The sequence below is a fragment of the Astatotilapia calliptera genome, chromosome 12, assembly GCF_900246225.1.
Source record: "Astatotilapia calliptera chromosome 12, fAstCal1.2, whole genome shotgun sequence".
Classification (NCBI taxonomy): Eukaryota; Metazoa; Chordata; class Actinopteri; order Cichliformes; family Cichlidae; genus Astatotilapia; species Astatotilapia calliptera.
This window is the reverse complement of record NC_039313.1, coordinates 35,980,405-36,036,855: the sequence shown is the minus strand read 5'-3', so window position 1 is coordinate 36,036,855 and position 56,451 is coordinate 35,980,405. Positions and strand designations below refer to the sequence as shown.

At 42.5% G+C, this 56,451-nt stretch overlaps 1 protein-coding gene, 1 long non-coding RNA gene and 1 pseudogene across 2 annotated transcripts; 2 read left to right on the top strand and 1 right to left on the bottom strand.

Moving 5' to 3' along the window:
* Positions 1-1,130: 1,130 nt before the first annotated feature.
* On the top strand, positions 1,131-4,108 carry LOC113033267 (GTPase IMAP family member 8-like; annotated as a pseudogene).
* A 7,721-nt stretch (positions 4,109-11,829) lies between these two features.
* LOC113034396 (uncharacterized) lies at positions 11,830-13,009 on the bottom strand. Its single transcript, XR_003274174.1, has 4 exons — positions 12,726-13,009; positions 12,554-12,614; positions 12,366-12,460; positions 11,830-11,950 (listed from the first exon to the last, which is right to left on the bottom strand). It is a non-coding gene; the product is annotated as an uncharacterized LOC113034396 (long non-coding RNA).
* Positions 13,010-24,502: 11,493 nt separating this feature from the next.
* LOC113034387 (poly [ADP-ribose] polymerase 14-like) lies at positions 24,503-49,498 on the top strand. The gene is made up of 25 exons (XM_026188904.1): positions 24,503-24,825; positions 25,047-25,129; positions 26,779-26,806; positions 27,149-27,211; positions 28,393-28,566; positions 29,189-29,314; positions 30,550-30,723; positions 32,040-32,165; positions 35,622-35,723; positions 36,384-38,565; positions 38,985-39,149; positions 39,255-39,321; positions 40,087-40,323; positions 42,106-42,327; positions 44,034-44,139; positions 44,642-44,776; positions 45,381-45,443; positions 45,530-45,712; positions 46,333-46,536; positions 46,860-46,942; positions 47,498-47,733; positions 47,840-48,111; positions 48,245-48,390; positions 48,738-48,912; positions 49,011-49,498. Exons 1-25 carry the CDS (start codon positions 24,642-24,644, stop codon positions 49,289-49,291), a joined length of 5,817 nt encoding a protein of 1,938 aa, XP_026044689.1. The 5' UTR covers positions 24,503-24,641; the 3' UTR covers positions 49,292-49,498.
* The last annotated feature ends 6,953 nt before the right edge of the window (positions 49,499-56,451 follow it).

The window sequence follows — 56,451 nt, the reverse complement described above, 5'->3', positions numbered from 1 at the left end:
CACCCTGGCTTACCAATCTAAAGGCTCTCAATGAGATCCTGTAGAAGTGTGTGAACCAAGACAGCCCTACAACATCCAGAGCCTTCAGGAACTCAGGGCAAACCTCATCCACCCCAGGAGCTCTACCACCAACGAGTTGTATAACTGCCTCTGTGTCCTCACCTATGGTGAGGGATGACTTTGTCCCTGTTGTCCCCAGACTCTGGTTTCTGGAGGCAGCAGCCTAAGCAGAGAACCTCACACCTTGCTCTTTCTCGACAACTCCTCTAGCTTATCCGGTGGAATACCAAAGCATTCCCAGGCCTCATGCACTAGCTCAGGCTCCTTCCCCACCAGAGAGGTGAGAGTCCATGTCCAAGACACCAGTCTCTGTAGCAGGGATCAGTCTGCCAGTGTCTCCGTTCTTAGTACACACATTGCACCCGACCTCTATGGCGTCTTAAGATGGGTTACCTAAAGGAGGATGGGCCTATGTTCCTTCTTCAGGTTGCACCCGGCCAGGCCCCATGGGCTAAGGCAAGTCACCAGATGCTCTCCCTCGGGTCACCTCCCATGTCCTAGCTCCAAAATGGTGCCCAGGTAACCGGATGCCTGACAGGGTAAACTGTTCCCTTGGTCTGGTAAGGGTCTTATAAGGGTCTTCTAAATGGCTTAGTGTCTGGTCCCTCACTCAGGGCCAACTTGTAATGGGACACACAACCAGGTGGCAAAAGCCCCCCAACAGCATAGCACCTGGGATCCCTGGAACACACAAGCCCCTCCACCACGATAAGGCAGCGATTCACAGAGGGGCAGATGATATTAAAAGGTGATACTGGTTGTGCGCTGTGAATAGAGAGTGCATCTGCAGTTTTCTTGTTATCGTGAGCAATCATCAGCTAACTGCTTTAGGAAAAATAAGTAAATGGTGGTGGTATTTAACCAATCAGGTGATCTTATTAATGTTTCAAACCCTGTAACAGAATGTAGTAAAACTGTGGTGACAAAAGTCTGTGTGTCACAATTTTAAAGGTAATTTACAAGTTTTATCTTTGTTTTTCAGCACATGAACTCAGGATAATGCTTTTTGGAAAAAGTGAGAACAAAAAATCATCCCTGGAAAAGATCATCATTAGAAAGAAAGAGTTTAATATGCCTAAAGTCCTTGGAGGAAAGCAATGTCGCGCTGCCTCTGGAGAGTGGAAAGGGAAACCGTTAACAGTAGTCAAAACCCCCGACATCTTCAGTCTGTCTGTGAAAACTCTGTTCGAAGTGATGAAGAGCTGTGTGAGTCTCTGTCCTCCTGGACCAAATGTTCTGCTGCTGTTAGTGAAACCTTCTGATTTCACTGAAGAGGACAGAAAAACTCTGAATTTGGTCCTGAGCTTGTTTGGTCAAGATGCCCTTAAACACTCAATGGTCATTATAACACAGAAAGAGGAGAAAGGCAATAACTCAGTGGAAAAACTCATTGAAGACTGCAACCAAAGGCAGAACTGGTTTGAAAAAAATTGTTCTGCTACAGATTATTCAGAGTTGATGGAAGAAATGAATGAGATGGTGAGTGAAAACTGGGGAAAATATCTAACGTTAAAAGAAGAGGCTAAACCCAATCTGAAGTCCAGTCTGAACCTGGTTCTGTGTGGGAGGAGAGCAGCAGGGAAGACGTCAGCAGCCAAGGCCATTTTAGGTCAGACTGAGCTTCATTCAGCCTCCAACTCATCAGAGTGTGTTAAACATCAGGGAGAGGTGTGTGGACGTTGGGTTTCCCTGGTGGAGCTGCCTGCCTTGTATGGAAAACCTCAGGAGGCAGTGATGGAGGAATCATCAAGTGTATCTCCCTCTGTGATCCTGAGGGTGTCCATGCCTTCATCCTGGTCCTACCTGTGGCTCCCCTCACTGATGAAGACAAGGCAGAGTTAGAGACCATCCAGGACACATTCAGCTCTCGAGTCAATGACTTCACCATGATTCTGTTCACGTGGACTCAGATCCTACAGATCCAGCTGTTGGTAACTTTTAAAGGAAATAAGAACATCCAGAAGCTCTGAGAGCTGTGGAGGAAGATCAGTTGTTCTCAACACCAAGAACAAACAGCAGATCCCAGAGATGTTTGAGATTGTGGACAAAATTAGTCAGCCTGCAGGACAACTGTGCTGTTATACAACTACAACATTTTTACACGCACAAATGGAGAAAGTCTTAAAACTTGTCACTGGTAAGTAATTTAGATTTTCTATTTCCAATGACCCAGAGTTTTAATCCAGTATACAAGTGTTAACTGTTCTTGTTTTCATGTTTTAGGTGGTGAAGTGGAGAACAGGACTCAGACTGTCTCAGGATTGTGCTGATGGGAAGACCGGCTGTGGAAAGAGCTCTACAGGAAACACCATTTTAGGAAGAGACGAGTTTGAAGCTGCATCAAGTCAAATGTCAGTCACACAATGTTGTCAGAAAGTACACGGTGAGGTGGACGGTCGTCCTGTTGTTGTGGTCGACACTCCTGGTCTGTTTGACACAAGTTTGTCCAATGAAGAAATTCAAGAGGAGCTGGTGAAATGTGTCAGTCTCCTGGCTCCAGGACCACATGTCTTCCTGCTGGTGGTAGAGATCGGCAGATTCACAGCAGAAGAGAAGGAGACACTGAAACTCATCAAGAAATTTTTGGGAAGAATTCTGAAAAGTTCACCATCGTTCTTTTAACCAGAGGTGATGAACTGGAGCGTCAGGGAGAGTCTGTTGATGATTACATCAAGAACAAATGTCACAGTTCCTTTAAGAAGCTGATCTCTGACTGTGGAGGAAGATACCATGTGTTCAATAACTCTGACAAACAAAACCGCACACAAGTCAGTGAGCTGATAGCAAAGATTGACACCATGGTGAAGGACAATGGAGGAAGCTTCTACACAACAAGAGATGCTGCAAGAGGCTGAAACTGCGATAAGGAAGGAGATGCTGAGGATTTTAAAGAAGAAGGAAGAAGAGATTCAGGAGCAAAAGGCAGAATTTGAAAGAAAACATAAGGAAGAAATGGAGGCTATGAAGAAAAGAATGATGAAGAAAGAGAAAAGGAGAGAATACAGAGAGGAAAAGAACTCGAAAAAATGAGAAATAAAATTAGAGAAGAAGAAGAGAAGAGAAAGCAGGAACAGGAAATCAGGGAAAAGGAGAAAAGGGAAAAGGAAGCTGAAGAAGAAAGACGCCGACAAGAATTTGAAACAGAACTTGAAAAGCTGGACAAACAAATTCAGTCAGAAAAAGAGGCAAAAGAAAATGTGGACAGAAAACTGGAAGAAGCCAGAGAAGAGATGAGAAGAAAACAAGAGGAGTGGGAGAAAGAACAGAAGGAATGGTGGGACAAACAACGACAAGACGAAGACAAAAGACGAGAGGAAGAGAAAGAAAAAATGGAAAAACTACAGGAAGATTATAACGAAAAGCTGGAATGTGAAAAAACCAATAAAGAAGAGGATCAAAGAAGAAGAGAAGAGGAAATAAAAGAACTGGAGGAAATTCATAAGAAAACTCTGGATGATCTAAAGAAGAAACATGAAGAGGAAGCCAGAAAGAAAGCTGAAGAGTTCAACCAAGCCCAGAAGAAACACGTGGATGATTTAGCAGCTCAGAAGGAAGAACATAAGAAGGAAATTTACGACTTGGTGAGACGTGTGACCAAAAAGACTGACTATTCGAATAGGATCAAGAATTTAATGCAAAAACATGAAAAAGAAATGAGATCTGTGACAAATGAAGAGGGGATCGAAAACCTCCAGGAAGAACATGAAGAACAACTAAATAAGTTAATGCAAGAAATTTTGTATGAAGAGATCAAGGACGCGTCGACCTGCAGCATTTTATAAAGAGAAATCCACTTTTACAGCTGTTCTTTAACTGTTAGAGGACAGAAACAAACAACATGTGCAGAGTTGTTGTTCTGCATGTTTTACACATGATTGTTCATCACGACCACAGAAAAAGCTGCTGATTGGATATCATCTCAAATAGTTCAGTTCAGTTTTATTTATATATATATAGCACCAAATCACAACAACAGTCGCCTCAAGGGGCTTTATATGGTAACGATAAGACGCTACAACAATACAGAGAAACCCTACAATCAGATGATCAAACACTTTGGTGACAGTGGGAAGGAAAAACTCCCTTTCACAGGAAGAAACTTCCAGCAGAACCAGGTTCAGGGAGGGGCGTGGCCATCCGCCCACTAACTCCACTCATAACCAATAATAATCATTTTGATTTACACGTTAACCTGCACTATGTAAGTAAAATTACTCATGTGGATGATTTTCTTTGGTTTGGTCAAAATCACCATTCGACCAAAATGTTTTTTTTTTTCTTTTTTAATATTAGATTGTTGTTAAAAGGAATCTTGATGTTCTTTCATATATTGTTCTGTTGTCAATATTTGTGGTTTGATTATGATTGTTTTTTGTTTTTGTTTATTTTGCATAAATGTGTCATTAATAATAAACACAAGATGAATAAATAAACAAGTGAAAGAAAACTTAATGATTATTTTTCTTTCACTTATGATGAATAAATAATTTTTTTAATTTTGTTATAATTTAACCTGTTCTCTCCAAATATCACAGCAGTTATTCATTATAAAAACATATCTGCATATCATTTACACCAGTTTTATGGCAGAACTAAGATGTTATCCGTGTTTTCTTTAATTATTAATGTAAACAGTTTTTCTCTGTAATCAGCTCTGATCGTTGTTAAATGATGAAGTCAAACATCTTCATTCAGCTCTGAATTTATGTGTTTTTAAATTACTGAACTTGCAAAATTACATGAACTGCTCCACCTATGCTGACATATTTGATTTGCATAAGTTTTTGTCTATAAGGTAAAATGTGTATAACCTGTATTATGGTAATTAGTGATTGTAATGTGCACAACAAAGTCCTGATAAAGAAACTGTTGCTAATAAAAACAAAGGTTGGAATTTTAAGCAAAGTTTGAACTTGTTTCTTGAGTCATACTGTGGCAGCATGAGTGGGTTTGTGTTTTTGGTGCCTTTTCATTCTCAGCATCGTTGCAGGTAAATGCAGGATCCCTGAGTGGTCAAAAAACATTTGGTTTTTTTCTTAATCTGATTTAAGTCTGGACTCAGACACTCAAAAACTTTTTTAAGGAGAATTTGCTGGTTTTGGATCATCGTCCTGCTGCATTACCCAAGTGCTCTTTAGCTGCAGAGCAGGAAGTGATGGTCGAAGCTCCTTCAGGTTTTTCTGGTGGAGACATTCAGGAGCAGAATTCAGCAGCAGCCCAGCCCATCACACTACCATCACCATGTCTGACTGTTGTTGTGATCTTTTTATGAACTGCTGTTAGTTTGATCCAGATGTAACGAGAATCACAGTTCAGCTTTTGTCTCGTCAGCCCACAGAAAGTTTTCCCAGACGTCTCGGGGATCATCCAGATGTTTTTTGGCCAATGAGCAATGAAAGGAGACACAAGTCCTTTTAAAGACCGACAGCTGAGTGTGAGAGCTGGACTCAAAAATATCCCATTGGTTACTTTCTTACCTATTTTTAATCAGCTTTAATTAATAAAAACATAAAAATGTTTTTGGATTTCGGCATCATTGCTCATGTACCAGTTAAATAGTAGTTAATTAACCTGCATCATATGCATCATCTAACACTGTGCATTTTCTTCACAAGCATCTATAGGATTATTCAAATGAGCACAAAAAACAATCTGAACTAAATGTTGATGCAGATTCAGTTCCTGCTGATGCTGCAGATTTTTAGTATGTCAGAGAATGCAATATAATCACAGCAGTTATGTTCTCTCCTCGTCCACCGTCAGCCAGACACGCCTCTGCTTCACTCTGCCTCTGATGGACGTCTCTCACTGTGGGGACAAACATGTGATGCTGATCTGTCTGAATGGATCTGCTGCAAACTCAGAGCTGAGGCTTTACTGACTTCTTTCTCCAGTGAGCTTTAATAACCTGAGTGGTGTGTGTCACATTCTCATCAGCAGCCACAGTTTGTGTCTCATGTAGTGTTTTTGTTTCTGGGATTGTGACATTTAAGGAAAACCAGAATATTTCTGGATTCCAGCTCTTGGGTGGAGGTGTTGGTGCTTACAAGAAGCTCTGTGTGTGAATAAAGTCAGGCTGACTGGGAGCTGGTTCAGAGCGTGCCTCACCTCGTGCTTCATGCTGATTTGGATGAAAAAAAAAACCACCCCATGCAGCAGGTAGGGAGGGAGAGCAGCACCTTCATGGATTTTATTTCAAACTGTTTGACTCATCCAATCTCCATGGCAACAATAAAATATTCATGTTTCCATGTTTTTTTTAACCAATAACTGAGCAGTCCCTCCTCTTTACTCCTTTTTCAGCTGTTTTAAATCAATATTGAAAATGTTGAAGTTCAAATCCAATGTTAGTCCAATAACTGATCGACAGCCTCCATCAGTCTCTGGGGTGGAGAATGATGGAGGCTGAGCAGCTGATTCTGTTCCCCCTGCTCTTCATCACATCCTGTCGCCATGACTTTTTATCTGAACTTGGAGAAAAACCATGAAACATACTAATAATAACCTCATTTATAAAGCACTCTTTACAGGATAAGAACCACAAAGTGCTTCCACAATGATATAAAACAGATATACATAAACAACACAATCGAGCATACAGCACAGCTGGAGCTGCTGTTTATAAGAATAATACAATAATGCCAACGTAAAGATGGAGGCAGAGGTTATCCCATCTGCTGCCTTTCTGAACTGAAGTGTGGAGAGAAGCTTGGTTTCACTCTGTCATTAGAAAATGCTGATCAGGACTTTTCAAACAGTTTTTATTAACTACAACAAATGAATCTTTTTAAAAACAGAACTAAATGAACACATTTCATATCTGATCCTATTTGGAGGTTTAAAACAGCCTGGAAAATGACTCTTTCGTGTGAGCGATGAGGATGTTTTATGGTGCTTTCTGTCGTTGCTCACACTTTGTAGAAATATCGTTTAGTTTGAGATGAATAAAAAACAAAAATGCAGGGTAAGGGTTATGCAAAGTAAAGATGATCTGACTGATCGCTCTGAATATGAATCCAACAAGGTTGATTCAATCATCTTTGTTTTGCTGAATGGCTCAAATGTATTCTTCTGCATGAAACTTGTTAAAACAGCCAGTTAATGATGTAATCAATAACTGGTATTGATTACATCTGAAGCCTAAAGGAACATGAAGATCAGACGTGTCCAGACAGCAGTGATAGAAATGAGAGTGCTGTTGTTGGAGAGCTCTTAGTTGTGGGTGTTTTGGTCTTTAAAAGGACCGTTTGGTTTGTGGGGTGAACATCCAGCTGGCGTGGAGCTGCTGTGGACGTGGTGGAAGACTTTCACAGGTCTGTTTCCTCGACATCGCTGGCCTCCTGCAGACCGTCCACAGCCAGGCAGTGAGCGCACACGTGCTGGTCAAAGTGCAGAACCAGCTCCCGAGCCAACTCCTGGAAGTCCTGACCACGGCTCAGCGTCTCCAGTTTGTCCCTGCAGTCAGAGATGTCCATCGGAGCGAAGTAGAAGCGTGTCTGGCTGACGGTACATGAGGAGAGGACAGGAGGTGTCCTGGAGGTCGGAGTCTTGTTGTTGGGACTGGATGGAGTCTGGCTGCTGGATCTGTGCTCTGTGGTCCTGCTTCCATCCATCGTGGTCTGGGTGATGTTCTCAGTGTGAACTGTGGGACTCTGCCCTTTAGGCTGCTTTATATCGTGAGAGCTGCGTGCTGATTGGATGAGACAGAACAGGACCTACAGGTCCAGGTCTCCATTGTTCAAGTGACCCCCCCCCCCCACCCCCACCCCCACCTCACCACAGGCTGAAGCCATTCAGGAACAAACCAGAGTGTAATCAAAGCAGTTGATTAGTTTTCGTTGAACACAAAGACTTTGATCATTTTTAGTGATTATTCATTATCATTGAATCATCTCTGACAGTGATGAAGTCATTTTTATTACATGTTTATGTTAATGATATAGAAACAATTTAACAGATTTTGTCTTTTTAGCAGATGAAACAAATTTTATTAAACATATAAAAGGAACTTTTCGAAAGTTCAGAAACATTGCACCTCCTGCTCTAACTGGTCACTCAAATGAAGAGTGTGAAAACTTTCTTTCTTTATTAATAAGTCTAATATTTCCGGAGCAAACATCAGTCCTCCTCCTTTCTCTCTGACTCCACGCTTTAACAGGCCACCACTCTTAAAGAGTTTTGGACCAAGCTCTCTGAACGCTGTCATCAGTTTGGTTGACAAAATGAAACCACCACACTCTTCAAAAGGGTCTTCAACACCATTGGACCGTTTGTTCTTAAGGTAATAATTCTCTGACCTCCGTCTGTGTCCCTACATATTTTAAACAAGCTGCCTTTTATTTCAAAAGTGTTCTATATATGCTCCCACATATCCTGAATAGCTTTGAGTACATCTCGTACCATTGTTATGCAGACGCTATTCAGCTGCATATGTCCTTCAAACCCCAGAATGTAGCCACTTAGACTGAGGAAACACTGCGGTCAAGTGAGCCCTCACTTACGAAGTCACAGTCGAGGAATGTAGCCATTTAGAATTTATACCTTCAACATTAGCTGGAGATGTTTTATCTGGTCACTTTGGAAAACCTTTATTATCTGTTAATTACATACAGCTCTAAAAGCTTTAATTCTCACGTGAAATGTATAATTGTGTTTAATAGTGCTCTTATAGACAAACCATATTAGTTCTGACTCCATTATCTGATTTAATCATCAAGCTTCTGCAAATAATCCGAGACACATATTTTTAATAGAAACAGAAACACTTTTAGCCTCCTGAATGTTTCAGTGTTGATTCCATCTTCTGTGTAAAGTGGAGATCTTTGGCTTTTCTATTTGGGTTGTTCGAGATCCGCCGCAGTAAACTCGCTGTGGAGGTCACAGCAGCGAAGCATTTTCTCAGGATTAATCTTCAGGTAGCAGGAACCAGACCCCATTTATAAAGTTAGTTATGATCAACACCTACGGTTCAGATTACACACTGATTAACAGGTCAGGTTAGAGATCATCAGGTATGACATCACTGCCTACTGTCTTCGTGTCTCCCTGTGAGCATCAATAATAAATAAAGATTATTAGACAGTTTTATTCCTGCATTTTCTTTCTGTTGGCAGCAAACAATTTGTCAATATTTTTATTGTTCAGTAAACGTTACTGACACTAAAACAGAACACCTGTACTGTACCTGCTGACCTCGTATATTATTTAATCTTTACTCTTGTAACAAGTAAAGATTAAATTATATATATCTATATATAGATATATATATATAGATAGATATAGATATAGATACACACACATATGCATATGTAGTCTGGCCCGGAGACTCAAACCCAGGACGCTTCTACTGTAAGCTGTATGGGTGCTGCTCAATCACTGACCTAACTGCTTCTCAGTGTCTCAGTTTTCTCACTGCTCTGTGATCGTCAGTGAGTCCTGTCATTGACATAATTCCATCAAACATGAGCGGTTTAAAGCACTCGGGCTCAGCACGACTCACTCTTCTAATCCCGTCAACACCTTGCACTTTGTTTACGCGTCAGAGATGCAGTGACGCGTCCTGCTTTATGACAGCGTCACTGACTCTGGACTGGTTGTTGGGGCTGTGATCCAAATCTCAGACTTTGTTGTGGGTCAGCTTCCTCTCAGGTGGTTCTCTTTTGTTCACCCTGGGACTTGTGAGCTCGAACATCAACTCATCAAAGTAAGGCTTTATTGTCAAAAACAATATGTACATAAAATCCCAAATCCTTGGAGCGGCTCGTTTATGACGTGAACGCGATCCGAACCGACTACCAGGTGTTGGTGACGTAAATGGCCAGGTGTGCTTTGTGTTCGTAAAGCATGACGGTACTATACACGTGCACAGGTGAACTAGCAGCTCGCCATGAAATGAACCAAACTGTCCAGTCTGCTCCTTCTTCCTGTGTTTACTTTTGTTGCGCCCGCCCCCCACACACCTGGCCGCACATAAACCAAAAACTGTAAGTTTAGAAACGCACCAGCTGATTCGGTCCAGAGGAAACACTGCGGTCAAGTGAGCCCTCACTTAAGAAGTCACAGTCAAGCTAGCCGCCCCGAAAATGTGGTTGCACTACTCTTACGTATATTACGGTATAGGTGAAGACTGGCTTAGAAACGCAGTGTTTTCTGTCCTGACACTATTTTACTTCACAATCCACTCCCAGTTTTAGTGTATCTCCACTTTCCCCCCTGTGATCCACAGGCCAAATTACTGTATGATTCAGAGAAAATTAACAATAAAATTTACCCAATTTACTCTACTGTACTCTTAATGTCCTCGTCTTTGACCTCAGATTACAGGAAAACTATAAGAGGTGACACAGATATCTCACTGGATTATGCCTCTGGGTGACCCCCACTCTGCACCCTGTCATCCACAGCAACAATTACTGTATGGATTTCTGATAAAATTAAATCCTATTCCATTACCAAACAAAATGAGTTCATTGAAGTATTTGCTTAACTACAAGAAATTTCTTTCCACACACAATTTAAATTTTTCAAAATGTCATTCACACACCACCTCAAGTAGCAACTTTAGTTTTAGACATTATTTATTCAGTGCTTAATCACAACAATAGTCACCTTAAGGCACTTACATAATAAGTTAAACCTTACAATAATACATACAGAGAAAAACCCAACAATCATATGAGCCCCTATGAGCAACAGTGGGAAGGAAAAACTCCCTTTTAACAGGAAGAAACCACCGGCAGAACCAGGCTCAGGGAGGGGCGGGGCCATCTGCCTCAACCGGTCAGGGTGAGAAATTACATTTCTCAGATTACTGATTTCTCATATTACTACTACACAGTTTAGATATATTGTTATTCATTATCTGTCATCACACAAATCAACCCAAAAAATCAAAAAGGAAATACTTGAAGTACGAGCACAAAGCAAGAATGTTATACACATTGTGTTTTACACATGTGTTCCTCAAAACACCAATAACAACTATAAGCAGATTATTCAAGTAGCTTTCACTGCATGTGGAATTAGGTTACACAAAGCACACACTTCCACTCTGTCTTCTGAGCACTGCTGAGCTGTTCATTTGTCATGTCCAGGCCTTCAGAATGGAACCAGCGGTTATCACACTGGATCTGTAAACAAAAACAAATGAACTTTCATAAACACATTAAGTAAATAATTCTATGTTTTAATCAATTACAATCTTTAAGACACAGAGTCAAATACTTTGTTGTAGATAACATAAAACAATTTTTAAAAATACTATACCCAGTCAGTGATGGAGGGTCCTGGATTAGGTGGTTTCACCGTTGCACACATGGCACAGTTGTTATATATATATATATATATATATATATATATATATATATATATATATATATATATATATATATATACATATATATATATATATATATGTATATATATATTTTAGTATTTGACAGTTTGACACAAATAAATATGTCCATTTGAAGAAGATATTACACACCGGAGGCCTCAAGTATTGTCTGTGCAAATGTCCTTCGTGCCTGGGCCATCTCTTTTTTTGTCGTCAAAAATGTCATTTCTGGTTTATTTGGGAATGCTTCCATTACTACTTTGACCATCTGAAATAAAAAACCCCAAAAACAATTAAATGAAAACATCTGCAAATGTTACACTTCCTGTTTACACAATTTAACCTTTTAAGATTATTTTAACTTCCCCCACCCCATCTTCTTATCTAATTTTACAGAACAATATTATTGCATCAATGTGGTGCCATACCATGACGACCATTACTCCGCAGCTAGAACCATCCCGTTGAAATGGATGTGTCAGTACTCCTCCTCGAAGTCTCACATTCACCCAGTCTGTTTTGTTGTAGCATGTCCTCCTCATTTTGAAGTATTCACTTTGTGAACGTAACATACATCACATTTATATACAAATGAATGATAAAAGTCACACAGAAAAAGACACATATAGTACATATCACTGTTTTTAATGGTGTGTCAGAAAGCCCTGTGCTCTACATTATGTTAGATGAAGTATCAAACTTATTAACATGTTCTTTTAAATCTACAAATGTTAACTGTCTCAAATGTATCACTGCTTAAACACTGTCAGTGGTTTTTTTATTATTTAAAATTACATATGTGAGTAATTTTGAATTATTTTTTTAAATTCTTTAAAGAACTGATAACCACAGATTTTATTAAACTTTAATCTACAACCATACGTTCACCTTTAGAAAAAGACCTCCTAAGTCCTCCTGTCACTTTTCTAATATTTCATGTTATTATATACATGTAATAACGCATAATTACCGGAATCTTCTGGCTGCACGGTCAGACTCTTCCTGCTCCAAAGAGTTTCTTGAAGGATCGACCAAATACAGACAGCTGTCATCTGCATTTATGTACTGCGATAGATATATAAATTTAAAAAGTACATAAATTTTCAATAATGTGTTATTGAAACAAACTGTTTTCACAGAAATGCTGCTCGTACTAACCAGAAACTTCCAGTGTATATTTCCAACAAAGGATAAAACGGCTCTAGTTGTCAAAGTTCACCTGTGACATATTAGGAATTAATTACAAATTTGCAACAATACCTTTTCCATTTCGAGACATTAATTAACTTTTAAAAAATTAATTCTAGAATATATAAAAAAATTTTTTTACCTTGGACAAGCTTTGTCTCCTGATTAGTTCTCTCTCCATAGAGGATCACACCGCTCGTGTAGTGGTTCATAATGTAGATATTATTCCCCTGATTTAGCCGAATGGCCCAGTGGTGCAGGATACTTTCAATGACCTGAGGAGTATAATAAATAACCTTTTATTACTTTGTAAACATGATAAAGTTTTGGAATACAATCTTTAATAAAGATTTTTTTTACTTACGTATACTCAGTATTCAGTCATGAGGATATGCCTGGAATGTCGATCTAAAGCAGTACTTACTGAATGTGTAGGGAAAAACTAATGTCCTGCCCCAGCTTTAACGTTAACCTTATGCAGTACATTTTTTTTTTAAATAACTAGTTTACATACCTCTCCAACAAGCCAGCTGTGTGGTCTAAGGGTCAGGAACTCACTGTGACGTATGACAAAGTTGTTACCTCTAATCTGAGATGGGACCACAGAAACAACAACTTCCGTTTCCTGTTGTTTCCACAAATATGCGACCTGTGTTTCAACAAGACAATAGTAACTAAATTCAAATAATTCTTCTTATGAGAACATTCATTGTAATCAATTACAACGGTTTTAAATCTAACTAAATCTAACTAAATCTAACTGTCCAAGCCGGGGGTTCGAACCGGCAACCTTCCGATTACAAGGCGAACTCCCAACTCTTGAGCCACGATCGCCCGTCATAAATAAAATAAAAACATGAGACAGTTAAAACAAACAATAGAAGAGGACAACAAACAATAGGTAACAACGCAACAAGCTAAAACAGCCAACTAGACAGAATCAAAAGCCAAAGTAAAAAAATAAGTTTTAAGACGTGATTTAAAAGACTGGATAGACTCGGCAGTGCGAATATGAACGGGGAGGTTATTCCAGAGTCTGGGTGCCACGGATGCAAAGGCCCGGTCGCCTCTTGACTTCATTCGAGTCCTAGGTTGTGCTAGGAGCCTATGGTTGGATGATCTAAGTGCCCTGTTGGGATTGTATGAATGGATTAAATCAGAAAGATAACTGGGCGCTAAATTATTCAAAATATTAAAAATGAACAAAAGAATTTTAAAATCTATACGATATTTAACAGGGAGCCAATGTAATTTGGCTAAAATTGGAGTTATGTGTTCATGAAGTCTTCACCTATACCGTAATATACGTAAGAGTAGTGCAACCACTTTTTCACCGCGGTAAAGTGAGCCGTCATTTGTGAGCCGCGGTCAAGCCAGCCGCCTCCTATCCGCCGCATAAATTTCCTTGCGCTTTTACACCAGTCTTTACGGTAGCGCCTTTTCGCTTTATATCCTGATTGAAAGCCTAGACTCGCGCACACACGCACGCGCGTGAACAGTCACACGCACGCGCGCACACAAATTACAATGGAACAGCCCAATACAGCCATCGTGACAGTCTGGTTGCATATTCAAAAATTCATTAAAAATCATTATTAAAAGTTGATGCCAAGCTTTCAACACAATCCTCTTCTCGGACACCTACTTTACCTCTGGGCCAGTTTTTACCCAGATTTACTGTAATATTACTCAGAAATCACAGTAAACTCATATTCAGTGCAATACAGTCAATGCACTACAATTATGTTTATTTCAAAAATTCATTAAAAGTCATCCTGAATAGTTGAGGTCCAACTTTCAACACATCCCCCCTCTGGGACACCTACTGTACCTGTGTGCCAATTTTCATCCAGATTTACTGTAGAATTCCTCAGAAATTAAAGGAAACTTATATTCAATTCAATACAGTCAATACAATAGAATTATGTCAATTTTCAGAAATTCATTAAAAATCATCCTGAGTAGTTGATGTACAACTTTCAACACATCCCTCCTCTGGGACACCTACTGTACCTGTGTGCCAGGTTTCAGCCAGATTTACTGTAGAATTCCTCAGAAATTAATGGAAACATTTATTCAATCTAATACAGCCAATACACTACAATTGTGTCAATTTTCAAAAATTCATTAAAAATCATCCTGAGTAGTTGATGTCCAACTTTCAACACATCCCCCCTCTGGGACACCTACTGTACCTGTGTGCCAAGTTTCATCCAGATTTACTGTAGAACTCCTCAGAAATGAATGGAAACATTTATTCAATTCAATACAGTCAATACACTACAATTATGGAAATTTCAAAAATTCATTAAAAATCACCCATAATAGTTGAGGTCCAACTTTCAACACTTTCTTACTCTGGGCGTCCTACCGTACCTCTGGGCCAAGTTACATCTCAATTCACTGTAATCTTTATCAAAAATTGAAAGAACAATTATATGTCAATGCTGGATGTGTGTCCTTTCAAAGTGACACTAAATAACAGAACTCAGGCACATCAGGGAATAATCCAAAAGGCGGATTTATTAAACGAAAACAACATACAAAATATCTCTAACCCATACTACATAACCTAAAAAGAAACAAAGGGACACTTAGAAGCACAAGGAAACAATACTGAAAGGGCAAGAGACACAGTCCAAACACAATCCACAACTAAAATGCCAAAAGAACAAGTCATCCCACATAGCAGACGGGTCTTGCCTGGATCTGGTGTCAAGCCGGCACTGCTGGCTGACTTCTGGCATGGTAAGATGGCACTGTTTATGTGATGGCATGCCACATTTGGCCTGATTGGGTGAATGTGACATGTTGTATAGAGCACTTTGAGTAATATGGGTGAGTAAAAAAGTGCTGTATAAGAATCAGTCCATTCACTGTCTGAACAGAGTTTCGTCATGTTACTTTTGCACTATTATGTTCCAGCACATGTTGTTATTACATGGCTTACATGGCTAAGGTACACATTAGGCTGACATCTGGGGCCAGAGCTGAAACTGTTCTGGGCCAGCACAGGGCCAGCAGTGTGTCTGCAACTGGCCTTGTGCTGGCTCATGTGTGGGCCACCTCTGGTAAACCAGATCTGGGCCACCATAGGGCCGTCATTCTTTGCGGTACGCAGGCCATGTGTAAGCACATTGTGTGGGACAGATCCAGGCCATACCAATTTTGCTATGTGGGAGGAATTATGTAAAAATAGAAACATCATAAAAATGAAAATGAACATAAAGTAAAATGTACTGAAAAGAACATCAGTATGGCCATCATTATTTGCTTGGAAAGTCTAAAGTTCCATGGCTTTGAACAGCCAGAGAACGCAATGCCCAGCTTAGAGCGACTAAAAGTAACTTCTTTTAACATTCTGTCATTCTGCCTCCATATCAAACATCCACTAAAAATAGTCATTTGAAAAAAAATATTCGCCACTTTTCATCAGTTTGGGTTCCTCTGTTTATAGCAATTTTTAGAAAAGAACCCAATACCTTAGTCACTATACAGTTGTACAGTGAGATACAGAGCATCTCCTACTCATTGCAAACATGCTGGGAGGGTGGCTCTATCCACCTTAGTGCAGCTGCTGTACCAGCTGCTGTACTGTGATGCAGTAAGTTAGTAGGCTCTCAATGGGCGAGTGGTGGAAGGGTGAGCTGTAGTCCACAAAGAGCATTCTGGCGTAGCTCTGCCGCTGTTCTAGGTGACTCAGCACCGAGTGGAGGGTGATGGCATCTTCTGTGAATCTGTTTGCACGGTATGCAAACTGGTGGGTGTCGAATTCTGGGGGGAGGTAATCCTTGGTGTGCTGAAGGACTAGTTTCATGATTACCGGTGTGAGGGCCACAGGGCAATAATAGTTCAGGCTGGTGATGGGAGACTTCTTTGGTACTGGGATGATTGTGGCTGATTTTAGACAGGATGGGATGGCTGCTTCATCCAGTGAGAGGTTGAAGATTCTGGTGGAGATGAGGGTGAGTTGGTGGGCACATGGTCTTAGCACTTTACCACGTATTCCGTCTGGACGCCTTCCTGGGGTTCACTGCTAGGAACACTCATCTGACATCGTGCTCCGTTACAGTGAATGGAGCGGTGCAGGAACCAGGTGAGGATGAGGATGGGAGCAGGGCTGAGGCAGATGAATGCTGCTGTTGTGGTGTTTCAAAGCGGGCAAAGAAGCTGTTTTCTGTCCTCTGCTAGCTGCACACTCAGGTTTTCTGTTTTCACAGTTCTGCCTCTGTGGTTTATGATGTCTATTATTCCATGCCATGTGTTGTTGCTGGACAGGTGGGACCCCTTTTCAGGTCAGCTCGAGCAGACCTGTACAGAGCTCTGTCAACAGACCTACAGGGAGTGCAGAATTATTAGGCAAGTTGTATTTTTGAGGAATAATTTTATTATTGAACAACAACCATGTTCTCAATGAACCCAAAAGACTCATTAATATCAAAGCTGAATGTTTTTGGAAGTAGTTTTTTTTTTTTTTTTAGTTATTTTAGGGGGATATCTGTGTGTGCAGGTGACTATTACTGTGCATAATTATTAGGCAACTTCACAAAAAACAAATATATACCCATTTCAATTATTTATTTTTACCAGTGAAACCAATATAACATCTCCACATTCACAAATATACATCTCAGAATCAGAATCAGAATCAGAATCGTGTTTATTGGCCAAGTACAGTGGGGCAAAAAAGTATTTAGTCAGCCACCGATTGTGCAAGTTCCCCCACCTAAAATGATGACAGAGGTCAGTAATTTGCACCAGAGGTACACTTCAACTGTGAGAATGTGAAAAAAAAATCCATGAATCCACATGGTAGGATTTGTAAAGAATTTTTTCGTAAATCAGGGTGGAAAATAAGTATTTGGTCAATAACAAAAATACAACTCAATACTTTGTAACATAACCTTTGTTGGCAATAACAGAGGTCAAACGTTTACTATAGGTCTTTACCAGGTTTGCACACACAGTAGCTGGTATTTTGGCCCATTCCTCCATGCAGATCTTCTCGAGAGCAGTGATGTTTTGGGGCTGTTGCCGAGCAACACGGACTTTCAACTCCCGCCACAGATTTTCTATGGGGTTGAGGTCTGGAGACTGGCTAGGCCACTCCAGGACTTTCAAATGCTTCTTACGGAGCCACTCCTTTGTTGCCCGGGCGGTGTGTTTTGGATCATTGTCATGTTGGAAGACCCAGCCTCGTTTCATCTTCAAAGTTCTCACTGATGGAAGGAGGTTTTGGCTCAAAATCTCACGATACATGGCCCCATTCATTCTGTCCTTAACACGGATCAGTCGTCCTGTCCCCTTGGCAGAAAAACAGCCCCATAGCATGATGTTTCCACCCCCATGCTTCACAGTAGGTATGGTGTTCTTGGGATGCAACTCAGTATTCTTCTTCCTCCAAACACGACGAGTTGAGTTTATACCAAAAAGTTCTACTTTGGTTTCATCTGACCACATGACATTCTCCCAATCCTCTGCTGTATCATCCATGTGCTCTCTGGCAAACTTCAGACGGGCCTGGACATGCACTGGCTTCAGCAGCGAACACGTCTGGCACTGCGGGATTTGATTCCCTGCCGTTGTAGTGTGTTACTGATGGTGACCTTTGTTACTTTGGTCCCAGCTCTCTGCAGGTCATTCACCAGGTCCCCCCGTGTGGTTCTGGGATCTTTGCTCACCGTTCTCATGATCATTTTGACCCCACGGGATGAGATCTTGCGTGGAGCCCCAGATCGAGGGAGATTATCAGTGGTCTTGTATGTCTTCCATTTTCTGATGATTGCTCCCACAGTTGATTTTTTCACACCAAGCTGCTTGCCTATTGTAGATTCACTCTTCCCAGTCTGGTGCAGGTCTACAATACTTTTCCTGGTGTCCTTCCAAAGCTCTTTGGTCTTGGCCATGGCGGAGTTTGGAGTCTGACTGTTTGAGGCTGTGGACAGGTGTCTTTTATACAGATGATGAGTTCAAACAGGTGCCATTCATACAGGTAACGAGTGGGGGACAGAAAAGCGTCTTACAGAAGACGTTACAGGTCTGTGAGAGCCAGAGATTTTCCTTGTTTGAGGTGACCAAATACTTATTTTCCACCCTAATTTATGAATAAATTCTTTACAAATCCTACCATGTGGATTCATGGATTTTTTTTTCACATTCTGTCTCTCACAGTTGAAGTGTACCTCTGGTGCAAATTACTGACCTCTGTCATCATTTTAAGTGGGGGAACTTGCACAATCGGTGGCTGACTAAATACTTTTTTGCCCCACTGTATATGTGCAGACACATACAGGGAATTTGGTTCCGGTAGATGGTGGCTCTCAAGCACAGCAATGTAAATCTCACACACACACACACACACACACACACACACACACACACACACACACACACACACACACACACACACACACACACACACACACACACACACACACACACACAAGTGTCTATATATACACATTACACATACATACACAAAGCTGTGTAAACCAACTATAAATAACGAATCTAACCTTATATACATAAAATACAGAAATGAATGAGGTGGAATGAATACTACAAAATGTACATAAGGTGCAGTTGCAGTCTGGCAGTGTGGCAGGTCAACTGTTAAGAAGGGAGATGGCGAGGGGAAAGAAACTGTTCCTGTGTCGGGGGGTCCTGGTCTGCAGGCTTCTGTACCGTCTGCCAGAGGGCAGCAGATCAAAAAGTCTGTGTGCAGGGTGTGAGGGGTCTGTGATGATTTTCCCTGCCCGTTTCCTGGTTCTTGAGAGGTACAGATCCTGGATGGAGGGCAGGGGGGCGCCGATGATCCTTTCTGCTGCCCGTACAGTCCGCTGCAGTCTGCTCCTGTCCTGTTTAGTGGCTGCTCCATACCAGACTGTGATGGAGGAGCACAGGACAGACTCAATGACCGCAGTGTAGAACTGGATCAGCAGCTCCTGTGGAAGACTGTACTTCCCCAGTTGTCTCAGGAAGTACATCCTCTGCTGGGTCTTTTTGAGGATGGAGTTGATGTTGGTCTCCCACTTCAGGTCCTGGGAGATGGTTGTACCCAGGAACTTGAAGATCTTCACAGTCGACACAGGGCTGTCTGATATGGTGAGGGGGAGCAGAGTTGAGGGATGTCTCCTGAAGTCCACTGTCATCTCTACAGTCTTAAGCATGTTCAGCTCCAGATTGTGCTGACTGCACCAGAGTACCAGCCGCTCAACTTCCTGCCGGTATGCAGACTCATCACCATCTTGAATGAGGCCAATGACAGTGGTGTCATCTGCAAACTTTAGGAGTTTGACAGCAGAGTTATTGGAGGTGCAGTCGTTAGTGTAGAGGGAGAACAGTAGTGGTGAGAGGACACATCCTTGAGGGGCACCAATACTGAGGGACCGGGTTTCAGAGGTGATCTCCCCCAGCCTCACTTGTTGCTTTCTGTCTGTCAGGAAGCTGGTGATCCACTGACAGGTAGCTGGTGACACGCTGAGCTGGGAGAGTTTGGAGGAAAGAAGTTCAGGCACAATGGTGTTAAAAGCCGAACTAAAGTCCACAAACAGGACCCTGGCATAAGTTCCCGGGCAGTCAAGGTGTTGCAGGATGTAATGCAGCCCCATGTTCACTGCATCATCCACCGACCTGTTTGCCCGGTAGGCAAACTGCAGAGGGTCCAGCTGGTGGCCTGTAATGTCTTTCAGATGGGCTAGCACCAGTCGTTCGAAGGATTTCATGACCACAGACGTCAAGGCGACAGGTCTGTAGTCATTCAGTCCTGTGATGGTGGGTTTCTTGGGAACAGGGATGATGGTGGAGCGTTTGAAGCAGGAGGGAACTTCACACAGCTCCAGGGATCTGTTGAAGATGCGAGTAAAGATGGGAGCCAGCTGTTCAGCACAGGTTTTGAGGCAGGAGGGTGAGACGCCATCTGGTCCGGGGGCTTTCCTGGGCTTCTGTTTCTGGAATAGTCGGCTCACATCCTGAGTGTGTATTCTTAGTTTCAGGGAGGAGGAAAGGGGGGTGAGAGGTGTGGTGGAGTTCGTTGAGTCTGGGTTGGAGAGGGTGGTGGTGGTCGTTGAGTCTGGATTGGGGAGGGTGGGGGTGGTCGTTGAGTCTTGATTGGGGAGGGGCAGAGTGAAGGGGGGAGAGGTGGAAGGTGTGTTGGGGGTCAATGTCTGAAGCAATGTCCCTGGGGAGGGGAGGGTGGGGCATGGGAGTCTGTCCGTCTCAAACCTGCAATAGAAAGTGTTTAACTCGTTGGCCAGGTCTTTGTTTGCTTCAATAGTGGGTGGGGGGCGTCTGTAGCTGGTAATTTCCTGCAGGCCCCTCCACACTGACGCAGGGTCGTTGGCTGAGAGCCGTTCTTCCAGCTTCTGGGAGTAGATCCTTTTAGCTGCTTTGATCTCCTTGGTCAGTGTGTTCCTGGCTTGCTTGTACAGGGCCCTGTCACCACTTCTGTAAGCGTCCTCCTTGGCCTTGCGAAGATGTTGGAGTTTAGGAGTGAACCATGGTTTATTGTTGTTGCATGTGCAAAAGGTCTTTGTTGGCACACACACGTCTTCACAGAAACTGATGTATGATGTCACAGTGTCCGTGAGCTCATCTAGGTTCTCAGATGCAGCTTCAAAAACAGTCCAATCAGTGGAGTCAAAACAGTCCTGCAGTTCCTGCTTTGCTGCGTTGGTCCACTTCTTCACAGTTTTGACTACAGGCTTGGCACGTTTGAGTTTTTGCCTATAAACTGGAATAAGATGGACCATGCAGTGATCAGAATGTCCCAAAGCTGCCCGGGGCACAGAGCGATAGGCATCTTTTAGAGTGGTGTAGCAGTGATCCAGTATGATGTTGTCCCTGGTGGGGCAGTCTATATGCTGTCTGTATTTAGGGAGTTCGTAGTTTAGGTTTGCTCTGTTAAAATCCCCAAGAATAATTGTAAAGGAATCCGGGGAATTTCCTCTCCAGGGTAGTAATCTGGTCAGCCAGCTCGCACAGTGCGTTGTTCGCGTTGGCCTGTGGAGGGATGTAAACTCCGACCAGCATGAAGGAAGAAAACTCCCGCGGTGAATAAAAAGGTTTACAGTTGATGAGAAAACTTTCCAAGTGTCGGCTGCAGTGTTTCTGTAACACTGTGACATCAGTACACCAACCTTCATTAATGTAGAAGCAGACTCCACCACCCTTTGTTTTCCCTGAGAGCTCTGTTTCGCGGTCCGCCCGGTGAAGTTGGAAGCCCGGCAGATTTAAGACAGCGTCTGGGACTCGCTCACTGAGCCAAGTTTCAGTGAAGCACAGGGCAGCAGAGCGTGCAAAGTCCTTGTTAGTCCGGTTTAAGAGCAGTAATTCGTCGACTTTGTTTGGAAGAGAGCGGAGATTCGCGAGGTGAATGGAGGGGAGTGCCGTGCGGAATCCTCGCCGACATTCAAAAACAAAACAAAAACAAATCAGCGACCAATATAGCCACCTTTCTTTGCAAGGACACTCAAAAGCCTGCCATCCATGGATTCTGTCAGTGTTTTGATCTGTTCACCATCAACATTGCGTGCAGCAGCAACCACAGCCTCCCAGACACTGTTCAGAGAGGTGTACTGTTTTCCCTCCTTGTAAATCTCACATTTGATGATGGACCACAGGTTCTCAATGGGGTTCAGATCAGGTGAACAAGGAGGCCATGTCATTAGTTTTTCTTCTTTTATACCCTTTCTTGCAGCCACGCTGTGGAGTACTTGGACGCGTGTGATGGAGCATTGTCCTGCATGAAAATCATGTTTTTCTTGAAGGATGCAGACTTCTTCCTGTACCACTGCTTGAAGAAGGTGTCTTCCAGAAACTGGCAGTAGGACTGGGAGTTGAGCTTGACTCCATCCTCAACCCGAAAAGGCCCCACAAGCTCATCTTTAATGATACCAGCCCAAACCAGTACTCCACCTCCACCTTGCTGGCGTCTGAGTCAGACTGGAGCTATCTGCCCTTTACCAATCCAGCCACGGGCCCATCCATCTGGCCCATCAAGACTCACTCTCATTTCATCAGTCCATAAAACCTTAGAAAAATCAGTCTTGAGATATTTCTTGGCCCAGTCTTGACGTTTCAGCTTGCGTGTCTTGTTCAGTGGTGGTCGTCTTTCAGCCTTTCTTGCACTGAAAATAAGTTCCCTGCAATTTCTGAAGAATATTACAGTAAATCTGGATGAAACTTGGCCCAGACGTACAGCAGGTTTCCCGGAGGAGGGATGTGTTGAAAGTTGGACCTCAACTACTCAGGATGATTTTTAATGAATTTCTGAAATTTCCATAATTGTAGTGTATTGGCCGACTGCATTGGATACAAGTACCCATTAATTTCTGAGGAATTCTACAGTAAATCTGGCTGAAACCTGGCACACAGGTACAGTAGGTGTCCCAGAGGGGGGATGTGTTGAAAGTTGTACATCAACTACTCAGGATGATTTTTAATGAATTTTTGAAAATTGACATAATTCTATTGTATTGACTGTATTGAATTGAATATAAGTTTCCTTTAATTTCTGAGGAATTCTACAGTAAATCTGGCTGAAACCTGGCACACAGGTACAGTAGGTGTCCCAGAGGGGGGATGTGTTGAAAGTTGTACATCAACTACTCAGGATGATTTTTAATGAATTTTTGAAAATTGACATAATTCTATTGTATTGACTGTATTGAATTGAATATAAGTTTCCTTTAATTTCTGAGGAATTCTACAGTAAATCTGGCTGAAACCTGGCACACAGGTACAGTAGGTGTCCCAGAGGGGAGATGTGTTGAAAGTTGGACATCAACTACCCAGGATGATTTTTAATGAATTTTTGAAAATTGACATAATTGTAGTGTATTGGCCGACTGCATTGAATACAAGTACCCTTTAATTTCTGAGGAATTCTACAGTAAATCTGGATGAAACTTGGCACACAGGTACAGTAGGTGTCCCAGAGGGGGGATGTGTTGAAAGTTGTACATCAACTACTCAGGATGATTTTTCATGAATTTTTGAAAATTGACATAATTCTACTGTATTGGCCGACTGCATTGGATACAAGTACCCTTTAATTTCTGAGGAATTCTACAGTAAATCTGGCTGAAACCTGGCACACAGGTACAGTAGGTGTCCCAGAGGGGGGATGTGTTGAAAGTTGTACATCAACTACTCAGGATGATTTTTAATGAATTTTTGAAAATTGACATAATTCTATTGTATTGACTGTATTGAATTGAATATAAGTTTCCTTTAATTTCTGAGGAATTCTACAGTAAATCTGGATGAAAATTGGCACACAGGTACAGTAGGTGTCCCAGAGGGGGGATGTGTTGAAAGTTGTACATCAACTACCCAGGATGATTTTTAATGAATTTCTGACATTTCCATAATTGTATTGACTGTATCGGGCCGTTACATTGTAATTTGTGCGCGCGCATGCGCGCGCGACTGTTCGCGCGCGTGCACGTGTGCGCGGGTATAGGCTTTCAATCGGCACATAAAGCGAAAAGGCGCTACCGTAAAGACTGGTGTAAAAGCGCAAGGAAATTTATGCGGCGGATAGGAGGCGGCTGGCTTGACCGCGGCTCACAAATGACGGCTCACTTTACCGCAGTACATTTTCGGTGCGGCTGGCGGAGCGGCTAGCTTGACTGTGACTTCGTAAGTGAGGGCTCACTTGACCGCAGTAGAGGAAACCGGCTATAGATATGAAAACACCCACCTGATCTACACAGTACCCGGCAAAATAAAAACGATAAATCCATCATTTATTCATTTATTTAAAATGTGTGCCTACCTGTAACAAATCAAGGCAGCAGCATTAAAAACACGAACTTCTTTAACTCAAATCAGTCGAGTGCCAGAAAATATCGCAAACCAATAAACCAGTAAAAGTGTCATTAGATACAAGTAACACGTAACCAGACCTTGTGACCTGTGAGTAACCTGTGAGGCGCGGTTTCAGTTTTCTGGACGTTTGTGACGAAACGAAAGTGAAAGTAAAGTTTAGCCTGAAGTCTCGTTCGGCGGTCAGTGTTTGTGTGTGTCCAGTGTGTAACAGTGTGTGTGAAGCAAGATGGAGGGATCCGAGTGTCCGCCTGTGACCGTGGAGGGGGACTGGACTCCGGCTCAGACCAAAGCCCTGAAGAACAAACTGCACATTTACTTCCAGAGCAAGAAGAAGTCGAGCGGAGGAGACTGCCGGGTGGAGGCGGAGGAAGGAGCCCCGAGGGCGGCCGTTTACTTCATCTCACCGGAGGGTGAGTGCGCTTCATCGTGGTTCAGATAGTAAAATAAATCATTTAATAATTAAAAACACCGACAGACGGAGACCTGCGAGTGTAATGATGGAACAAACAGGTCTGAGAGTCTCACTGTGACACAGAATGAAACACGTAATTCAAACAGCTGATCATAAAACTGTGTGTGTGTGTGTGTGTGTGTGTGTGTGTGTGTGTGTGTGTGTGTGCTGTGATGTCAGTGAGAGAGCGAGTCCTCGCGAGGAAGAATCATGAGATCATCCTGGACAGTAAAACCATCCAGTTGCGGCTGAGCTCAGAAGCAGTAAGTCCAGTTTTAGATGTTTCATGTGGATGTTTTTCATCACTCAGAGCTTCCTGTTTGCTGCTCACTGTCACTGCTCTGGGTTCAGCTCTTTGGACCAAGCACCTTTAGGTTTTTATGACTAATCACCGAGCGCCTCCCTTTATACAAATATCACAGTTAGTTCTTTAGAAACAGAAAACTGTGAATAACTGTGACGTATGAACCAACAGTCTGACATGTCTCCTCAGTGTTTGAATCATAAACATGCTGTTATGACCAGGGTGACTCCAGCCTGCGTGGCAGGTTTTCCTCGTGGTTATAAATCAGTCCCTGGGTGTGTGAAGCAGCAGAAGCAGGTTGGACTTTGAGCTGATATTTTCATATGTTTGCCCGTGCACTGTAATCGTGCCAACAATAACCAACCTGATGTCACATGGTCTTCAGGTTTGTCAGGCAGTGAAATCACCCATGAGGACAGAAAGTGTTCATCCTCTTCCTGATGTCACACTTTTGTCACACTTAAATGTTTCAGATCAGCAAACAAATGTAACAAAGACGACACAAGTAAACACAACATGCAGTCTCTAAACGAAGGAGGTGAGAACCACTGAGGCTGAACAGGTCGTTGCAGGTCGTGATGGCGGCGGCGAGTGCAGCTCGCCGTCTGCCAGGCCTGCTTGGATCAATGTTTATTCAGTGTTTGTTGCCACGGTGTTTCTGCTCTTCTGGTGTATGATATCTATGCTCTCTTTGATATCTGATCACCCACAAAACTTAGAGCGCGATCTGGATAACCTCAAGCCTTCTACCTTTCCTGATGATTTGGGTGTATTTTATGGCGGTGCGATTGCTGGAACCAGCTTATCTTTATCCAAGTTTGCAGACATTTGTCATAAACTTTAACAGTCCTGTGCTGTGTGCTCTGATCTCCCACTCAACAACATTTAACACAGATTTCTTATAGATCAGATTTTCTGTCACTTCTCGAGCTGTGTGTGGGCATTAAAGGTACATCCTTAAATAATTCACTCATACTTGTCAGATAGTCGGTTCTGTGTCAGGTAAGCACCATCTGTGTGTTGCACACAATTTAAACTGTTTCCTTTACTCGTCTTTTGTTCTCCAAACACAGAAAGAAAAGTGCTTCAGTTCAGTGAGGCTGAACTCTGCTGGCCGTTCATGAATATCGGCTCCCTGTTAGATTCAGAATTGAAACACCTGCTCCTCACATACAAGCTCTGTAATAACCAGGCCTCCTCAGAGGGGTTCATATGATTGAGTCAGTTGTGTCTGTAGGTCTTTGCCGTACTATGAAGAGCACTGATGCCATATTAATGTTATAACACTGAACTGAACCAAAGTTCAGTTTGTTTGCAGCAACAGAAAAAGTGTAATAACATTGGTATAAAACTCAAATTTATTTGAAAGTTAAAGTATAAGAAAGATATTTTTGTAATATTTGCAGATATGTAATATTACATATTTGTATCATATTCATGTATTTATACATATTAACCTTGTAATGAAGTTGCTTTTGCTATAAATATTTTTCCAAAGTGCAAAACTGAAAAACCCCGTCAGTTTGAATGTTCTTTTAAACGTAACTGTCGACATATTTTCCTCTTTTTTTTCTTCTGTTGCTTTAAACCTTTTTTTTTTGTTCTCAGAGCCCAACAAGCAGCGGCCGTGTCTCAGGTAAATCCTCCTCCTCGGTTTCTATCATCACTGAATTCTGTTCATTTGTTTCAGCATCTTCTTCATGTGAAATAAGTGTGTGTTTGTGGCAATGAAGGAATATTTTACCAGACTTTATTCAAGCTGAAGCACATTCAGGTCAGATTGCTCTCTGGTGATTTTAATCTCAGATGAATCCAAATATGTTCCTGGTTAAATGATGATTCCTGCTCGTCTGGAGTAAAAGACTCAAATCAATTTAAACCAGTAAAATATAAGAAGTTCCACGTGGGCTTATTTTTAATAACCATATATCAGATCTTAGTGCTCTGACCTCTCTGTGTTTCACTGTGTTCATGTCAGACTCATCGTCAGACTCAAAGACGCCTCAGGCTGAACCTGGAGCTGCTGCTGCCAGCAAAGAGGGTAAAAACAAAGTGATGAAGAATAAAGAGAACAGAGAACAAAACTACAGGAAGTTTGTATTTATACTTTATACAAAGTTGCATTAACTTGGCATTTGATACATCGACATTACATTTTTTGACACAAACAATTTCAAAAGAATTTGTGGGAAAATGTAACCAGTTTAAAATCGCACTGTTTTGTTTTTCTTGATGAAAATTGACGCTTATATATATATTATATAAATATATATTTATCATAGTCCAGCTATTTTTTGTTAATGAGAAATATGAAAAATATCTTAAAATGTGAAACTTAAAATGAATTCCACTGAGTTACTCTGCAGTCATGCTTCTTTCACATTTCCACAGCAGTGAACTTTGACATGAACTTACAGAGTCACACAGTGTCTGACATTAAATGGTCTCATCGTTGATTTTCTTTGCACTGCTGTGAGTGGACGGACAAAATATAACTGTGGAGTGTTCCAGTGTTCGCTGTACTAATTAAAGGGGTTTTGTGTGGATGAAACAGCCAGAGGAAAACATCTGTTAATGTAACGCACAGAGACAGAGAGGCGCGTAACACTGCTGTCCGTCAGGTCTTAGACCTCAGTGATCAGACGAGCTGCAGATGGACGGGACCTCCATCCTCCTGTCAGAGAGGAAAACTGAGTTCATTCGACACAATGGGAGAAGCTTTCTTTAAATAATGATGCTGTGTGTTTTCTGCATCCACAACATCCACCCTGATCCATACTGGACTGTGACAGCTCGTCATCACACACGGGAAACCTTTAAGATTTATTTGATCATATATTCACATCATGAAAGTTCACGCCTGCAGTGCATGTGTGAGAAGAGCTTCATTCTGTGAGGTGAAATTCAAGAACAACAGTTTTTCCTTCATAAACTATTATAAATAAATACTTACTAGTGTTAAGGGCACACACCAGCGTTCGTCTCAACTAAACAAATAAATCAAAACATATGTGGTTCTTCTTCTTAGTCCAGTGTTTTTGGAGCCATTTTTCTTCACTGATTTTATTTTGGATAAAGTATTTTGATTTTGCCCCTTGACGGTGCTTCAAGTAAAGAAAGAGAAATGTCAGCAAAGTTTTAGGATTAACAGACCGAACAAAAGCCTCCTTCCCTCGCTGCTCACAGACACTTTCTTTGATCAGGTTTGTGTGTTTCTCTCAGACTCAGAGTCGTCTCAGAGCTGTGCGGTGGTTTTGGAAAACGTCACAGACAACATGTCCACAGACCTGCTCTCCATGCTGGTGGAGAACATCTGCAGGTTGGATGAGAACGGCTACAGCATGGAGAGGATCCTGGAATCCAACAAAGCTGTGGTCACCTTCAGCAGCCCTGCAGGTAGGAAGCAGACAGCTACCACCTGATTAGGTGACAGTGGGAAGGAACAACTCCCTTTTAACAGGAAGAATTTACATTCAAAATAAAATAATAATTAAAAATATATTATTTATTTAAAATAATGAAGGATTTTAAACTTGGTTCTGGATTTAAACTCCACTGGTTCAAGAACTTTTTTGAGAAAAGGAAGTTGGAGATTGGCCTGTAATTAGCTAGGACAGCTGGGTCACTCGCCACTTTAAAGGCCAGGCGCCCATTAATTAAGTGCAGCCAGCAGCTTAGGTTAGCATAGCTATTGAAACCAGGATAAAGGCTCGTTCGGTTCATCCACAGCTTTTTAACCTTCGATAAGTGACTCGCTTTAAGCTCACCTCTGACAGCCTGAGTACACATTTGGGTCCTGCAACAGTCGACACACTAACAGCACAAAATATTAACACATCTGTCTGCAATAAACGAGGATTATTAAATATATAAAGTAGATCCAACAAAGATTGCCTTTATATTTGAAACAAGGACAAAGCCTGACATCATTATATAGATAACACTGTGTAATCCAGCTCTTCTCTCTCACCCTCTCACCTGTTTCAGTGTGAAAGGATTAATCTGGATTATTTTGCAGATGTGGAGAGATTCCTGTCTGTAAGTCAGACCAGCACAAAGATGAAGAAGCATGGACTGACCGCTCGGCCCCGAAAGGTAGCAACAAACATCCGAGTGGAGAGTCTTCCTCCGCCTGTGGTCAAAGGTACACACAGAAAGCAGTACATGCTGCACTTATTCTCTTTTGGCTCTTGACGAAGGCGGTCGCACTTTCTCCCCCTCCCCTCCCCTCCCCTCCCTTATCTTTCCTGCTTGGCTTTCTCATGTCTCTGTCTAGTCTTGTCTACTTCTCTCCCTTTGCCCTGGAAGAGTCTCACAGTCTGTTCTCTAAAACCTAAAAGAGGAATTATGGATTTGACACCCTCTTCTCGACAAGAAGCCTGGGTTCAGGAGAGCCGATTGAAGACGTCTATCTTTTCGGAACCATGATAACTGATCAGCGCTGGCTTGGCCCTGGCTTATCGAAGAATAAAGTAAGCAGAAACGGCTGTTCAAACCCCCACAAGGCTGCCCGCTGTGTTGATTGGAACGATGGAGCGAGCCGTGGCTTCTCAGAATGGGCTCATTAGACGCAGCACGGAGGACATATTGGAGAAGCTTGCGGCTGCTGTCAGTACTGAGACTCTGACAACATCTGACAACATCTTGGAGAGGCTGACGGCTGCACTCGTGCTCTGTGAGCAAACTGGATAACTTCTCGGTGTAGCTGGATAACATCGTGGAGAGGCTCACGGCTCTCCAGCGGGAACGGTGAGAGACCAGTGATGGACATTAGATGACTGTAAAATTGACATGCAGCGGTTCGCACTAAAGAAAGAACACCACCGTTATTTCATGCGGCTACTATTTCGGCGCCAGCTGCGGTCTCAAGGGTGGAGCTGAACATAACAAATAATCTCTCCCCTGATAACAAACTGTGTTTAGACTCTTCGATCCAAACGCCCTCGTACACTTACCTCCGAGGCCGAGTCGGACGGCGGGTCAGGGCCCAGCGCTGGATGAATAGCTGCAAAATAGAATTATAACACTTATAAAAGCAGCTGCAAAAACAAAACAATAAGTGTCATAATTCTGTCATTTGATCACTTTTTCTCAGTTATACCTGAATAAACTTCCTACTGTGTTGAGAAACAAATAACTCAAACGTGGGTGTGTGCTGACTGATGTTCACTGTTACTTAATCAAATAGCACTAAAACTCTGCTGCTAGTTCAAGCAAACAGCCCAGAATCTGCCGCCCTCACCCCTGGAGGAGGCCCTGCACTTTACAGAAAAGAAATGCTGCTGACAGTAAAGTTTCAGGAACAACAGGTGAACAAAAGCCTCCTTCCCTCACTGCTCACAGACACTTTCTTTGATCAGGTTTGTGTGTTTCTCTCAGACTCAGAGTCGTCTCAGAGCTGTGCGGTGGTTTTGGAAAACGTCACAGACAACATGTCCACAGATCTGCTCTCCATGCTGGTGGAGAACATCTCTGGGTTGGATGAGAACGGCTACAGCATGGAGAGGATCCTGGAATCCAACAAAGCTGTGGTCACCTTCAGCAGCCCTGCAGGTAGGAAGCAGACAGCTGGACGTTTCCACATACATAAACACAACGAGCCAGTACAAGGACAAACATCCAAAATCCCCTTTAGATTAACCTTTGAGTCTAATTTTAAACCTGACTTTATAAAAAATCACATATCTGATCTGGAAAAGTGTAGAGAAGCACAAACCACGTGATATGATTTGAATAATGAATCATTTTCATATAAATATTACTTTAAACTACACAAACATTGCATTCCATTTACTTTATATAGCATTAAGACTGTAAAATAATAATGCAGAGGAAACTCAAGAATCCGATAGCCACCTATCGGCAAGCACTTTGGCGACAGTGGGAAGGAAAAACTCCCTTTTAACAGGAAGAAACCTCCGGCAGAACCAGGCTCAGGGAGGGGCGGGGCCATCTGCTGTGATTGGTTGGGGTGAGAGAAGGAAGACAGGATAAAGACATGCTGTGGAAGAGAGACAGAGGTTAATAACAGATATGATTCAATGCAGAGAGGTCTGTTAACACATAGTGAGTGAGAAAGGTGACTGGAAAGGAAAAACTCAATGCATCATGGGAATCCCCCGGCAGCCTACGTCTATTGCAGCATAACTAAGGGAGGATTCAGGGTCACCTGGTCCAGCCCTAACTATATGCTTTAGCAAAAAGGAAAGTTTGAAGCCTAATCTTAAAAGTAGAGATGGTGTCTGTCTCAGGATTCAGAAAGATAAAGCTTGATGCTGGATTTAAATCGTGCTATTTTAAGAACATTTGTAATAGAAACAAAAAGTAGATAACTGGTGATCTATTGGGGTCATATGACACTACGAGGTCTTTAGGATCAGACGGGGCCTGATCTCGGTCACGCTCAGCGGCCCTGCAGTGAGGATAACCTGCTTGACTTTACATCATACACAAACAAGTGAAGCACATGTTAAACAATTTTTACTTTGATATCAGTAATCATAAATAAATTGGTATCAGTAAAGTAAAAGAATGAAAAGATCCAAATACCTCTACAGACTCTTTGAGCAGAGGAACCTATCACTGCTCTCCTTTATCACCATTCTGTTTGCTGCCACTGATCCCAACGTCTTCGTTGCTTTACATACAACATAATGTCGTCTACATAACAGCATAAAATGACAGCAGATCTGTCTCCAATAAAGCAGGATTGTTAAATATAGAAAATAAATCTTTATTGACTGTACATTTAAAAATAAAGAGGAAGCCTTCATTCATTCATAAGAACATTTCTAGATAATATGTTGTAGCCCAGCATTTCTCTCTCACCCTGTTTCAGTCTGAAAGGATTAATCTGGATTATTTTGCAGATGTGGAGAGATTCCTCTCTGTAAGCCAGACAAGCACAAAGATGAAGAAGCATGGACTGACCGCTCGGCCTCTGGAGGCAGCAACGAACATCCGAGTGGAGAGTCTTCCTCCGACTGTGGTGAAAGGTACATGTGCTCCTAAAAACCATAGACTGTATATAAAAGCCTCTGGATAATTAATACATTATTTTTAATAAACAGCAGGGGTCGACTCCTCTGGTTGAAAAAAGTTTACCAGAACATGAGCCTACTGCTCAATATAGCTGTTATGTTATATTCGATTTTAGGTTAGCATTTTACAGTGGCTTTATTTGTTGGGACAGTTTGAGCTTTGTCGCTTCCAATTTCACCTGAAATCAACACATGAAATCTAGAAAGGAGCTAATCAATGCAACAAGAGGCATAATTACTTATACAGATAATACACAAGCTAAATATAAAAATAATTAACTTCTCCTCAATACAGGAAATGAACTCAGTGCATGAATGAGCTCATTCATCATTATAGCTGTATACAGTGTAGCTTCCACACTTTTTGCCCCCTGCTGACCCAAATCCAAATGGTGCTGAGTGCTTTAAGGGGTCTCCCTGGAGCTGAGCTGGGCTTTGCCATTGCTACCACATGGCTGTTAAATCGATTCAACCCTAAATTTCTTTCTAACCTTTCGGAACAATAAGGACAATGTCAAGGCTCTGTGTGCGGGCAGGCGGAGATGAGGATCCAGATGCAGGACTCTGAGACTGTAAGACTCTGAGAATGTAACTGAAAACTTCAGCTTTTATTGCTGGCACCAACACAAAAACAGAAACCAAACCAAGAACCCAAACAGGACCACAAAGGCTGGATCTGAGGGTACGACGCAACACCGAGCACGGGAAAACACAGGGCTAATATACACAGGGATGTAATCAGGGAATGGAAAACAGGAGGGAGACACAGCTGGGAGAAATTGGACTAACGAGACAGGGGAGCAGTAAAACAGAACACACTCACATGAGACACAGACCTTCACAATAAAACAGGAAACAAGAAACCACTAAACAAAGACGCAGACAGAATATAATACATGGAACTTGAACTATGCAAAACATGAGACACAACCAAGGAGCAAATCCTAAAACACGAATAAACAGAAACCTATAATTCTCATAATGGTCAACGATGTAAAAGAATCAAAATACAATACAAAATTAAACCAAGACACGAGAAACTCGAAATACTGGGTCAAAACTGACCCAGAACCGTGACAGTACCCCCCCTCCAAGGGCTGGCTCCTGACAGCCCTAAACAAAAAACAGAATAACGAACCAGAGCACCAGGCCAGAGTGGGCGGAGGGGGTCCAGGATGGAGGGACGGAAACAAAACAGAAAACAAGGAGCATGATTCCAGATCAGTCCATAAACAAGAAAACAGGTCAACACAAAACTAGATCCATCACGAGTCCACGAGAAAGTTCAGGGGGTCGACCCGAAGGTAGACAGCACGGGGCCAATCAGTTCAGGGGGCCGGCCGTGTGGACCGCAATGGCAGCGACGCAGACGAGACACATCAGGAGGCCGGCCACGCGGAAGGCAGTGGCGGCAACAAAGCAGGTCCGGAAGCCGGCCACGTGGAAGGCAGTGGCGGCAACGCAGGCAAAACAAATCAGGAGGCCGGCCACGCAGAAGGCAGTGGTGGCAACAAAGCAGGTCCGGGGGCCGGCCACGCAGAAGGCACTGGCGGCAACAGAACAGGTCCGGAAGCCGGCAGCGACGACGACCTCGTTCTAACGGCGAAGACCTCGTTCTAATGGCGAAGACGTCCAACCAAAGGCCTGGAAAGTGGCCGGCAAAGGTGAGGTGGTTCAGACCGAGCTGGGTCGGACGGCGGTGGACTGGCAGAGGCTGACACTGACGCTGGACCAGGCGAGGCTGAAGCGGAAACAGAGGCCGGACCCGGCGAAGCCGAAGCCGATGCAGAGGCTATAGACATTTTTCATTATACTGACAATGAAAAAATAGAAGTACTCAGATTTTTAATGCCAAAAACATTTCTACTAAAATAACCAGATAACAAGCCAATAACAGGCCAATATCAAACTTGTGTGTTTTGGCAAAAGTCCTTGAGTCTCTCGTCAGTGAGCAATTAAAAGAGTTCTTGTACTCTAATGAAGTTCTTTCAAAACTACAATCTGGGTTCAGAAAACAGCATAGTGCTGTCACGGCTGCCACAAAAGTGATAAATGACATACTTGTTGCTCTTGATAAAAAACAGCACTGTGCTTCTCTCTTTATTGACCTGTCAAAAGCTTTCGACACTGTGGATCACGCCATTTTAAAGCATAGGCTTCTTTCTTTGGGGCTGTCTAGACATGTTGTCTCCTGGTTTACTAATTATTTGAGTGACAGGACTCAATGCATTAAATGTGAAAATCTGTGCTCAGAACTTTTGAATATTCACACTGGGGTGCCACAGGGTTCAATTTTAGGACCTCTGCTGTTCATCATGTATATAAATGATTTGGGACAAAATGTGTCCAATGCTAGTATGCATTTTTATGCTGATGACACAGTTATTTATTCCTTTGGCTCAAACTTTGAAAAGGCAATAGAATCGTTGCAGAAAGCTTTTGACGTGGTTCAGCACACACTTCTGGAGCTGAAATTGGTTCTCAATGCTGAAAAGACAAAGCTAATGTTGTTTTCAAACATGAAGAGATTTCCTCAAACTGTCCCCTTGGTGTCCACTCTTGAGGGAAACCTCATAGAAGTGGTGCACACGTATAAATATCTTGGCTTTTTAATTGATGATTCTCTGACCTTTAAACCTCACATAGACAATCTTGTGAAAAAACTCAAACTAAAATTGGGATTTTTCTTTCGAAACAAATTTTGCTTTTCTTTTGAGACAAAAAAGCGTCTTGTAAATGCTACATTTTTATCTGTTTTAGATTATGGTGATCTGCTGTACATGAATGCTTCCGCCCAGTGTCTTCAAAAGATTGACTCAGTTTATCATGCCTCCTTACGGTTTATTACAAACTGTAGGGCCTTGACCCATTGTTGTGATCTGTACGCTCGAGTGGGATGGCCTTCGTTGTCCTCCAGGAGGTTTGCTCACTGGTGCATCTTTATTTATAAGGCCCTGCTTGGACAAATGCCCACCTACATTTGCGATCTGCTCACACGGAGAAGTACTGTTTCTTACAGCCTGCGTTCAAGCGATCTTTTATTGCTCAATGTTCCATTTGCCAGAACTGAACTGGGAAAGAGGGCTTTTAATTATGCTGCCCCTTTCACATGGAACATGATGCAAAAAGACTGGAAGATAGCAGATCTTATTTCATTAAATGCTTTTAAGTCCAGATTGAGAGAGCCAGAGAAAAATGTTTTTAAAATGTAATTGTTATTTATAATATGTATGTAACTTTGTAATTTCAACGTGTTGTCGCCTCTTGGCCAGGACTCCCTTGCAAAAGAGGTTTTTAATCTCAATGGGACTTTTCCTGGTTAAATAAAGGTTAATAATAATAATAACAAACTTTGAAAGTAATTTAACCATCATGCATCTGTAAAGCTGTGCATTTCTGGCTTTTTTCTAGACATACTGGAGTTGTATTTTGAGAAGACTTGGACTCATCCCAAAAACATCATCATGATCCCAAAAGAAAAGGCTGCCATCATCACTTTCAGTGATCCTAAAGGTCTTTTTTTTGTTGATGTAAACCTATGCTGAACGTATGCAGGCACCAGCCTGCTGTAGTAGTGGTGATTAATGTGAGGGCTTTGCCCACCAAGTTCTTTCACGTCTTTAAACAGAAACTGGTTCAGCAAAATTTGGAAACATTTTAGTGTTTAAGCTTTCAGAATGGATTCTGTACGACTAATAGTTGTCCTTACTGGAGCTAGCAGCTGAGATGAAAACAACAAAAAACAAACCCAAACGTTAGAACACATCACTCCTGTACTTTGGTTATATATTGCTTTCATTCCCAAGGATGAGGAACGTCTGAGGCAGCTAGCTTCACATAGGAAATATTAGGTCAGCTTTTCCAGTTTTTTAAAGTGAACCTGAACTTAGAGGCAAAGAAATCAGTTATTACTAAAGTTAATAAAATAAAATAAAAAATGCTTTAGATTAATACCTGTTGCACTTAGAAGTAGTGTACAAATGACTGAAACGGTTAGCTAACAGTGACTGAGAAACTGTAAAAAGTCTAGATCCAATCTGAAATGTGTTTAACTAAAGTAATTTGAAGATGAAAAGTGTTGTAGAAAAATGATATTTGTCAGATAAAGAAGGTTCAGAACCGCAGAGTAACCACTTATCTAACCTTTGCTTCTCTGCTTCTTGTTTGCTGTAGTTGTGGAAAAGATTTGCGTTAAAAAAGACCTTGAGTTGAAGTCTATCACAGTGAAGGTGTATCCATACTATGAGTCACTGGGAACCGCCTTGTACAGCAAAGAACGCCCAACATGGAAGATGCCCGAGCCCTTCACAGAGCGTGTTCACCACGTTATCTGGAAATTCCTTGTGGAGAAGAAACTCTCAGAACACATCAATGATCAGATGCATCCACATTTCTGCAGAGTGGATTTGAATGGCCCCGATGTGAAACTCAGCCCTGTGCCAGAGTTTTTGAGGCAGCAAGGTCTGACTGCAGAACATGTAGAAAACTGGATGAGTAAGGCCCAACATGCCTTCTGTCGCCTGATGTCTCAGTACACAGCATTCATATGTCACGTAAATGCACTGGGATGGAGAGCTGCAGAGAAAGATGTACGTTCAGTTGTGAAGGAAGATGCCATCCTGGTGCTGGATGCATCACAAGGGGTTCTGACTGTTGCTGGCCGAGCTGATGATATAAAACGAATCAGGGCTCCTGTGGAGAACATTCTTCTGAAAGCCATGAGTCACATTGAACGACAGACAAACAGCATCTCTGAGGAAGTGATTTTGTCCCCTGCGATGTTCTACATCCTGAAGCAAGAGGGGCTCCAGACAGCTGCTCTGGACATTTCTCCTGAGATGAAACTCTCTTATGATGAAGGCACCCAGAAGTTAACCATTACAGGACTCACTGCAGAGTTCTACAAGACCAAGTCATGGATCTCTGAGAAGATAATGAATATGAGTAAGAAACAACAGAATGTCCCCCCATGTCTTCTAGACTTTCTCAGAACATTGGATCCCATGGATTTGTCCCAGGATCTGTTCACATCTCAAGGCATCAGTGCAGTCTACACCATTGAAAGCAAATGGCTTCTCCTGTTGGGGAGTTCTGACAGAGCCCTTGTTGATGCAGAAAGTAAGATGAAGGCTGCTTTGGCTCATCAGATTGTAGAAGTGGAAGACCAAAAAGTTCTAAAACTTCCCACCTGGGGCCACCTGAAGCAAAAGCTGCTGGATACCTACAACCTATCCAAGAAAAAAACGGTTGCCATTGAGATGCATCCAGAAAGAAGAAACAAAATAACAGTGGCGGGTTTTGTTAATCCAGTGAAAGAGGTCAGCCACAGTCTGAAGGAGTTTATTGCAAGCCATTCACAAGTCCTAGAAACCCTTCATGTTGAATCCTGTGCTGTTGTTTCGTTCATTAAAAGGAAAAAATCAAAGGAGTGTTCCAGTATTGTTAAAGATAATCATGTATCAGTAAGGTTTTATGTACAGAAGCAGAGCATCAGCATCCTTGGTGCTCGTCTTCATGTCCAGAAAGCCAAATCCTGCTTTAGGGAACTGGCCAGTGCTCTCTTCACTGACACCTTAACTGTGGACAAGCCAGGAGCAAAGAAATACTTCCAAAACCAAGGAAGCATTTTCCTGTCTACAATAATGAATGAGTTAAGATGTGCGGTCTTCCTTCGTCCAGAGATTGAAGAAGAAGAAGAAGCTGCGAATTATGAAGAAGAAACTACCCTTTGTTATTGTAAAGTGCAGACCAACAGTGGAGTTCTGATTTCTGTCAGTAAGGTGGACATCTGCAGCTTTGGTGTGGACGCTGTGGTCAATGCAGCTAATGAGGACTTAGACCACATTGGTGGCCTGGCTTTGGCACTGCTAAAGGCTGCAGGACCACAGCTGCAGAGAGAAAGCAGCGACTACGTCGCTAAAAATGGACGTCTACGTCCTGGTGACGCCATCATAACAGATGCCTACAACCTGCCTTGCAAACATGTTGTCCATGCAGTTGGTCCACGATTCTCTGACTTTGACAGGAAGACGTCAGTGTCACGCCTGAAGACTGCAGTTAGAGAAAGTCTGAGACAAGCAGAGATGGCCAACTGCTCCAGCATTGCACTGCCAGCGATCAGCTCGGGCATCTTTGGTTTCCCTGTTGACCTCTGTGCTGAGACCATAGCCCAGGCAGTTCGGGAGCACTGTGACAGCCCACAAGGTCTGAGATCATTAACTGAGATTCACCTGGTGGACAACAACGATAGGACCGTCAGAGTCATGGCCACAGCTGTGAGCAAGGAGTTCTCAGACCTCGGACCTACCATGACCATCCCACAGCAAGCAGGCGGGAAACGAATAGCGGCTTCAGGGTAATTTTTTAACCATTTTTAATAATGAACTTTTACTGTAAACATCTTAACATTGATACTCATCAAGCTCATGATCACAGGTAACAATATCCAGCTCCATGTAACGTCCTTATTTGGATTTTGTCTGCTGTATAACTGTATAAGCACTTCTGTATACCTGACAGCATGGAGGTAATCTATATCCACAATCCCCCAAAATAAAACTATTTCTTTAAATATTTTCAGTAAACCTTGTTGATGCTGAGCTAGCTGAGAAAGATTATATCAATTTATTGGTCAGATTTATGGTTTATGGCTTCCTAAGCCACAAAGATGGCTGAGCAGCTATTATTAGCTATTATTAACTTTAAATGGCTGCTTAAGTATTCAGTCAAATTGGAGTCATTTGGAAAGTATTTAAAATTGTCATTACTTCCTAGTGGACACAAGCGGGGTCCATGCAGAGGTCAGAATCAATCACATGATGCCAGCTGGTGTAATGAAAAACGAGAAGAAGGAAGAGGAGCTGGAAGAGGAGGAAATCATCACGGTAACAGGGGAGGCCTGAGCCCCAAGCAACAAATCAGCCATAGAGAGCATGGCGGGTAAGGTGGTTCCCCTTCTATTTCTTTGGTTTTATCACACTCTTGATGACCTCATGTCCATGAGGCCTCTTTGATATCATCAGTCTGTTATCTGATTGGATGCAGGTTGGAGCAGACCACAGCTGAGGGGCTGAAGATCATTTTATGTAAGGGAAGCATTCAGGACCAGACTGTGAGTACCTGTGCTGTCATTTGGATCATAGTTTAGAGGATTCTGTAAATGGTCACGTAATTACAACATGAAGGGATAGATTTGGCTTACATGCATCTTTAAACCAGGATTAAAAGTAAATTCTGGTTTATGCAGTATTTTTTCAATCTGTCGCTGTCTTTTCATGTTTTTGTGGAGTTTCTGTTCTGCTGAACACCACAACAGTGTTCACCACAGGGCCAAATGAGCTTACTACATAAATTCATTTGAATGCTGAGTTTACAAAGAAATGCTCATCAAAGACTTTTGTACATTAGTGCATTGGTAAATACAGCACATTCAAACATCCACTGATTCCAATTTGAAAGCTGCTTTATGTTCTTAATTGACTAGTGTGAAGGTGTCACGTTTCAAACACGACTCAAACTTTGCTCATTTAACTATAATTTGATTAACATGTCAAAATGCCTGGATACATTTCCTGGTCTTTCTATATCAGGTGGGCAAAGCGATCAGACAGAAATAACATATTAATTAAGAACAAAGCTACACACCTTTATCAGCAGGAACAACGAAGGCACATACAAATCTGATCACATAATTAAGAATTTATACTGCAATATTTTTATGGAAGACTGTACAGTTTGTGTATTTTATATACTGTAGTTTGCAGACATTTAGTGTCTCGGCCTTTTTAATGCAAAAATAATGAGATATTTTTGATTTTTTTTCTTAAAACTGACTTTCATTTACCAAGCTTTTTGCGATTTTACTTTTGTTCCACAGACTGATGTCATCGTCAACACCATCTCAGAGGACATGAAACTGAACCAGGGCGCTGTGTCCAAAGCCATCCTGTCAGCAGCTGGAAGCAGTCTGCAGGACGCCATCTACTCTGAAGCCAGAAGGAACACGCTGCGATACGGTGATGTTGTCGTCACTGACGGCTACAACCTCACGTGCCAGAAAGTCTTTCACGCTGTTTGTCCTTTCTGGGACAAAGGAGGCGGCCAGGCAGAGGAGGTGAGGCCTAATAAAGGTTGGACACTGTAAACATGAAGGACCCAGGATACACAGTTTAGCTTTCCAGCTGCTGGTCGCACACACACCAGCTCTGGGTCCTGATGCCACTGCAATAAGGAGAGCGTGAATAGTCTATTAGGCTCAGCTGCCCTGTCAGCCTGCCGGTCACTGCCCCCTGAGCCCACTGCACCACCCTACCCTCTCCCAGCCTATCACCCCTTTGGACCACCATGAACTTAAATGACTGTGGACAAATACCACTGGGTTATCTGGGCGTTGGCATCTTTCATGCGGTGGAGCCATTGCAGCTGGGCGTGGTCTGAGCAGCGGGTGAATAAGTGTCCCAGGATGCAATAACAAAGAGAGCTGACTGCCCACTGGATTGCCAGACACTCTTTCTCCACCATGCTGTACCTGGCCTCCCTCTCCGACAGCCTCCGACTGATGTAGACTACAGGGCAGTCAACCTGCCTTACCTGCTGTGACAAAACTGCCCCCAGCCCTCTGTTTGAGACATCCATCTACAGAACGAAAGGGAAGTAGAAGTTACATGTGTGAGACAGGGGCTCCCACAAAGAACCTTTTTAAACCACACAAAAGCTGCCTTGATCTGCTCCATCCACTGGACCAGATCTGGGGCACCATTTTGGTCAAGGGGCTGGTCAGGTTTGCAAAGTTTGGAACAAGACGGTCTTAATAACCAGCCAGTTCCAAGAACCACCATCTAAGGGGCGCATCTGTCCACCTCCCAAGTGGTACCCGATATGCTCTACCTCTCTCCCTCAAACCACACACTTCTTTGGGTTGGCCATGAGCCCCACCTGGCTCAGGGACTCCAGGACTGTGGCCACCCGCTGCACATGCTCTGCCCAGGTGTCACGCTGAATGATAGCGTCATCCAAGTAGGCAGCAGGCATAAGCAGCACCTGGTCCATGAGGCGTGAGGCCAGGGCTCCGAACAAGCCGAACAGAAGTGTAACCAATTGGTGCAAACTGTACGGAGTGGAGAAGGACAGTTTTTCCTTAGACTCCGCAGACAAGGGCATCTGCCAGTAGCCCTTGGTTAAATCCAGGGTTTGTTGGGTTTTTTTTTAAAACTTGCAGTGCCTAACAAGTCCAGGAGGTGGGAATGGTGGAATTTTGCACCTCCAACTCATCTCTCTTCTTCACCAGGCTCACCAGAGAAGCCTCTCTCCGTGCTTTGAGGAGGTTGAGGTGATATACAAGTTCCTCCCCTGTCTGACCATACCACCTCATAGTCTACGTCCCCCACCTACCGTGTGACCACAAAGGCTCCTTGCCAGTTGGCAAGTAATTTTGAGCTAGAAGACGGGACTAATACAAGCACTTTATGTCCAGGGAAAATGAGTCTAGCCCCTCTGTTGTGCAGGTGCTGTTGACGTTGCTGGACCTGGGACAAATTTTGCTGTGATAACAGAGGGGCTTTTTTTCTATTCTCTTTTCTTTTCTTAAACTCTGTTATTCTTATAAGCCCCAGCATGTGTGAGATACTAACTTCTGATACTAACATAGCACCTCTCTACTCTCTACTCTTCTTTCTACAAGCCTCGCACATTCATCCGATCACTGTTTTCTATCCCCAAACGCTTTGTTACCATCATTCATGCACTCATCCACTGAGGGATGCATCAGGAGAAACTCTGTGCCCCTCACCACCACTGAAAACTCCACTTTTGTTCCTGGTCGTTCACATACCATACTGTGTATCTTGCCCAGTCACTGAAGTCCAGCTTCACTTTATGTCTTATCTCCGTTTGTCAGGAGTTAACGTCCATCGTCAGATACTGTCTGGTGGAGGCTGAGAAACGTCAGATGGCATCGTTGTCCTTCCCAGCCATCGGGACAGGACACCTGAGCTTCCCCAGAGCCCTGGTGTCCAAACTCCTGCTGAGGGAGATCCGCTCGTACAGCAGCAGCAGAAACCCTCGCTGTCTGAGAGAGGTGGTCATCGTCGTTCACCCCAGTGACAGCCAAACCGTGGATGTGAGTTTGTGACTCTGATAGGAGCTGTTTAAGTGCTTATCATGTTCTGACAGTGAGCACTAGAGACGAGCAAACCCACAACAAACAGATGGACACATAATGTGCAGGCAGACACTGATCAGTCACACCGTCACCTAGCTTAGCACACAAACTGGAACAAGCGAAGCTGCTTGTGGCTACAGGTAGCAAAAACCACACTGAGTGGTGATACACACTGTTAGTACAGTGGTCCCTCGCTATAACGCGCTTCACCTTAAGCCGCCCGTGGATTTTCTTTTGTGTGCAATTTTGCATGTTTCCTGTTTTTTGTGTTTTTTTACAGCGCATTGTGTTCTGCATCCTCATCAGCTGTAGACTGTCTGTCAATCAATCCCGTGCAGTGTCTCCTGTGCAGTACAGAATGTGTTCGGCTTGTCAAATTTACAGCAGTGTGACTCTGAAGTGCTGTACTCTCAGTGTTGGGAAGGTTACTTTTAAAATGTATTCCACTGCAGATTACAGAATACATGCCGAACAATGTATTTTGTAACGTATTGTGTTACGTTACTCAATGAGAGTAATGTATTCTGAATACTTTGGATTACTTAACCCTCCTGTTATGTTGGTTATGTTGGAACACCAATTATGCTCCTGGGTTAATTTGACCCAGGGCGTGTTTCTCATCCAAAAGTGTCAGACACACTGGCACTGATTATTTTACAATTTTCTTTTATAATTTAGATTGTTTTGGTTTTCTGTAGTGATGCAGATGACATGTGACATGTGACTGTTCTGGGTCAATCTGACCCGCAACATAACAGGAGGGTTAATATGGTATCACAACTACATGAATGTCCTATTGCTGTGTGATTCATTACTATTACTGAAGGTTACTCTCCACACCAACACCAGCTAGATGTTTAAATCTTAATATAATGAGTAACAGTAGGTGGACATTAGGTAAAGCTGCACTTTTTGCAGCGATCTCGTATAGAAACTATTCCTCGCGTATATAAAACAGGTCTGCGGCTCCGAACCGTAGCAAAGGGACCTCTGGCTGATACGTCAGGTTCGTGTCGGCTCGTAGCTGAAAACTAGCTTTACTTTGTTGTCTGGGTCACTTTGCTAGCGAGAGACAGAGAGAGGCGTTGAAAGGCTGCTCCAACAGGACTTATTGTTTCAGAGGAAACAGGAACACGGTGTACAGTCGAGTCTTAACAGCTTACTCACAGCTGGGCTCGTCAGGCTCTGTTTGGCTGCAGTCGTTATTATTATGTTTACATGCTTCCAGCTCCCGTTTCTGCTCGGTGACAGCTGTACTTTCTTAAGTACACCATTAAGCAGTCAATGCTTTTTATTTCTTAGGTAATGACATTAGCAGAATCATGTTTTGTCAGCAGTGTCAAGCATACAAGCAGCTGATTTCATTAGAGCTGTATGAGAATATATTTGATGCTGCTTCAGGAGGAACAAACCTATGATGTAAACTTAGCAACAAAAGACAATAAAAACTGAAAAATCAAATACAACAAAGATTAAATCAGACTACATTATCACATTAATGTAATAATTAATTATTACATTTTAAATTTTATTACAATTATTATTATTAATAATATTACATTATTATTTTTTCTCTGCACTGAGCTGCAGTTACAGCTGCTTCATCAGTGCTGTGAAAACAAAAAATCACCAGCATGAACGTAACACATGAAATATATTATCAGTGTTTCACCAGAGAGTTCACCGGTCAGAGGAACGTCCAACATGAAGCACGTGGTTTTCATGAGGTACCAGCTCAACAGGCTGTCGACCAATCACAGCACTCCTCAGGTAAGAACCATCAGAGCTACAAAGAGCAGAATCCTGTTTAGTCTGATGCTCACAGGTTATTTAGTCGTAATGTAGCAGGTCAGAGATTGGCCAGGACAAACTGAGGATGTTTTAGTTTCACTAAGTGGCCTGATGTGACCATCAGTGACAATTCATATTCGTTAAAGATGTATGCGAGCCTAGTTTGTCCAGCAGGTGTTGCTGTTGAGCTTTATGTTAAACACATTGGACAGAAGAGAGTAAACACTCTGTGTGAATGTTGGTGGGTGGACAGTTATTAAAAGGTCTTGTTTTAATGCCTTTAGTATAGTTTTAGAAATGAACCTGTAAGAGGCGACGTCGTGCTTTGCTCATTGGCACATTAACTTTACAGGTCCTGGGTTCAGACCTTCAGCTCTGTCTGTTCCTGTTTAATTATATGGAAGAGTTGGTCAACTGTGGATTTTAAACTGTGTGTGTGTGTGTGTGTGTGTGTGTGTGTGTGTACATTTCTCTGTCCCAGTCTTGTCCACCTCCCTCGATGTGTACCAGATGCAGATCGATCAACTCACCTTTGAGGCATCATCAGGTGACATTACCAAGGAAGCCAGTGATGTCATTGTCAATTCCTCCAATCAGAGCTTTAACCTTAAAGCAGGTGAGTGTTGACTTTATATTTGTGGCTACAACAGTTAAGACACTGAGTAGGACCTTCCTTCAGGGTGCTGTGCAGTATCTGTGCCGTTCCTAAGACTGATCTGAGATGTTGTTCCCGGGATCTGCTGGAGCCACTCGCCCAGCTTGATAGTCGCCGCACCGAGTGATTTACCACTGGGACCACCGTCACCTTCACCCGCCACATCTTCTCGAGCTCTTCTCTGAGCCCTTGGTACTTCTGCAGCTTCTCATTCTTCCTGATGGTGCTGTCACTCGGTGTAGCTACATTCCTACAGCTGTCTTCGTCTGCTTGTCCACCTCTGCTGTCTGGTGCTTTGAGCACTCAGGGCAGCGCCCGTCACACTGGGCTGGAGGCTCCAGCAGATTCCAGAGCAGCGCAGTCCTAGGAACAAACCAAAAATCAAAAATACTGATGAAGACCGCCTGCAGGGCGGGTAGAGAATTATTATTTTTAAAATATGCACATATAAAGAGAACGAGACAGAGGTAACTGTGAAATTTAACTCTGTGAAAATAAACATGTTTTTTCTGTGTAACAAAATCTGACTAACTGCACCTGTTGCTCTCCTCTTATTGCTGCTCAGGGGTGTCCAAGGCGATCTTAGACGGTGCTGGAGTAACAGTTGAGCAGGAGTGCGCTCAGCTTGGTGTGTATATGAAGCTCCAGCCTTTTCACTTCCTTTTTAGACTCACTATGCTTCACACTTCTCATAACGCTGTTTCCTCCCTGCAGTGAGTTCCATGGCTCAGCCTCGTGCAATGATCCTGACATCAGCCGGGCAGCTGCCCAGCAGGAACATCGTCCACGTCGTCGGCCAGAACGACCCTGCAAGCATTAAAAACACGGTTTACTCGGTGCTGAAGGTCTGCGAGGAGAACAACTTCAGCTCTGTCGCCTTCCCAGCCCTGGGAACAGGTCTGTACATGATGCACACAGCTGGGCTTTGCAGCAGCTTTCCAGATGTTGCCATCTGCGCTCTCTCCCCTCTCAGCAAATAGTGAGAGCACGACTAGTTGAGTGGACTCAGTTGCCCTGCCAGCCTCCCTGCACCACCCCTCCCCTGCAGCAGAGCCACAGGCTACACCTCCATCACAACTCGGTTCACTGTGCAGCAATGCGCAGCATCCTTACTTCACCCCACTCTCACAAACCTGAGTTTGTGCCACTAAAATGTCTTTAATACAAAGTTGAAACACAGCTCTGTGTGTCAGATTACAGCGATGTGTGATCAGAGCAGCTAACTGTCCGGTGGATTCACTGCTGCGAGGTAGTTTCCATCTCTGCTGCTCCTCCATGCTCGCTCATCTCAGTCACATTAGTGCTTTTTCCAACAGTGCAAACAACTCTGAGGTGGACTGTTGGTGCTCTGCGTTCTAACTGATTTATTTCTGTTTTTCAGTCAGTGTGTTTCATTTGTCCAGCTCTTCTTCTTGGCACTGTATTGAAATGAAACTCATATTCTGAATCTAACAAGCTGTCATCCTTTCATCATCATCATCATCATCATCATTGCTTGGTCCTTGTCTGCCCATCAGGTCAGGGAGGGGCCAGCCCTTCAGAGGTGGCTGAGGCCATGGTGGATGCAGTGGTGCAGTTTGTGAAGAGGAAACAGCCGAGGTTTGTTCGGAGTGTGAAGATCCTGATCTTCCAGACGGCCATGCTGAAACATTTCCACATGAGCATGAAGAAGAGACAGGAAGAGAGGGTGGAGGAGAAGAGTGTCGTTAGCAAAACTGAAGGTATTACATTGTTTTTTAATCTGTGAACAATAAATCACATTCAGGCTGATGCACTTTTTTACATCAGCTCTTCTTTGAACAAAACTGTCAGTGATGAAGATCTAAGAATAGAAACTGTTATAGTGTCTTAAATATATTATATTTTACTATTCTCAATTAAAATATGGTTTATATGTTTTTTTTTCAGTATAGTGTTTTTGTGGATTTTTCGCACATTGTTTTATGGAGATTGGACTCTATGTGACATTCACAGATCTCTTTGCTATAATACAACATTTTTTTGAGCTGTTTTAGACTAACTTTGTTTTTTGGGCTCGGAGCAGAGCAGCCAATCGCTGCTGACTTAGTCCTGGAGAGGGAGGAGTTTAAGCCCGCAGTGTTTCACCTGTGTGCCGATGACCACAAGGTACAAATTCATTCATGTTATGTTTCCATTCTTATTTATTTTACAGGAAGTCTGCTTTCTAGACAGAGGTCAGTGCATTTTAGGACGAACCCTTTCTTTAAATAGTCTTTTTACTTTAATAGTCAGGCATAAATATATTATTACACACTGTCTCTTTCTTTTATTAATATTGAGCTCAGATCTTCCTACATGTGTAATGCAGAGCTCGAGGCTAGTTTAGCATAAATAACAAAGCAGCAGAGAAACAGATTTCCTTGTTTGGTCAAAAGTTCAGAAAACATTGTTAGAGAATGAATCCACAGTTCCTTCAGAGTTCAGCTTCATCAAGTCTTTCATCACAGTGAGGTTCATTACCATCGTAAATATAGATCAAAGGAAAAATCTCTGCTTCTAACTGAGCAACCAAAACTATATTCAGAGACACTGAGTTGAAGTAACTGCTGGTCTGTATACGTGTTGCTCACGAGGATATAGTTCCAGTACACTCAGTAGAATTAAAATAAAATGATTGTCTTTAAATCTCTGTCATTAACACACATTTGTCTGATGCTGCAGGCAGCGAGTCAGGCCAAGAAAAGGATTAATGACCTGATTCTGGCTGAGCAGGCACAGAAAACCATCTCTGACCCCTGCATTAGTCAGCTGTCACAGGCTGACATGGAAAAGCTGAAGGCTCTGCAGAGAGAACTGACGGTCAGCATCCGTCTGGACAAAGGAGCAGAGGACCAGGACCCGGAGATCCACCTGGAGGGTCTGACCAGGGATGTCTACACTGCTGAGTCTGCAGTCAGGTCAGAAAACAGGAAAGCCACATAAACCATTGATATGCAATAATTCTTAGGTTTAACATGTTACATGTTAAAGTATTGCTTTACCTTTTTATTTGATGACCATCAGGGACATCATCCGTAAGGTGGAGCGGGCGGAGGCCTTGATGAAAAAGGCCTTGGAGATGAGTGAACTGGTGGAATGGCGATTTAAGGACCATAATGGGTCAATGGTGGCCTTTGACATGAACACCAACCTCACCCTCGAGGAAGCTTTCAAGACCAAACAAAAAGCAAAGATCAAGATCAACAATGACGCGTACACCGCCGACCCAGCGCGTGAAAAAGCAGTTTCAGCAAACGGACGTAATGACGTGGAGCTCCATCGAAAAGACCTGAAAGGTGAGTCAGTAATGTGCACGTAGTCCTCATTTAACCTGCTGGAAGAACACAGAACAATGTGTCCAACGTTTTGCATTGGACCAAGAAAAGCTTGAAAAGTTTCACTGGTGAGTTTTTACTTTTTGTTCTGCAGGTACCAGCGCTCTGCCTTTGCCTTCATGTTGGGAGGACATGAAGGACGACCTGCTGAAGCTGTTTGCTGTGGCTCCAGCATCTAATGAATACAACGATGTGGAGAAGGAACTGACGAAGACCGGACTCAACCTTAACATCATCAGTGTATGTTCAGTCATAAATACACAGACCAGGCTGTACACAGAAGTATTCTATATTTTTTATATAATTGAAAACAAAAGGAGAGTAAATTAGTTCCCAAGTCTCAGCTTTAACTTCAGTTGGTTTGGCATAAACTGTAGTGTTGGACCTAAACATGTGACATCACCCATTCCCAGTTTGAAGCCTTGACTTTGCCACCTTGGATCATTTCAAGCCAGCAGAATTTGAATGTTGAATAAATTATAAATACTTTGTCAACAATCATTAGAGAGCAGACACAGAGGTAAGAAGGACAGTTATTGTACTTCAATGAAAATCACCAACATGATGTGTTTGGATTACGTCGGCAGATCGAACGAGTCCAAAATCCGTCACTGTGGCAGAACTACCAGATCATGAAGAAACAAATGGAGGTGAAGAATAAACACACAAACAATGAACTGCTTCTGTTTCACGGCACCACTCACACCTCCATCCATCTGATCAACAAACAAGGCTTCAACCGCAGCTACGCAGGAAAAAATGGTAAAGCCATCACACACAGTACACACATACAAGGGTAGAATATTTTAACACTAGTTTGTTAATTAGTTATTCAATTAATTTGTTCACTCTGTCTACAGCTGCGATGTACGGCAACGGCTCTTACTTTGCTGCGGACCCTTGCTATTCAGCAGGAAACTACGCCACGCCCAACACCAATGGACACAAGCGCATGTACCAGGCCAGAGTTCTAGTTGGAGACTACACCCAAGGACAAAAAGGCATGATCACCCCTCCTCCCAAATCTGGGAGTGCCTCAGACCTGTATGACAGCGTCACAGATGACGCTGCTAATCCAACCATGTTTGTGGTCTTCAATGATATCCAGGCCTACCCAGAATACCTCATCACATTTACATAAAGAGCCATGCTCCTACTGTGCAACATGTCTGGGAGTCGGGTGTTTTAATTTAACTTCAGTCTATCAACTCTGTCAGATAAAATAAAATACTCTACGTCTTTGAAGGGGGCGCAGCTGTTTCATTTTTCTTGCTGCTGGTGTCACTTTGTACTTTAAATCTAATCAGAGGCAGTTTGAAGGAGCATTAAAGTAACAATACAACAATCAGTGAGTCTCTTGTTGGTTATTTCATACACGCTTCATGTTGATAATGTTATGTTTGAGTTTACAGATCATGTTCTGAATTAGTCACTTGAGCTTTGACTGGATACATTTAATAATAATGAGTTCAGATGCTGCTTTGGTCATGGAAGAGCATTCCCCTTCATCAGAGGACTGAGGATGTCCACAGTGATCATTTTCAGAGTTCCACTGAGCACTGTGAAGTAAATATACGTCTAAATTATTGTTTATTGCTCAGTCTTCTCAAACCTTAAAATAATTTCAAAGTAACTAAGAACTAGAGCTGTTCTTGACTAGATTCTGATATAAGTCAGAATGTGAAATCCCACATTGCTAAATAATCCTTCCAAGTTCAAAGTTGAGCCAAACCTCATGGATGACATTTTCATCCAGACCTGTGCAAAACTGAGTGAAGAATCCTGAAAACAAACAAATAGGCCAAACCAGTCAAAAATGTAATTTTATTAATACTTCAGCTTTTGGCCTCATGTGATGACATCCATCGGATTGAAGGCTAACTGTGTATTTATGCTTCAGCAGCAAACCTGTACCTTCCACTATAAACACTATAGTGTTGTAGTGAAACATTATAAATAATCCTATAATAATAACTCGTCTGAACACTACGATGTAACCTGACATGCCACCATATTATTGTAGCGTCTACCTTACAATATACAGCACCTGTTGTTGTGAGTTGGTGCTGTATAAATAAAATTGAACTGAATCTCCCTGGAAATCTAACTACAGTGTTGTGGATGCATTCAATAACTATTGTGATCAGATCACTGCTGATTCCTCCTCCTGCATTTCTACATATTTCTTTCACCAAAGTTTTCAAATTGGCAGTCAGAAAATAACAACAGTCAATACAGGAACTCACAAATATAAAAATGAACGAATAAAAGCAAATTCATGGAGAGAGACTGGCAAAAGTTAGACGAGAGAGAGAGAAAATACAAAGAAATGGAAACTTTAGGGATAATTATGGCCTGTATTTGTATAGCACCTTACTAGTCCCTAAGGACCCGAATGTTAGGATGCCTGGGTCGTTGACCCAGGGTTTTTGAGTTTATTATATTATTTATAATTTCTAGTCTTTGGGTTTTTGTTAGAGTTATGTCTTATGGTTTGTCTCTGTGTTATCCTTAGTTGCTGTCTCCCCTGTCCGCTATATCCCCGTGTCCAGTCAGTGTCTGTGTCTGCCCTGGTCCCACGTCTCTGTTCCCTCTGTAGTGCCTGCATGTGAGTCTGCATGTGAGTCTGTGTTATGTGTTTCCTGTTTTACTTTGAAGGTCTCTGTCTTATCTCAGTGTGTTCAGATTACGCTTCCTGGTCTCGTCAGTTCTGATTTGTCCCAGCTGTGTTTCCCTCCTGTTGTCCATTCCCTGATTGCTCCCTCTATGTATTTAAGCCCTGTGTTTCAGTTTGTCATGGTTGTGATCTACCCTTATCTTGCTGTGTGTGTTCTGTGTAAGGTTCTTTTGTAGTCTCAGTTTTGTTACCCTGTTTGAGTTCAGCATTAAAGCTGTTTTGAGTTCAAGTTTTGCCTCCGGAGTCTGCACCTTGGGTCCTTTTCCTGCCTGCACACAGCCGTTACATAACACCGATAGCGCTTTACACATCAAGTCCAATTATGTTAAATATGTACCAACATCTTATTTCTTTCTATCATGGCTGGTACAGTATATAAAACATCACATGTACATGTAGTACACACGTGTACTTAATTGAATTGGATTCAACTCAACTTTATTCATTTTCAGAAAATCACAACAACAGGTGCCTCAAAGTGCTTAATTTTGTAGGCTCTACAGTTATACAGAGAAGGCAGGAAACAGGTAATGACCTACGCCTGACTCATGTGACGGCACACATGGTTAATAGTGGGTTAAGAACCACCTCTTAAGGGACGACCCCCACTAGGGTTTAAATACCTGAGACTCTCCACCCGTTCAGTCACTTCTTTCAAGCTCCTAACTATGAGAGAAACATGCTCTCTGTTTCTACTTGGTTTGCTCGAGTAAAAGAAGAATTTATAAACTTTGTATTTTCTTCTGTCTCCTTCTTACGCTGATAGCAATGCCTGACCAATGGTGAACATTTAGAAAATGTGTGATCTGCTGCACACAGCTTTCCTGCATGGAGCAACTTTTGTTCCTCACTGGTTCTAACAGGAGCTGTTGATGAGCGATAATTCATTAAAACACAGAAAAATTGTTTATCAGATTATTACAAATATCACTAAAATCATCTGCTGCGACGGGTTCAGGTGAGGGGAGGAACAGAAGTTAATTATAACTAACAAATAAATGCAGAGAGGTAAAAACAAACAAAAAAGTTGAGTGAAGGAGAAACACCCAATGCATCATGGGAATCCCCCAGCAGCATATGCCTATTGAGGATTCAGGGTCACCTGGTCCAGCCCTAACTATATGCTTTAGCAAAAAGGAAAGTTTGAAGCCTAATCTTGAAAGTAGAGATAGTGTCTGTCTCCTGAATCCAAACTGGAAGCTGGTTCCACAGAAGAGGGGCCTGAAAACTGAAGGCTCTGCCTCCCATTCTACTTTTAAATAATAATGAGAATAATAATAATAATAATAACGAACTTTATTTATAAAGCACACTTAAAACCAAGGGTATGCCAAGTAACATAGAGAATAAAAGGAAGATAACAGAAATAGGACCAAAGCAAGTACTAGGTATGCAAGCAGATAACTGTCACTGATACATAGGAAAGTAACAGATACAGAACAAACAAGGAATTAAATGAGCATAAAAGTGCATGATATAAAATCATAAAAGAAATGTTAACTAGAGGGAAGGGCAAGATTGAATAAGTGGGTTTTTAGTCGTGTTTTAAACAGTGCAATAGAATCAGATGCGCGGAGGTCGAGAGGAAGGTTATTCCACAGTCCCGGGGCAGCCAGAGCAAACGCACGGTCACCCCGAGACTTCAGCCGAGATCTGGGTTGCGTAAGAAGTAGTTGAGTGGCAGATCTGAGTGTTCTAGCAGGAGTATGTGGTTTGAGAAGTTCACTAAGATAACTCAGCGCTAATTTATTAATAGTTTTGAATGTAAGGAGTAATATTTTAAATTGAATACGGTACTTTATGGGCAGCCAATGCAGGCTAGCTAGGACAGGAGTAATAGGGCAAAATTTCCTGGCACCAGTCAAGAGGCGGGCTGCTGCATTTTGGACTGTTTGCAGTCTAAGAAGAAGAGAAGAGGGAAGACTGTAGTACAAGGAGTTACAATAATCCAACCTGGAGGTCACAAAAGCGTGAATAAGCTTCTCCAGGTCCTCATGCGGAACATAATGCCTAGCCTTAGAGATAAGGCGCAGTTGGTGGAAGCTAGATCTCACTACAGCAGACACTTGCTTATCGACTTTGAACGAGCTATCCAGCAGTGCACCCAAGTTACTGACATAGTCACAAGAAAAGCTAGCAAAGGGACCCAGGGCAGCACAGAGTTGGGCACGAGGGATTTTACTGTTGAACACCACAGTCTCAGTCGAGGGAATTACTCAGGAACCATTCTTTGACCTCACGCATGCATTCTGGAAAGTAGTGCAGGGACACAGTAAGGTCATCAGTAAGTTCAAAATAGATCTGTCGTCGGCGTAACAGTGGAAGGCGATATTGTATTTTTCAAAGATTGTATTTGCTCCCTCTAGGTGCAATGAGAAAAGAATAGGGCCTAAAAATGATCCTTGAGGCACACCACAACAGACTGGTGCAGAGGAAGAGGAGAAGGTGCCCAAGTTAACCGAAAAGGACCTGTCAGCGAGGTATGATTTAAACCAGTGGAGGGCAGTGCCTCTAATACCCACAGTGTGTTCAAGTCTTAATAATAAGATGTTATGGTCCACCATATCAAAAGCCGAAGAGAGGTCCAGTAAAACTAGGACCATAGAGCGTCCAGTATCAGTAATTACAAGAATATCATTAAGAACTCTAACCAACGCTGTTTCAGTGCTATGCAGTGGCTTAAAAGCAGATTGAAATTTCTCAGCAATATTGTTCGTGTCCAAGTACGCCTGGAGCTGGGAGAGAACTAGTCTCTCCAGGATCTTGGATAATAATGAGAGGTTAGAGATCGGTCTGTAGTTTGAAAGGTCTAGGAACAACAAGTAAGCCTGCAGTGTGAGAGCGAAGTGCTCTAATAGGGTGATATGGTACTAGTAGTTTAGAGATGTTGTACAAATGGAAGAAAATATTTGTTTAATATGCACAATGAAGGACATATCCTGGTCAAAAATCAATCAATCAATCTTAGTAAGTTACACGTACATGTTGCGTGTTGCACATACAGTTACCTGCACCCTTTACATCCTTCCCTCTTTACGTCTTCCACCATGTAAAAAGGACGTGACATGCAATTCTTTAGGCTTCGAGAACAAAACTGAGAGACTCTCTGAAGGTTAGAGTTAGACGAGTCTAGAAAAGGACATGAGAAGCCAAGCAGGAAAGCTAAGGGAGGAGAGGGAGAGAGATGTGACTGCCTCTGTCAAGAGCCAAAGCAAAATGAGCAAAAATGACTCCAAGGTTCCTCACAGCGTTACTGGAGGCCAAGGTAATGCCATCCAGAGTAAGAATCTGGTTAGATACCATATTTCTAAGATTTTCAGGGCCGAGTACAATAACCTCAGTTTGATCTGAATTAAGAAGCAGAAAGTTAGCGGCCATCCAGGTCTTTATGTCTTTAAGACATTCCTGCAGTTTAACTCATTGGTGTGTGTTATCTGGCTTCATGGACAGATAGAGCTGGGTGTCATCTGCATAGCAGTGTAAATGTATGCTATGTCTTCTAATGATGCTGCCTAAGGGAAGCATGTATAATGTAAACAGAATTGGTGCTTGATGATTAAACAGGCTGGACACAATAATATAATATATATAATTATAAATTGAGGTTTACTCAGTAGACAAAGAAACAGTTTGATCTGATTCTTAGGACTGATGTGTGTTTCTTAGTTTAAGCGCACGGATAAAGCGCATGAGCAAAAGAGAAACTCTTGCAGGCGCAGTGGTTTCTTTGTGTGCATAGCTGCTGAGTTCTGCCCACGTGATTGTTGGATTTACACCGGTGAAATGAAATTATTTGCTCTAATTATGTTTTTCCCCCCATGGGACTAAAGATCATTCCATATGCAGCACATCCAGAAGAAAACTGTACCAAAGTAAAGATGATCTGACTGATCGCTTTGAATATGAATCCAACAAGGTTGATTTGAGCCATTCAGTAAAACAAAGATGATTGCATCTTTGTTTTACTGAATGGCTCAAATTTATTCTTCTGCATGAAACTTGTTAAACAGCCAGTTAATGATGTAATCAATAACTGGTATTGATTAAATCTGAAGCCTGAAGTCCATCGGAGCGAAGTAGAAGCGTGTCTGGCTGACCGTACATGAGGAGAGGACAGGAGGTGTCCTGGAGGTCGGAGTCTTGTTGTTGGGACTGGATGGAGTCTGGATGCTGGATCTGTGCTCTGTGGTCCTGCTTCCATCCATCGTGGTCTGGGTGATGTTCTCAGTGTGAACTGTGGGACTCTGCCCTTTAGGCTGATTTATATCATGAGAGCTGCATGCTGATTGGATGAGACAGAACAGGACCTACAGGTCCAGGTCTCCATTGTTCAAGTGAACCCCCCCCCCCCACCTCACCACAGGGCCCTGAAGCCATTCAGGAACAAACCAGAGTGTAATCAAAGCTGTTGATTAGTTTTAGTTGAACACAAAGACTTTGATCATTGATTTATTGTAATAATTCATAAAAACAACCCAACATTTCACAGAGATAAAGCAGCGAGCTCTGAACTGTCTGAAAGATCTTTAAACATAAACTGGTTCAAATGGCAGTTTGTTCTTCAGCATCATCTCCAAAAAAACCTCCAGCTCTGAAATGTCTCCTCAGACTCCAGCACTCATAAACGTCCGGTTTCACTAAAATGTTGGATGTTGTAAAACTTCAGCTCTGCAGTAACTGATGTTCACTGCAGCACAATAAATCTACAGCTACAGACATTTACGGTCTGTAGCTGACTTCATGACTCATGTCCTTTTTTAAATATTTGATATTATATTTATATTTGTATTGGGAAAAAGACATTTTCTTACAATGCTTCTTATTCTTGGAACAAATGACAGCAGGACCTGAAGCTGTGCAGCTTAACTAAACTGAAGGGTTTTAAACTTATTCTAAGGACAATGCAGAAAGCATCAGTGGCTGTTCCTGTTCCTAATGCTTGTTATTGTATTTTATTTTTTTTTGTATTTTTCCAGTTAATTGATTATATGAATTGTAATCATTATAGTGTGTTTTAACATGATATACTTTTGTATGAATATTTTAAACAGGTCACTTTTGAAAATGAGTCCTAGTGTCTCAGTTAGATTTATTTGTATAAATAAAGAGGAAATTCTGGGAAAATTTAAAAGGAACGTTTACAGGATACTGAAGGGAAATCTTAAAAAAAATACCTTTGATATAACAGCATTAAAAATCATATTTATGTTTGTTTTTGGAGAGTGGAGACGAGAAAGTCAATGATGAGGGGATGCATAACCAGGGGAACACGGACACGCATACCCCTACTTGGCGGACTAACTCTTCCCGTTCCTCCTCTCTGGAACACTGCAGCCACTTGCCGCATAGCGACTCCACTGTCCAAATGATCTCCTGCTCTTGTGTCGCTGGGTCCGGCATGGTCGCGTCGTACTGTCACGATCTGAGGGGACAGACCGTGCGGGGGTGTGTGTGGTGGACCCAGGTGCGAACACAAGAGAGTAGACCGGAGTAAAAAGCGAGCCTTTATTGTGGCTGATGACAGGTCTCAACACAAAGCAGAAACACCGTGACTAAACTGAACCTAAACTAAACTGGGAAACGGATACTGATAAACTAAGGAGACTCAGAAAACCATGACGATG

Excerpts from the sequence above, each read along its gene's own strand:
- LOC113034387 (XM_026188904.1), top strand. The coding sequence starts at position 24,642 with ATGGAGGGATCCGAGTGTCCGCCTGTGACCGTGGAGGGGGACTGGACT. Across the intron at positions 26,807-27,148 it reads AAGCAGCGGCCGTGTCTCAG|ACTCATCGTCAGACTCAAAG; the intron begins GTAAATCCTCCT and ends TGTTCATGTCAG. Across the intron at positions 42,328-44,033 it reads GTGACAGCCAAACCGTGGAT|TGTTTCACCAGAGAGTTCAC; the intron begins GTGAGTTTGTGA and ends ATATATTATCAG.